Genomic DNA, 72,089 nt, shown 5'->3' with positions numbered 1-72,089 from the left:
AACTATTGTATGTATATGTTTCCGTCTAAGAGGGGAGGAGTTATATTCTACGTATTTAAATATAATATAATTTTTATTTTAGTTTAATAACGTTAACAATTAAAGTTAAGGCCTAACCTGAATGTGGAGTAGATGTATGTACTCGTATGCATTAAGACAAATTAGAAAATAAAGTACTATTTACCTTTTTTTAAAGATTATGTCCCGATTTTATACTTTAGAAAGTTGGTCACCTTAGTATATAACATTGTGGTTTTGAAACAATTTTGTGTAAATAGTTTGTACATCTAAAGCTTCAGCAAATTATTAATTTTTAATTGAAAGTATTTTAATAATATTGTAACCTCTTGTAAATATTATGGACTGCATTTTTTATGGTTTTTTTTTTTTTCTGTTATAAACGGTCGTAATATAATATGATCGAATAAAAACGGCGTCAGAGTTATATTCTACGTATTTAAATAACATTGTTCTATTAATAATTTGTATTGATTTGAATTATATCGTGTTACAACGCTTTTTCTGTACAAATTCTTAGAAGATTCTAGACTTTTTCATCATACTTAAGGATTTCACCAGAAACCAGTTCTTTTGCATCATTTTGGTAAATTCTTATAAAAGGCATTGTAATACGAATAAATCGACTTTTGGCTCTCCAGTAGTTGATAGAGAAACATCTCTGTAAAATCTTTTGTTATAATTCTGTTGTTTAAAAATAAAAGTTATTTTCGCTCTATTACTTCTAATTTTATCCTTTTTAAAAAGTTTTGAATAAACTTCAAAATTTAACTTCAGCGATGGCTATGAAATGAAGATCGCATTCATCGCTGAGGCCGTTTTTTTTTTCGATTATACGGTATTTCTGTGTTTCTATAGAAAAAAGCTTTGATTATTATTATGATAATAGTTGTAACAATATAGAATAAAAAGTCAGGTTTGTAAATTTGACATTACAACCGGTAACTGACTTCCCGGGGATATGTTTATGGAGAACCGATGATAGGATTTTTCTTGAAAATTTGGATTTTTACATAAAGGCACCTGCTCCATCTATCTAAAATATTGTCAACGTTAAAGTGCTGCCGGATCATTTGAAAACTGGTAGCATATTTGTTATTTCAAATGGAATACCCAGATGTTATTACATTTTTGAAAACTACTTTCATATTTCATATTTTTTCTATTATCACCTATTTTATAATTTTTCTATTCTCACCTATATCTATCTCTCTAGTTTTCTAGGTAAAAAATTAAATATGTGTAAAATTGACAGATAAAAGTTATTTTCGCTCGATTACTTCTAATTTTATTCTTTTTAAAAAAGTTTTGAACAAACTTCAAAATTTAACTGGCGCAGTCGAAAGGATAGCAAAAACAAGCTATTCAGGAAGAAATCCAGAAAAGTGTCAAAAATTGCAATCTTGGGGCCAGTGCAAATTCCCATTGGAACAAGAAGACTAATCGTTCGTTTTAACGATTCACCAAGGCAACTGAACACTCCAGAAGAAAATAACAACACCAAAAGATCAAGAAGAGAACAAGAATCGTCTCATGTCTCATGTCGAAAAATACCCAGATGTTATTACATTTTTGAAAACTACTTTCATATTTCATATTTTTTCTATTATCACCTATTTTATAATTTTTCTATTCTCACCTATATATCTATCTCTCTAGTTTTCTAGATAAAAAATAAAATATGTGTAAAATTGACAAAAACATGACTTTGAAAGCATTGGCAAAATCGTGAATTGAACATTTTTAAAGTTGAAATTTCGGTTAGAACGAATTACTGGATCGTTTTGGAACAAGTCAAATGAAATAATGAATATTTGCATTTTGTAAAAATTGCACGAAATTTAGGTCTTGAACTTGATAATAATTTACGATTTAAATCACATGTAACTAATTGATAGGCTGAAAGCTTATTATAATTTGAAATTGCTATATCCACATAGAAGTATACTTTCAATAAAACAGAAGATTATTCTCACCGACGTGACGCCTTGGTTCTTAGCCACTTTAATTTTACTGATATTGTTTATGGACGTTGCTTAGATCAAAAATATCAGCAACGACCAATAGAGAAACCATACAGAAAGTAGAGAGATTGTGTCTCAGATTTATACAAGGTATTCCGAAATTTGATGCTGTATCATATAAATTGAAGGAAACCAATGGGCTCTCCATAAAGGGCCGTCGCTTTTCCATTCAGCCTCTCTATATCACAGGTTGATATATACTAAGATACTGCCATACTTAACAACAAACTTTAAATATCGAACGGATGTACAGTGTGTCCCATTTTGGTTGAAATCATAGGGTATCTCCGTTATTAGTAAAGATAGAAGAGTGCGGTTTGCACAAACCTATGCCACTTTTTCGTCAAACGGAAGATGTTGCAAACAAAATTTTCATAGCCCTCTTCATTTCTGAGCTACAGGGTCTTTTCGAAAAATTTGCAATTTGGGACACCCCCTGTATCTCTGTTATTGTTAAAGGTATCGAGAGAAAGTTCACTTATCTTATATTTATGAGCCTTTGGACGATGCTTGTTCCTGACTCGCACCAACAAGACTAGGACTAGGACGATTTTTGTTCCCGCGACCCGTTCTTTTGGCCTGGACTCTGCTTCCTGTGATCCTTCCGACGATTTTTGTTCTTCGGGATCTGACCTTTGTTTCTGCTGTCTTGAGCCGTTGGACTATGTTTGTTCCTCGGGACTCTTCACCTTTTCGACATGAGACGATTCTTGTTCTCTTCTTGATCTTTTGGTGTTGTTATTTTCTTCTGGAGTGTTCGGTTGCCTTGGTGAATCGTTAAAACGAACGATTAGTCTTCTTGTTCCAATGGGAATTTGCACTGGCCCCAAGATTGCAATTTTTGACACTTTTCTGGATTTCTTCCTGAATAGCTTGTTTTTGCTATCCTTTCGACTGCGCCAGTTAAATTTTGAAGTTTGTTCAAAACTTTTTTAAAAAGAATAAAATTAGAAGTAATCGAGCGAAAATAACTTTTATCTGTCAATTTTACACATATTTTATTTTTTATCTAGAAAACTAGAGAGATAGATATAGGTGAGAATAGAAAAATTATAAAATAGGTGATAATAGAAAAAATATGAAATATGAAAGTAGTTTTCAAAAATGTAATAACATCTGGGTATTCCATTTGAAATAACAAATATGCTACCAGTTTTCAAATGATCCGGCAGCACTTTAACGTTGACAATATTTTAGATAGATGGAGCAGGTGCCTTTATGTAAAAATCCAAATTTTCAAGAAAAATCCTATCATCGGTTCTCCATAAACATATCCCCGGGAAGTCAGTTACCGGTTGTAATGTCAAATTTACAAACCTGACTTTTTTATTCTATATTGTTACAACTATTATCATAATAATAATCAAAGCTTTTTTCTATAGAAACACAGAAATACCGTATAATCGAAAAAAAACGGCCTCAGCGATGAATGCGATCTTCATTTCATAGCCATCGCTGAAGTTAAATTTTGAAGTTTATTCAAAACTTTTTTAAAAAGGATAAAATTAGAAGTAATAGAGCGAAAATAACTTTTATTTTTAAACAACAGAATTATAACAAAGATTTTACAGAGATGTTTCTCTATCAACTACTGGAGAGCCAAAAGTCGATTTATTCGTATTACAATGCCTTTTATAAGAATTTACCAAAATGATGCAAAAGAACTGGTTTCTGGTGAAATCCTTAAGTATGATGAAAAAGTCTAGAATCTTCTAAGAATTTGTACAGAAAAAGCGTTGTAACACGATATAATTCAAATCAATACAAATTATTAATAGAACAATGTTATTTAAATACGTAGAATATAACTCTGACGCCGTTTTTATTCGATCATATTATATTACGACCGTTTATAACAGAAAAAAAAATAAAACCATAAAAAATGCAGTCCATAATATTTACAAGAGGTTACAATATTATTAAAATACTTTCAATTAAAAATTAATAATTTGCTGAAGCTTTAGATGTACAAACTATTTACACAAAAATTGTTTCAAAAACCACAATGTTATATACTAAGGTGACCAACTTTCTAAAGTATAAAATCGGGACATAATCTTTAAAAAAAGGTAAATAGTACTTTATTTTCTAATTTGTCTTAATGCATACGAGTACATACATCTACTCCACATTCAGGTTAGGCCTTAACTTTAATTGTTAACGTTATTAAACTAAAATAAAAATTCTTACATTAAATAAATACAATGTACCCTGCACTTTTTACTTGAATTTGTATTTTGATTAGAGATGGGGACATTCCGGGAATCTTATTTTGAGAGAATGTTCCTGGGAACGTTCCCAGGAACGTTCCCCAAATTGGGATAGTGATGGGAATGGAAAAAAATGTTATGAAAAATTGGAAACTTTCCGGGAAGGTTCCCGGAAATATTCCCCAAAGCAGAAAAGTGATAAAGTTAAGAAAATATAACTTTCAAAATATATTTAATTTTTATTATTCTCATAAATCTAATAATAAATCAAGTTATAGTACTTTTCTTTATAGAGTACTAAATAACAAAACAAAATAAATACTTATTAATCTTTCTTATTATCAGTCAGGGAGTCAGAGGCAGCTAAAGGGGCAGGGGTCACGTTTGTGAATTCAACAATCTCAGAGTCAGAGATATCAAACTTATCAGAGTCAGCAGAGTTGCTTTCAGTCTCAGTCTCCGTATCAACTACTAAAGTTTCAGTCTCTTGTTCATTGCTCTGTGTCTGTGACACTGAACTCTCTTTATCACTCTCAGACTTTCCACCCATCTCTTTTTCTCCATAATTTTCTAAATACTTTTTTGTATAGTTTATTCCAATTATTGGACATATAGGTTAATTTTCCTGCTCGTTGAGCTGAATGTGCTCAGATACCTTTCTGTCGCGGCTGAAGTAGCAGGAGCTGACAAAATTTTGGAACTGACCTTGGCCACTTCAGTATGACTAAGTAAACCAGTCCACCAATCTAGAGGAGACATTTTTTCCATTACTTTCCATAAAAATTATTTTTCGAATGTGTCGCCTATTTTACTTCTATATGCAGCTATTTCCAGAAGTACTTTATTAGAATCGATGCTGTCATCATTAGTAGCAACTGTATCAATAAACACAAGTGCCACCAGAACGTTCCTTTCAGATAAATGGGCCCCTTGTGAATTCGGATTCAACAAATCTGCAGCTAAATGTACTAAAGTAATAGCAAATTGTCTTCAACACAGGACACAAAAGGTAAAGCCAAGGGGGCGGCCTTTTACTTTAGACGATAAAATATTTGCTCTTTCTGTAACGAAGCAAAGTGGTAAAGGATATAAATTTTTATCAAAAATATTTAGTTTGCCATCTGTAAAAACATTAAGACAACTATTAAAAAATACCTTTTTACTGTGGCATCAATTTAAAATTTATGAGTATACAGTGTCAAAATTAAATGCACTAGACAGATATTGTACTTTAATGTTTGATGAGATATCATTAAACACAGGTTTATCTTACAATTCGTCCGAGGATTGTATAGAGGGCCTTGTAGACTTTGGGGGCTCAGACAGAAGGGCAACATTCGCTGATCACGCTCTAATTTTCATAATACAGGGTGTTCACAAAAAGTGGAAGCAACCACTTTGTTTTTATTTTTGTGAAAACTCTACAGCTTCATTTCATTTACTGAGAATCTTAAAAGAAAATATCAGATCAATAAGATAAACAGGACTGGAACTTGTGGCTACAGTATGTGACCAAGGCACTACAAATGTCAGTGCAATCAATAAATTATTATCCGATACAAATGCACTTATTAAAAATAAAATTGAAAATAAGTTTCAGGGATATTTAGTAGATGGCCTTGAAATAGTCCATTTCTATGACTATCCTCACCTGATGAAAGGCATTAGAAATAGACTATTAACTAAAGATTTGTACTTTGTAAAAGATGGGGAGTCCAAGACTGCTAGTTGGTCACATATTGTAGACATGTTCCAAATTGACAGAAAAACTTCTGTTTATAGCCAATTTCTTGAATTAACTGAAGAGCATATTTTGCCTAACAAAATCAGAAAAATGAAAGTAAAAAATTGCACACAGGTGTTTAGTTATACCTTCGGAACTACTTTCCGGATCAGGAAAAGATTTACGTTCTGTTGTTACGCTAAAATCTAGCCATTTGGAAATCTGGAGTAAGGCAATAAAAATTCTTGAGAGCATGTGTTTTTTGGCACCCACAGGTTCACGTGCAATTTTTCCGTCTATTAAAAACTGGTGTTTTACTCTACGTAGCTTCATTTACATTTGGAAAGTATTAAGTACTAAAGGATTTAAATTCATGGCTCCGAGAAGTTTTAACCAAGATCCGATTGAAAACTTTTTCGCTAATTCCGAGCCATGGATTTAGAAACACAAATCCTAATTGCGGTTCATTTATAAGTTCTTTTAAAACACTAGTTATTAATAACTTTAGTTCGGTGCACTCGCCCAATGCCAACTGTAAAGCAGATGAATCTGTGGGCGCCTTATCACTTAAGAGTTTTATTTTAAAAGAGCAATCGCTCGGCAGCTCAGTAGAAGTCTTACCTCCAGTATTTCCAAATATTGAACTAGAAAGCTGTGAGGAAGGAGATTTAGCTACACCTTATGTTGCAGGTGTGGTGATTAGGAAAATTACGCAAATCTTCTACAAACTAAAGAAGATTTGCCTGAAAATATTTTGATAAAAAGAAGGCGATATGCCAAGTGTGCCTTAATCCACCCCTCAAAAGGTTTTATATCTTTTTTTAAGAGCGTTATAAGGAACGTATACAAATCCCTACCTACAATCATGAATAGTTACAATATTAAACATATATTAAAACACAAAGCAATCACAAATACAAATATCAGATGCATGTGTTTTTTTAGTGAAAATCATTTTATTAAAGCAAATGACAATTTTAAAAATATCGTAATTAATGTTACTTTATTTAGGTACATTAATATTGTCAACAATGTTTTAAATGGCAAAGATTTGCACTACAAAAATTTTGATATAATTACAGCAATGGCTTATCAAAAAAAATTAAAAAGGAGAAAACGACTATAGGCTACTTTGAAACAACTATTTGGACCCTTTTTCCATATGAATTCATAATGCAATTACACAGTTTGAAATTACAATTATTTTTTATTCATATATATGTTACGGTTAAGGTCCAATACCCGGTTAATGTCGACATTACCCGGTTAATCTCGAGAATAACACAAACAAAAACAACCAAAAACACAACCAAACCCAAACATTAACCTGTTAATGTCGACATTAACCGGATATCGGACTTAAACCGTAATATACACAAGCAAGAAATTAGGCTGTTTTGATGGTTCTATTTGTTAAACATAAAGTTATAGAAATAACATTAGTTATAGAATATGTTAAAGTTGTTTAGTTAAGAATTTGTATTATTATATTTATTGTTAATAAATAAATATTAGACATGGCATCATAATGAACTAAAATGGATGTTTATCGTTACTTTCCGCTGTTTTAGGTTGTCTCGGCATGCGCATGCGCACATGCGATAATCATAAAGGACGGATTTAGGTATGGCGCGCATATCTTCTATTTTACTTAAAACCTACATCAAAACTGATTATAAGATATAGAAAATAGTCTTTTATGTTACTTTTTAGCCCATATAGAGCTATTGATCATTTTTTCTGTCGGTGTGAATTTCAAAATTCCACCTTGACTCTTTACAGCGTCTTTTGTTGCTAAAATAGCAGCAACGGTATTAGTTTTTAATATATTTCTTAGATCTGTTTTAACGTTGTTCAAATCACTAAATAAACGTTCGACACCTGCGTTAGAGAACGGCAGAATGAGCAACAAAGTCAAAACTACTTTCAAGTTAGGATAAATTGTAATTCCACCGGCATTTTTCAACTGAAACGCTTTCGCCCAATACTCTTCAGCTGGTAAATTTCTATATAAACCTAAGCTTAAATGGTCTAAAAGTGCATGACTTCACCACTCATTGTCTAATTCTTGTTTTTTAACTATTTGGTATAGAAATGAAAAACGATTTAGAATATTCCCTAAAGATTTTTGTTCAAAAGATTGCGCATAGTTTGGGTCCAAAACGTTCACAACACTGAATAGTTCATGCTCGAATGTAAAGCGTTGTCTAATTTCTGAAACTAGTCGAAGATAAAATTTTAAACAAGATGTATAAAAACTATCAAGCGTTTTGTGGTCAAAATTAGAATCATTCTTTAAATTTTGAATAGATTCATAAGCTGCTACCCCTAAATTCAATTTTTCATACGGAACTATGTTCCTAGGATTTTTGTAGTCAAAATTCAATACATCAACAGTTTTAACTATCGAAGTTTCGATGAAGTTACAACATATATTTCTCAATAAATCTATAACTGATGGTTTAAGCTTATAAAAAACAGGGCTTTCAGACTGAAATATTTTATTAAATGAATTAAGCATACTTAGAACATAGGCCATGAATTCTAAATAGATTTTTGTAAATTTATTATTAATTGTATTTAAAATCTGATCATTGGTTATTTAAAGATCCTCAAAACATTATACGCGGAAATATTCTTTCAAAGGATCATTTGCGCAAGCACCCTTGAACAACACTGTTCCACTGAAAGCCATCTTGTTTGGCTAGGTAAGAGAATCTTATGGATTTCAGTTCCAAAAAAAACTGAAATTCCTTAAGTTTTTCTTGCCTTCCAAAACTTCGGCTGAAGTGTGCTCCTATATTTCTCAAGAGATCTTCGACGCTTCTAGGGAGTTCTAGGCGGGCTTTACTAGCACATAAATGAATCATGTGACACGAGCATTTCACTAGAGCTATTTCTGGCAAAATCAGCTTTTAAATGAGAGAATATCAAGTTGTGTTCTCAAACCATTACGTTTGTGGTATCGCTGGCGAACCCGACCAAGTTACTTAGTGGTATGTTCTTTTACATAAGGTGGATTTTAAACATACATAAAGGTCTTTCGCCGTTCCAGAGGCAACTTCAATAATATCAAAAAAACGAGTTACTGCCTTGTTATCCTTGCCCGAAAAAAATTACAGTAAAAGCACATTGTTTGATAGTTCCCACGTCAGTACTTTCGTCCATGATCAATGAAAATAAAAATCCTGGCTGTCTCAAAGTACACAATAGATCTTCTTGCGCAAACTTGCCTATATTTTCTTTGATAATTGATGTTGTCTTCATTCGTCTGCAGCTTAGATCCTTGGCTATTTTACTATCCGGAAATATCTGTGCACATAATGGGCTTAATAAGTCCATAAATTTAAATGGGATATTTCCAACAGTGATGGCTGCAGCCAATTTAAGCTCAGCAGTTCTTACACTGTGGAGATGATTTTTATTCAACAGTTTGTCTAAACTTTTTGAAGTACAGAGTGTTTTAACGGCAATTACATGTTTCTCTGATTTAACATGCCTCAACAGGTCAACTTTATTGGGAAAAACATTAGCGTTGCAAATTTTGCAAAAACCATATTCAATAATGTCGTCCTTCTTATTTTTTTCTGACTTTGTATAAGCCAGCTTTTGAAGTCATCATTTTCTAACCAGGCAGTATGGAATCGGTGGAATCGCCTTGTAGATTGTACGGTTTTTTTCTTTTTGCTTGGTTTTTCCTGTATACTGCTGTTTGAAGAATCCTAAAAATCATAGACGTCCTACATTTGAGTGACTCAAAAGTATAATAATACTTACCACAATATTTTCCGAGCTAGTGCTAAGACTAGTGATTTCATTCCCAACAAAGCCAATACTATTGTTATTATCAGTTGATATTATTTGTTTTTGTTCCACATAGGCGCAGCTTCGTGAGTCTTGATTACTGCATTCTGGGATTTGCTGACCCTGAAAATAACACAAAAATAATTGCACCATAATTTTTCGTTCTGTGAGAACTTTGGTTTGATAAAAGTTATTTTTTTTTATAATATGTAGGTATTTATACAATATACATACCGGCAGTTTTGAACTACTAATTGACTCGGAGGCTATGGGGTTCACAGTCACATATTTATCAGAACTATGATCTAACCTTGTTTTTTTATCCACCATTTATCCATCTTTTAATGTTCGAATAGGGCAAAACAAGATTAACCGGAAACAATACAAAATGAAATGATCAAAGATAAAAACAGATGATGATAGATTGATAGATGTAAGATGTAAATGTAAATCACGCTTTTATCTTGACACTGTTGACAGCATCGCACTGTCAAGTGTCAATCATATTAGAGATGGGCATAAATTTACAATGATCCATAGATATGTTTTCGTCTTTTATCCATGTCTTTCTGTGGGCAATAATAATTATTGGCAAAGTTATTTTGTTTTTTGAACGTATTTTATAAATTAAAAAAAAGGCAAATCATGATTTGCTGTTACTGTCAAATTACTGGTATCAAGGCTTCACTAGCAAAATTACTGGCAAGACGTCTTTCTACTGGCAAATGCCAGTATTTACTCAGTAAATATTTACTGGCACTTTGGCAACGCTGGCTCTGCAATCTGCCACTCGCGTCTAGAGAATATAATTGAGGCATTTATTTGAAAAACCACACATGTCCAAAAAAGAATTTCGAGAAAATCGATAAAAACTGACTAACTTCATACTGTTGAGGTTTTGGTTTTTCTCTTGCTATTTTTATAATTAAATGTGAAATAAAAACTATAATTTGATTTTGAATTTCGTTTATTTTGCATAAAAGAACAGATTATGCCAGAGAGCAACAAAATATTGGAAAAATAACACATGTCCAAATGTTTCAATAATACTTGATTGCTGTTCTCTATCAGAAAATAATTTCGACCCCTCCCATGGTATCCTGCTGTACACTCATCGGGTTTTGTCGTAGATTCATATAGAACTCCTTGTTACGAGGATCTTTCAGAGTTATTTCGTTAGTTCCATTAAATCTTTGTACTTCTTGGGATTAATGTCTGGTGTCCGTTGATTGGGTGTCAACTCTATTTCGTTGGGTTTTTCTTTTTTAGCAATGGTATGGTATGTCCAGGGTCCATAATAGTTTTGATGTATTAACACTTGCCCATGATATTCTTTGGATACTTGATACATTCGTGCTGGTTTTAGCGAAATTCTTGGTTTGGGACTTTTTAAAAATAAGACTTTGAAACTTTCATCCATTAGAAACCACTGGGAATCTATTCCAGCATTCACAACTATAAATGGGGATGGTTTGGACCTTGCTTGTCGAATAAGTTCATTCCATTCTCTCCACCAACACAGCATTCCATTAGTTCATCTCGCTGGTCAATACTTTCATTTGCCACGTTAAGCTTAAAACACTCATAGCTCTTATCCGAGTCTCTCTTTGTTGCCACTTTCTGGATCATCTGGGTTATCAACACATCTAACGTTCTTGACGAGAACCGCCCTCTCTTGTTGTACCGCCCTCTCTTGGGGCCGCTTCGTGTGACATTTAATGGAAAAATGATGTACAACTCGGTCGCATTTATAGCACTTAGCTACTTTAGCCGGGCATCTTTCGAAATTAGAGTCATGTCGGATACTTCGACACCTGCCACATGACTTCGTAGTAGCGTTTACGTTAATTTTATTAATTGATGACGATGTTGATGGCATCCCTACTGGGTCCGGTTCCATAACGTTGGTTTGAGTTTTTATTTGCTCATGGATTTGACAAAGGTCGGTAATTTCGGTGAGTAGTCGTTTCTTTTCCAATAGTTTTCTTTTTACTGGAGCCCAATCGTTGATCAATTTGTCCTTGATATTTATTTCTAAAGCCTCTTCACTTGTACTGCCAAAGATGCATTTAGAAGCTTGCTGTCTAAACCTTAGTAGAAATTTGTTAAGTGTTTCTCCTTTATCTGCTTTAATATTCCTAAACGTGTGTCTCTCAAACGTAGAATTTTGAATTGGAGAAAAATACTCTGTTAACTTGCCAACCAAAATATCAAAACTTTCTTCTTCTTCCACGACTGCCCCTGGTATACTGTGTTCGTTTCCTGGTTTGACCCGCAAAAGCTATAGCCGAAAGGATCGTATTCATTTTAGCCATTCATTTCTGATGTTTGCTTGCAATATTTTGAAGGACGAACAATTTGACAGCACGCTAACAGATATTGAAAAAAATGCTTGGAATGACTTTCGCTTGGTGGTCACCAATTTCTTGGGAAACCAAAAAGCTGATAATTATGTTACTCTTGTTAGGAACATGCTGTTATCGTATCAAAAAATGGGTTGTAATATGTCGCTAAAGATGCATTTCCTACACTCACACTTAGACTTTTTCCGTGAAAACTGCGGAGCTGTTAGTGATGAACACGGCGAACGTTTCCATCAGGTTATATCAACTATGGAGAAGAGGTACCAGGGAAAATGGAATCCTTCCATGCTTGCAGACTACTGTTGGACCCTTGTTAGAGATGCTCCAGAAACAATTCACAAAAGATCAGCAAAAAGACAGCGCAAAAATTAGTAGTCTATTGTAAAAATATAAATATTTATTTTTTGGTTTGTTAAAAATAAAATAAAAATGTTTTTTTGAAAATTGCAACTACGTGTTTAATTTCATTGTCATTTTTGTATTCAGCACCCCAAAATTAACAAAAAAAAACGCACTTTCCATAAAGGATACAGCATATAATGCAAATTTTGTTGTCCAGTGTAGTTAATCTATTGATAGTTACATTATTGATAAGCCTTCAAACAACAATGACGTGGGGTAAAACATTGAATACAGAAAATCAAATGCAATAAAAATTAAAAAAATGCAAAGCAAACCAAATTAATATTTCTCAATATTTACAATAAAATATAAAGTACAAAAAGCATTCGGAAGTATATCAAGAAGATATATTCAAAGAGCTATAAATAAAACTGAACGAATAATAAATTTGTGCAATAGGAAGGGTGGTAACCCTGTACAACATGTAGATCATTAGAAAGTAGTTTGTTAGAAGTTGATTTATTTTTAATAACCACGATTAATATTATGCATATTATTAGGTCGTGCACTGAGATTTCAAATTCACAATAAAATAAGTTAAAAATAACATCTTTAAATTGCTGACCTGGATATAATTTATTCGAATCTTTCAATTGGCTCGATTTTTCTTATTCAATGTTAATTAGCACTGATCAATATTGTTGCGATGAATATAATCAGATTAAATAATTAAAAAAAAAACAGAGTCGGACTTTTTTTTCGGAAAAATTATTTTAAATAATAATTAAATTGTTTTGTTGTTGTTAAGGTACCCAAAACAAATTAAGTATAAAGTGTGGCATATCATTGTACTCAGGAGACTGAGTTCTTTCAGAAACGGAAATAAAAAATGCAGGTCCGTATTTAAAAAAATTAAGTTGGCCTGTGTATCTCACAAATTTATCAGCTAATTTGAAAATCTAAAAATACCCTGAGATAGCCCTAATAGAGTGGCTATGAGAATGTACCATCAGTTTTTTGATTTTCTCAAAAGTAACGACAGGAGAAAATAAAATTCATTTTCAAAAAAATTAGTTTTTTCCAAAAAACTCAGCAATCCTTGAAATTTTTATAACTTTTTTCATGGCATCTTGGTGAACATCCCAAAGCGCAACTTTGCCCCAATTTAACTCTGTTCGTATCTATTACGGTTACCGAGATACCAATGCTCGTACCTCGAATTTGTAGCACCCTGTCTAAAAATTCAATGAGGGACCTATTGAAACTGAAGATTCCTGGCGCTGCGATCGGCGCTGAACGATTCAAAAAACGCGCCTTTATTTAAATTTAAATATTTTTATATACATACATATATTATCATTACCAAATAAAAGACTAATATAAGAATTAAATTATTTATTAAGAGATAAAAAAATAATATTTCCAAATTATGTTACAATAAAATGATAATTTAAAATAAACATAATAGTAAATAAATGGTACATATAAAATAAAACAAACATTTGAGATACAAATGTAGTAAAAAAAACAGTAAAAAATGGAATATCCGCTTTTTTCATATGAAAAAAACATGACATCAGGGAAAAAGCTTCACGTGCCATATGCTTAATGCACGTTAGGGTCCACGTGGAAACAAACAAACATTCAGCACGGCGAAACAACGTGGTCGCATCCGAAACTCCTTCCAAAGAAAACTTTTCCATACATTGAAAATTTTCTTTAATTTATTTTTAAATAATATTTTTTTATTATTATAAATCATTTCTTGTCTTGATCTTGTCTTGAAATCAAAACAAGATGTGAAGAAAATGACGACCCCTAATGAATCCTAATTGTATATGCTCTTTAATTGTTTTGAAGAGTAATAACTTTTCGTCCGTACCTGTATAAAACTACTGAGTGAAAAATAAACATTTCCAAAATATTTTGCGTGAAAAAGGTATATTGGTTAAAATCGCTATGACTAATAGTTGCCAAAATATTTCGAATAGTCAATACATGTCGAAAATACTATATATACATTGACAAAAATTAAACATATATTAACTAATTTTTTGTCGAGGATGGAGAGCTGGCCTCTGTGGAGCCGTCTCAGATACTGCCTTTTGTTAAAGCCCTGAGACTATATGATGAGTTATAACTCGTTATAACTCAAGAAAGGGGAACACACAATAGATCTGTAAGGTCGCGGTGATTAACCCTCCTAAGCATTCTACATTCTAATGTTTTTGTGCTAAAGGTTCAACAGAAACTGTTTTATCATAATTTTGCCTAAAAAATATGATTAATGTAAAATAACGTTCCTAAACTTACAATTTTAACATGTTTATTTTTTGTCAATAATGACATGTATTGACTATTTCCATTTCAAATATCTTGAGAACGGTTACTCGTAGCGATTTTTACGAGATACCTATTTTACGTACAAAATAACAAAAATGTACATTTTTGCACTCAGTAGTTTTATACAGGTACGGACGAAAAGTTATTACTCCTCAAAACAATTAAAGAACCTGTATGTGACGCCCCCTACAAGTAGGAATTATATTGACATCGAAATCAAACTTCTCATGTCAAAAAATTTCCAGGGACCAATTTTCATCCAAATATCGACGATAGTTCATAAATTATTTGGAAAAACCCAAAATAAAAATGAAACTTCTACATCCCATCAATCTCCGAAGCGAATCATTTTAGGATATACATTTAGACGAACATTTTTATTTATTTTTATGCTGCTAAACTTTTCCAATTACAATTTGGACCACCCTGTATAATAAGCTTCACAGCATTTTCTTCTAACCACCTATTTGACGCCAATTTAAAAACACCACCTGAATGCCAAAAGTTAAAATGTCTTCGAGCAATATGAAAATGAAGATTACATTATCATTATTATCGTTATTTATTAAAGTTTATATGCGATTATTTTCTAGACAAAACAAACATCCAAATAAATCTTTAACGAAAACTTACTAAGAAATAAATTTATTTATACAAAAAGCTATAATTCCAAACACGAACAAAAAAGAACATAGGACTAAAATTAGTTTATGGTATAAGGCATTTTTATTTCAAAGGCAATTTAATAAGCCATTTGTCCAGTTTTTGTCAACATTTGGTATTTACTTATGAATTTACAGTATCACTTTGAGAGTGAAAACATGTAGTTCTAAACAGGTAATATAAGCACATTACAATTTTATTAAGGATGAAATAGAAATGTCTGTTCTAGGTGTCATAAAATAATATGGAAATTGGGGTGGGAAGGTGTTAGTACCTGTCTTCCTTTAATCAAAAGATAATTTGATTATTTATTTATTCATTATATGACAGAGGCAACATAAAAACAATTAGTTTATATATTTATTTATAATAATAAAATTATAAAAGCCAAGCACAGTCTAAAATTCGTTTTTGAAAACAATTAAACTTCTAGCACGATTCTTAAATTTAATTATTGAGTTATAAAGTAGTCAAGATCGTACCTATTCTCGTTACTAGAAACTCTGTTTGCAAAACCAATATAAAAAGTTGAAAATGTCTCCAAATTTAACAATGATTTTGACATCAAATGATTTAGAGAGATATGAAAACGAGCTTCTATTATTATCGATATTATCGTTATGTTTATACGATTTGTTATTAGATTATATAAAAAACACACATCCAAATAAACCGATCTAAGGTCGCCGCTGATCGATAGGAAATTTTAATTGTATAATTAAACAGAAAGACCTAACAAATAACTCAATTTTTTGTCATGTTTTAAGACATTTGGCAAATAATTAATATGATTGACATATGAAAATATACACATAAAAATAATCAGGGCTGTTCCTGGCGAGCGTGCAGTGCGTGCACGCACGTAGGCGCAACATTTTGGGGGCGCAAAATCGAAGGGTCAATCAGTACTTTGTCACAAAAAACCGATACGCTTTCTTGCCAATAAACAAATACTTAAACATACATCATAGGATAAAGTTTGCTTAGCGTCTTTTTTGCGTTGGCCGCGCCGAATAAACAAATCTAGGGCAATCTGTCGGCAACACATTGATCTCATCTATTTATTTTTCATTTTATGGAAAGCACTGATTAAAATGTTGTATCCTATGTTATAGGGCTTGTTTCTCTCTATAATTTCCTGTCTCACAATGTACCGTTTGTGTCCGGGCCGGGAAGGGTTCATAGTTTCATAGTTGTCGATTTTCGAAAGAAATCAGTACATTTGAGTACATGTATATTATTTCGTATATTTTTCATTTTATTGATTTTATGGAAAGCACTGTTCATTAAAATGTTGTATCCTATGTTATAGGGCTTGTTTCTCTCTGCAGTTTCCTGTCTCACAATGTACCGTTTGTGTCGGGGAAGGGATCATAGTTTCATAGTTGGCTATTTTCGAAAGAAATCGGTACATGTTTATTATTTCGTATATTTTTAATTTTATTGATTTTATGGAAAGCACTGTTCATTAAAATGTTGTATCCTATATTATAGAGCTTGTTTCTTTCTCTACAATTTCCTGTCTCACAATGTACCGTTTGTGTCCGGGCCGGGAAGGGTTCATAGTTTCATAGTTGTCGATTTTCGAAAGAAATCAGTACATGTATATTATTTCGTATATTTTTCATTTTATTGATTTTATGGAAAGCACTGTTCATTAAAATGTTGTATCCTATGTTATAGGGCTTGTTTCTCTCTACAGTTTCCTGTCTCACAATGTATCGTTTGTGTCGGGGAAGGGATCATAGTTTCATAGTTGGCTATTTTCGAAAGAAATCGGTACATGTTTATTATTTCGTATATTTTTAATTTTATTGATTTTATGGAAAGCACTGTTCATTAAAATGTTGTATCCTATATTATAGAGCTTGTTTATCTCTACAATTTCCTGTCTCACAATGTACCGTTTGTGTCCGGGCCGGGAAGGGTTCATAGTTTCATAGTTGTCGATTTTCGAAAGAAATCAGTACATGTATATTTTTTCGTATATTTTTCATTTTATTGATTTTATGGAAAGCACTGTTCATTAAAATGTTGTATCCTATGTTATAGGGCTTGTTTCTCTCTGCAGTTTCCTGTCTCACAATGTACCGTTTGTGTCGGGGAAGGGATCATAGTTTCATAGTTGGCTATTTTCGAAAGAAATCGGTACATGTTTATTATTTCGTATATTTTTAATTTTATTGATTTTATGGAAAGCACTGTTCATTAAAATGTTGTATCCTATATTATAGAGCTTGTTTCTCTCTACAATTTCCTGTCTCACAATGTACCGTTTGTGTCCGGGCCGGGAAGGGTTCATAGTTTCATAGTTGTCGATTTTCGAAAGAAATCAGTACATGTATATTATTTCGTATATTTTTCATTTTATTGATTTTATGGAAAGCACTGTTCATTAAAATGTTGTATCCTATGTTATAGGGCTTGTTTCTCTCTACAATTTCCTGTCTCACAGTGTACCGTTTGTGTCGTGGAAGGGATCATAGTTTCATAGTTGTGTATTTTCGAAAGAAATCAGTACATGTATATTATTTCCGATTTTTAGTTTATTGTTTCTATGTATTTCATATAAAATGGGTCAGTTTTTTTAGAGTGCTATTTTTGTTACTAAATATTTTTGTGGTTTTGTTTGTTTTATTTATTTAATAAATGTTTTTATACTTTAATTAGAATAGTTTTTTTACATTTTCAATTACATATTGCTCGTTTGTCGCATAAAAATTCTTTAAATTTTTTAGATTAAGATTAAAATATATAATTGATTTAAATATAAAAAGGGCGCACCTGCTGCATGTAGCAGGGCCTATTTTTCATCTGGTCGGGCCCTAAGGCCCAAGCAAAAATTCGGGCCCCCTTTTCCAATAAAATTCAGAAATTCAAGAAATTATGAATATTTTACAATATTTAACGGGCCCCCAGACCACCGGGCCCAAGGCCCGGGCCTTATGGGCCTTATGGTGAAATAGGCCCTGGCACGTCGGCGCCAGATACCGCAGGAACGGGCCTGAAAATAATGTAAAGTTCATATATTTTAAACAAAATGTCGCTACAAGAATAGATAGAGCATATATATAAATATTTTTTATGGTTTTTCTTGGTATCCCGGTGTACTTTTTATAATACAATTCAATTAGAATTATAACATAACCTTTAATTGTTTTTCAACGTTTCGATCACATTTTGATCTTTTTCAAGGAATTACATTGAACGTAGATATATTTAGTCATTTACACACATATATGTCCAATCATTTAGTTACATTAATTGACATTAACAAATTGACACGCACACACATTTTTAAAAATTAAAAGTAAATTTTCAGTAAGTTTAATAATAAGGGTAAGGAAAGGTAGAAAATAGGTAAGAAAATACAATCACTGAATTTAGTGAATTAAGAAACACGATTATCCAATTAAAACATAGGTTTTTACAAACTCGTTTTATAGACTTCAATAAAGAACATGATAATGAGAAATTTTCATTTTTTGACATGATTAAAATTTTTACAAATCGTAATTCTAATTTTGCCATACCAAACAGAAGGGGCGTTTGAATTTACAAAAACAAATCATAATATGTTAAAATATGCAAAAACATTTTTTGAGAAAACATTTTCTCAGAGAAATATGCAAAATTTAGATAAACAATGGTTAAATACAAATATGAAAAATAAAATCAAACAAAATGAAAACAGCGAATTAAGATAGAACATTATTAAAGAAAAAATTGAGAATGAGGCCTTAAAACCAGCAAAATAAGAGAAGATGCCAGGATTGGATGGCTTAAAATATGACTATTTTCTATGTTTTTTTGATGATATATCTGAGACACTTACAATGTTATTTAATGAAATGTTACAGAAGTTGTTAAAGAATTTGCAAATAGCATTATTACATTAATTCTTAAAATATAAAAAAATAATTGTTTTAAACACTTTTGACCAATCGCGTTATTAAATACTGACTATTAAATTTTGGTCGAAATTACTTCTGGTAGATTTAAAAATATTAGTACTATCTAGTATCATATCCTTGGAACAGTCATACGCTACAAATAACTCTATATTTAACAATTTATTGATAATAACAGACAGTATATTATATTTTGGCAGTAATAAAAAAGAATCTGGGGGCAATTCTATATCTAGGTAGATTTTAATCAAGCACTTGATAGAGTAGATCATAACTAGCTGTTCGAAATACTTCGTACAATATCGGTTCCTAGTAGTATTATTAGACTTATTAAAAACTTGTATGAAATAGCCGATTCTCAAGTATTAATTAATAGTTTTCTATCAGAAACATTAACCTAACCAAATAAATGCATCAATTAGACAAGGTTGTTCTTTATCAATGATATTATTCATTTTATGTCGACAGCCCTTTATAGCAAATATAAAGCAAGAAATACAAGGAATTAATATTGACAATAAACTGCATAAACTAACTGCTTATTCAGATAATGTGTGCATTTTTGTAAAAGATATATCAGACATCAACAAAAGAGAAATAATTGTTAATGTTTATGAAAATATTTCAACTGCTAAAATTAACTGGGAAAAATCAGAAGTTTTCAAATTAGGCCTTTGATTAAATGACAGTTCCACAGTTCATAATACCTATGTTGTTCATATATTATGTTCATTATATGAATTATTTACGTGATAATAATTATTGTAAAAAAAATATTAAAAATATACGATACACAATCATAGCAAATAGTTTAAGAAACATTGATTTAATTCGGAAGGTTTGGTTTGTTAATATGTATCTTTTGTCAAAAGTATGGTATCTAGAACAAGTTTTGCCATTGCCACATAAATACTCACCGCAAATAACTCTAATTATAGGAAAATAATTTTGGTCAGGTTGTTTATATAGAGTAAAAAGACAACAAATCGAGCTCATCTATAAAATGGGTGGGTTAGGTTTAATAAAGTTGGAAAGAATAGCTTTGGCCGTTTTTTGAAGAAATAAAATATGGTTGCGTCTATAATTATTATAGACGCATACTATATTTTATTTTTTACTGAGCATCATGAGCATTAATTATTATTAATAATATTTTTGAAGACAATTATGTCATAAAATATGTATAAATTAACGACAATGAAAATTAAGAAAAACATAAAAATAGTGTTGAATTTTGTCATCCTAAAAATCAAAAGCCGTTTCTATAGTAATATCAATTCGGTTTCATTCTTTGATAGATAGTTATTATTAATTTTGATTAATGTCATATTCTTTGATGTTGTTAAAGTATCACATTTTCCGATAACTATCATCACCATTTCCGTAGCATTGAACTAAATAAATTTTGTGCTTCTTTAACATTCTAAAATAACAAAAAATATAAGGGTAATTAAAATTCTATGAATAACAATCTATCATAGAATGATAAAGTCAAACGCGTTTTGATTTTTAGGATTAGAAAAAAATCAACCATATTTTTATTTTTTCTTAATTTTCTTTGAAAAAATATGAAAATTCGGAAAAGTACAAAGGGGATTAACCATTTTAGAACAACCAAAATTTTTTATGAAGAATGCATTTTTCCCAAAATGTCAAAATAAAAAAGTTTGTCCTCTTGTAAAGAAAATCCGGAGATATACTGTGGATAGAATTTCCCATACAAACGGTAAAATTTAAAAAAAAAACAATAATGACCAATAAACTTTAAGAACTAAATTCGTTTACAAGAAAAAACTTAACTTTAGAAACAGCAATAGAGAATGTAGGACTAAGTTAGATATGACATAAACATTTTTTATTTAAAGGTAATTTAGTAAGCCATTCATACAGTTTTTGTCAACATTTAATACCTGCTTATGAATTATATTGTAGTTTAACTTTAAGAGTCAATGTGCAGTCATAAACAGATATTATATGAAGAGTACAATGTTATTAACAAAGGATTAGGGCAGATGTCATTAAACGCTATGGAAATTGGGGTGGGAAGGCGTTATATACCTGGCTTCACTTCTTAAGTCAAATGATCATTTGAATTTCGTCCTGTGAGTGAGTAGCAGTACTGGAGTGAAATTATTTATGTGTCGGTTTAATTTCTCGTTTAATCGTTCGCCTTTTCATCCTTGTTCGACAATAGACACTTAACCGTACCTTTGGTCGACGGCAGCCAAACATCAGAGCAGCGACAAATTACCCAATCCCGAAATGTCTCCGATTCCAAGCCAGAAGTTACCAGCTACGTCGGATATGGATTACAACGCCTATAGAGTGAAAATCAAGCAGCAACACAATTTTTTGGAGACTCTTGATGCGGCACGGACCATGTTGAGTTTAAAATATTCGACCAGAGTAAATGGCAAGCGGGAATATCAGGCTAGCACCAATTCTCCTAGTCAAGATTATGCATTTAATGTAGCCGGCATTGGTGATGCTGAAGATGAGGCCTTGAAAAGCGACGAAGATAAGCGTCGGGGAGTGTGCCGCAAAATCGACTTGGATGATGATGAAGCAAGAGAAATGATTGAAGGTGCTAAAACTCTCCTTAATTTAAGAAGGAATTTTACCAATAAGAGACCGGTCCCAGACCTTTCAGACTTCGAACCTCATTATAAAAGGAGCAAAGTTGAAAATGATTTGGGTGAGAAAAAACACGTACCTTTCAAGCCCAGATTACTTAGGCCGAGGAAAAAGACTGACGCTTCCACTAAATTGATATGCAACAATCAGCGGGAGTGCCTTAAACACAGACGTCGCACAATTGACTTCGATGGAAAAGAAGCCATAAAAACTAAGAGAGGGGCTGAAACTCTTCTTAGTTCAGCAGGGATTCCAAACAATAAGAGATCGCAACTGGACCTATTGGACTCGTCCACTTCAAGCCCAGTTTACCTAGAGCGGAGAGAAAGAAGAAGGCGTTCTCCCGCTCGTTATAGATTATAGAAGGGTTTTAACAGCCATTACGATTGTGAGTTATAAAAATATGCGCTTTAATTTGTGGCCTTCTTCTAACCATTTGAAGCTATTGAATAAAAAACTAAGGGGGAAGTTAATAAACCAAATTAGTGAGACCGCGAAGAAAGACTTTTAGTTCGGCTGACTGGATTTCGGGTTTCTCAGTGACGTTCCACTTTTTTAATTTAAAAAAAAAAGTAAATATAGTATAGCATAAGTATCTTTTCAAGTTGTGCATTGTTTCAATTTTTTTCTGATATATGTATAATTCTCTAAATATCTTAAGATTCTATAAAATGTTAAATTTTAAATATTGTATTTTCTTATTTTTTGTGGATATGTTAATAACGTAATTGTAAATAATTATAGAGTGTATTTAGTTATAAGTATACTTCTTGTGTAATGTATATATATGTATAATATTTATAGAAATAAACGATTTTTGCCGTAATAAGTAAAACAGTACCTACATATTTATTAATTCATAAATATGCCTGTTTCGTGGGTCTGCTCAACAGTCGAATTTTAACAATGACAGCTGTTTTTTTATCATTTCAAAATTTTTCAGTGTATCTCGAAATCTTTCTTTTTTCGTTGGACAAACTATATTATGTTTGTTTTTAAACGTCAATTTTTATTTAAATACTTTTTTTAAGAATTTTTAGACAAATCAACTAGTTTGTTTTTCAATGCAGACCCTCCCGCCACAACTGCAATCTCATTACATTCCTAAATTTTAAATAAATATAAAGGCAATTATAAATAAATGTAAAGGTCGGGTGCGAAATGTACAGAAAGCTCAGCAATAGAAAATAATGTTGTAGTCTTCTATGTACAGGGTGGTCGGAATTGGTCTGTTTTAACAGAGAAAACCTATTTCCTGACTAGATGGAGCAAAACCGACATAGATGTCATGGGCTCGATTTCTGAGACACGTTGAATGGCATAAACTGCCTGTTGATATTTTCATTACCCATTGGGTCTTTTTGAATTTTTACCATTTTGAAAATTGCCCATATCTTTTTTATTTCGCGGAATAATAAAATTCTGTAAAGACGTTCTTAAGGCACTTTTTTAAGCACAATCCAGTGGCGTAGTGAGTTTTTTCCTATGCTTGCTCTTTTTGTCAGAAATAATAAAAAATATAATTTTTTAAATGGAAATCATAGTTGGGTATGAACTTAAAAAAATGCTGGCATTTAACCATTTCGAACGATATAAAGTTAAGGATCCCTATTTCTAAGAATGAGAGAAATATTAGGGTTTTCATCTTTGTATCGAAGTGCGCCTTGATTTTGTGTTGGCCTAGTTGTCTAATTATTTTGTATCGCAATTTAAGATTCTATATTATTATTTATCTGCATAATTAAAGACTTTTGAAAAGGTAAATTAACATTCTATATTAGTTTTAGTAATTGCAATTGAAATCGATACAATAAACAAAGAACGAAACTAAAAAACGTATTTTATGAGTGAGGAATATTGTTTTCTAAAAAAAATCATCTAAAATGTTCAAACTGAGCACCTCCTTGTTGAATACATTATAAACATCTTTTGCGCACAGAGTTACAGCGATTTATTAGGCGAACTGGTGTAAAAAGTCCAAAAGCTTGCCTAGTAGCCTTCTGCAATTCTTCTCTCGTGCCAATGGTTCTTCCCTTATATATAAGGTATTTTAATTTCCCCCATAAAAAAGTCGAAAGAAGTTAAATCACAGGACCTAACAGGCCAAGATATAGGGCCCCTTGTTTCAATCCGATTCTCTCTAAATTCTCCGTTTTAATTGTAAGTGGTAAAACTAATAGAGAATGTTGACTTTTCTTTTCAAAAGTCTTTAATTTTGCAGATAAATAATGATATAGAATATTAAATTACGATAAAATATAATTAGGCAACTAGGTCAACATAAAATCAAGGCCCGCTTCGATACAAAGATAAAAAACCCCTAATATTTCGCTCATTCTTAGAAATAAATACTCATAACTTTATATCGTTGGAAAGGGTTAAACATCAGCATTTTTTTAAGTTCATAGCCAACTATGATTTCCATTTAAATAATTATATTTTTTATTATTTCCGACAAAAAGAGCAAGTATAGAACAAAACTGACTACACCACTGGATTGTGCTTAAAAAAGTGCCTTAAGAACGTCTTTACAGAATTTTATTATTGCGCGAAATAAAAAAATTATGGGCAATTTTCAAAATGGTAAAAAATTCAAAAAGTCCCCATATCACAGTTGGCAGTGAAAATATCAACAAGCGGTTTATGACATTAAACATGTCTCAGAAATTGAGCCCATGACATCTACGTCGGTTTTGCTCTATCTAGTCAGGAAATAGGTTTTCTCTGTTAAAACAGACCAATTTCGACCACTCTGTACACTGAGAAATTTATTGTAATTTAAATCTGTATCCAGTAATAAATGTAAAAGAAATTGACTATACAAAAAATCACCTGATCTGACAACGAATCCTATATTTTAAATTTTATAAATTGAACCCTATATACAGGGTGCTACAAATTCGGGGTATCTCGGTAACCGTAATAGATACCAAGAGAGTTAAAAAAAAAGATGCCATCAAAAAAGTTTTAAAAATTTCAGGGATTGCAGAGTATTTTGGAAAAAACGGATTTTTATGAAAATCAATTTTATTTTTTCCTGTCGTTACTTTTTAGAAAATCAAAAAACTAATTGCACATACTCATAGCCACTTTATTAGGGGTGATATCGTCGTATATGTAACAAAAAATGGGGGTGTCTATTTAAAATAAGAAAGTTGCTGACATCTTCCGTTATTTCTGGAAGTGCCGCCATATCAAAAATATTTTTAATTGATAGATTTCATTGTGAAATAGTGATGTGCCAAAAATCTCCGATTTAGACTTTGTAGTTTTCTAGACTAAAAACTTTTCTAGCACGAAAAATTACTAGAAGTTCTCACTGAAGTAGGCTTGGATTAGAGAGATATTATCATTATAAGGAACACATACTGGAATCACAAAGGTTGTGTCAGAACAGAAAAAGGAAATACAAGATACGTGGACATACAAAGAGGTGTTAGACAGGGATGCATATTGTCACCATTATTGTTTAACGTTTATGCCGAATATATAATCCGAAAATCTCTTCAAAATTGTCCAGAAGGGGCTAAAATAAATGGAAAAATTATAAACAATATAAGATATGCAGACGACACCGTGGTATTAGCAGAATCCGAAGACCAGCTGCAAACCCTAATGGACAAACTGACAGAAGAAAGTATCAGGATGAGTCTAGAGATTAACACCGCCACGACAAAAACTATGATTTTCGACAGACATCCGCAAGACAATGAAAATACCGACATAATGGTAAACGGCGTCCATCTAGAAACCACGCGGAGTTATATTTACTTGGGCAGGGAATTAAACAGCCAGCTAGACCACTCTAAAGAAATCAGAAGAAGAATAGAAATAGCTAGGGCTGGTTTCCTCAACATGCGGAAGTTTTTGTGCCATCCCAGAATAGGTATACCAACAAGGCTAAGAATATTAAAATGTTATATATGGCCCCTACTTCAATATGGATGCGAAACATGGACGCTAAAACAAGAAGACATCAAACGCCTTAATGCTTCTGAAATGTGGATGTATCGTCGGATGCTGTGGATAAGTTGGACCTCCAGAACAACAAATTGTGAAGTTTTAGACAGAATGAAAACTCGTCCACACCTAACAGGCACAATTAAAATCAAAAAGACTTCCTACCTTGGACATATAATGCGGCACTCAGAATATGAAGAAATACAGCTCATAATAGAAGGAAAAATCGAATGAAAGCGTAGCATAGGGAGGAAAAATAAATCATGGCTACGTAACATAAGAGATTGGACCCACACCGACGGAAACACTCTTATTCACCAAGCTCTGGACAGAGAGTCATACGCCATATTAATTGCCAACCTCAACAGTGAAGGCACCTAGGAGAGGAGTTTTCTAGAAACATCTACTGCACGCTCAGCCTGGGACACTCTGTATATATCTAAATAAATTAAAACAAAGTCGGGTTCGGTATCTATAAATCAAACAACGCCCGGAAAAATTAGTAAACTAAAACGCTAAATAAGAGCTAAAATGCTGTAATTTTATTGTTTATTATTAATTGTATTATTCAGTTTGATTCTCTTGACAATATGTAAATTTTTCCATAAAATATGACAGAAGTTATACAGGGTGTCCCAATATTGTGTGAACATACTACTACGTATTTTTGGAATCAAAGTAAAAAAAAAGATTTCAGTTAACGTCTCCTTTTCGCTGCCAGGGCTAATCTGGACGGGGCCTACTTTGTTTACGCGGAATCCGAACCGCGGTCCTCGCCCATACATGGTCAGTGGCCTACCGACTTAGGAAGCGTCTAAATTAACTCTTACTCACGAGATATCCGATCTCATCCGGCCTCGAACCGGCGTGAATGAGCAGTGTGTATCAACAGATTTTACACTTTTCCCTCGGACAACAGCATGATACAGAGTTTCGAACCGGTCACCCGTCCATCCACCAGTATCGCCTTACGTCGCTTAACTTCGGTGTTCTAATGGGAACCGGTATTTCAACGTAGCTAGGCCGTTGCTCTCCTAGGAATCAAAATAAGTTTTTTGGACACAATTTACCTCTATACAAAATTGATTAGTTTGTCCGTTAGAGGGCATCAAATTTTAAAAAAATAATCACATTTTTTCACATATTTTAAGAACCGTTATTCCGATTTGAATGATATTTTGGGTGTATATTTTGCTAAGTGCTTTAAAATTTGAATTTTACAAAAATCAAGAAAAATTACGGAAAATGTAAAAACCACCCCACCCCTACATAAGTTTTAGAATAAGTATTTTCCAACTCAACCGACGACCGATTTTTTTTCGTAAAAACGAAAAGAAAATCTGTAGTCAGTGGAGTTGAAAAATATTTATAAAAAAATTATGTAGGGGTGGGGTAGTTTTTACCCTTCCCGTACATTTTCTTGGTTTTTGTAAAAGTCAAATTTTAAAGCAACTTTGATCTTCTGTCTTCTAGTGGACAAAGAAAGCACTTTTGTATAGAGGTAAATTGCGTCCAATCAACTTATTTTGATTACAAAAATACTTAGTAGTTTTACGTCCACGGAATATTGGGACACCCTATATAAAAATTAAAAACAAAATTAATTTTTGATTTTATAAACGTTGCATTGGGGGGCGCAGGCGCACTTTAAAAAAATCGTAAAAAAAAGTTTTTAATAATAAAAAAATGATAGCAATAAAATTTGCTTACTAAAATTTGGTGTACCTTGAACGTGAACCCAATTTGGTGTCTAGAACCAGATATATTGTACATCAAAATTTTAACAGGCCCCGCTGGTAGAATCACACTCTGAAATTTAGCCGAGCATTTTTCGGACAACCTGTATAATAGCACAGTTTAAAGAATCTAAAATATATTTATATATTATTTAAATTATAATTATTTTTTGATATAAAATTTAATTAAACACAGACCCTTATCAGATATACATCCGTCATTTGGGCTCTTGCTCACGATCCCTTTTATGTGGAACTGGATATTATTGTTATTGTTATTACAGCCATTTAATTCAAAATGACAAACAGAAAATAATCTCCACCCTTTAATTCAGTTATATAAGATGGGTTATATTTATATTCTTTATAGCCTACACGTTCTGACTCCACAACGAGTGGACCATTACAATCAAAAGCAGAAAGAAACCCAAACAGACGATGTCGTGATTTTGGTTTAAAGTTTCTTTACGTATTTCTCTAGTTTCTCTTTTCTGTACTGTCAAGTTTCTGTTAAGATAAATTAGTTCAATTGTTCGAGATATGAATAGTAATGTTTCATGCTTTTAACACTGAAAATGTTTCTGTTATCCTATATAAGGGAGCCCAAATCGAATTAAAATGCTACATTTGCCACACCATGACGTCATATATACAAGGGTATAGGAAATCTCGGCGCAGCGGCGGCAGTCGGCCAGCGCGCGCAAAAACCATTACATCGCTAATTGTTTATTGATATATCTTTATTAGTTTAAAAGCAAAAAATATGGGGTTTGCTTTGATACCTTGTCAAGACATAAGCGAAACTTTTAAATTGTTTCTTTTTTTCATTTAGGCCTTCGTATTTCGTTAAATGTAAGTTATATTAAAAAAAGTCTATTTTTAAACCAAATTTTCGCATGATTGAAATGAGTTATCATATTTAAAGTTTTTTTTTGGTCATAAGCGCTGATGGAAATGTTTTTTTGTAAATAATTATAAAAAATTACTCCCTACGAAGACTTTATTGTGTACTGGATCAAAAAATAAGTTATTTGTTTTCTCTATACGGTGGTATTAATATATCGACTTTTGACGATAGTGCCCTTTTACCCGGTCTAATTTTGTACTACTTTCGGAATAAGGGTCCCCATATCATGTACTGTACTTCCATTCCTGAAAAATTCAGCTTGTGATACCGAAGTGAGACGTAAAGTCAAAATAAGCTTTAATCTACCTACATCATAGGTAGGTGTAGGTACTCTAGGTATATTCTACCGAGACAGTAGCTGACAGTAGTAATTAATTTGTTATCCGATAAGTAGTTGTCATTATATAAGTTTAATCATCTTATACCTCCTATAACGGTAGGTTTTGGATTTTTTCCTGATTGGTTTGTTAAACAAAAATATACTGGGCATATAAAGGTCTAACACAATACATGTATTGAATATACTTATTTTAACCAATGCATTGTTTTGTTTTTTTAATTTCATAAATAAGAAATTTTTTATAGTTTTTATTATAAAAAACAGTGATTATTATACAATTTATTTACACCCCTTACACTGTTTTCTGTAAGGAGTATATTTCGTAACCTCTTACGATATAAGAGGGCACAAAGTGTTTTATTACTTGATGCTTAGATTAAAATTTAATAATATATTTGTACATAAAATAAAATAGACTAGAAAGTCAATTAATTAATATTGACGTAATTACTAAATAATTACAAGATTTGTTTTCTAATTATTTTAGTGTATTTTTAGTCACCTAATTATAAAGGAGAGATATCCAACCATTGCATTATTTTACTCACAAATAAATGTTTTATGGTTTTTATTATAAAACAAGGATTAATTTATTATACACCCCTTAACCCAAACACTCCAAGAAGGAATGACCCCTTATTTAAAGTGGACAAGCTTTATTAGTCAATGTTTTAATTACCCAGCGTCTTTAATAAAAATCTAATGTAATTTTTCATAGAAATGATCTGACATAAAAAGCAAATTTTATCTAAAAACTTTTTGATTATCTACAAGGAGTAAACTGCTGACAAATGTCTGTATACTAATGCCAAAGTAATGCCAAAAATAGAAATTAAATACCAAAATTTCTCATATAATGCCCCACTAATGCCAAGCTGATTCCAATATAATACCACTAATACCACGAATAATATGTAACACATTTGTTTAACGAATTAACCTGTAACAATAGTGGTAGGTACGTGCACAGATTTTTTCCTAGGTAACTTAAAAGTCGTTAAAAGTCTAATTATATTTAAAGAAGATATAATTCCAACTAATTGCATTATAAGGCCAATAATGCACAAGTAATACCATTAAAATTTTAGCGTTTTTAATTTGTGTAACATATTTCTTTAAAAAATTAACCTGTAAAAATAGTGGTAGGTACGCGCACAGATTTTTTCGCTAGGTAACTTATTAAGTCGTTAAGCAGGCCTATAAAAGCTATAACAACATAGGTAACTAATATTTATAATTTTATTCGAGTTTTAATCTCAAATATAAAGTATAAACTTTATTGAATAAAGTTTATACAAATCACTTTACCATAACAAAAAAGTAAAAACATGTCATGGCGGAAGATATTCAGGTGGCATTTCACATATTTATCTATTAAAATCGAGATTAAAATAATAAACTTGTGTAACATGTTCTACATGAGATAGAAAGTTTCAGAATCGATTAATACGCAATATGCTACGCAGTCAACTTGTTCCTATGCGCGGATGAGCGTCTTCAAGACTCTTCCATCGGCCAGAGTCACGACGCCACGCGCCGCCGAAGAGGAATCGGCCTACAGGCTGGACACGGTAGACTACGATATTGGCGAGTCTGAATATTTATAAAAATCTGCAAAGTAAAATATGTTGGAAAAATAATTAATCCATACATAATATATAAAAGCTCAAAGAGTTTTTTTGTTGCATCCATCCCGCCGAAACCGCTTCACCAATCTTGATGATTCTTTTTTTAAATGAAAGGTATATATGTGTAGATTTGTTATGAAGTATTTTTATAGTGCTTAATGGCTATTTCTTTGTGTAAAACGACTAAATACTAAAACATACCTGTTCGGATTTTATGATTTCTGTAATATGAATCGCCTCGGGATTCAAGAGGTTTCGAAGAGAGGGCGCTACCGCAGTCGGTCGACAAGGGTCGATTTCGCTTGCGACGCTTGAAAGAGAAGATGGCTGCGAACCTCAGCAAGAAAGACATTTTTTCAGTTAAAAGTAAAAATTTGTTGTTAAATTTACAAGTAAAATAAAGAATTATCTATGGTCCTTCGAGCTATCATTTTAAGGTGACCTAAACCGCAACATTTTGGTCCTAACGAGCCGGATAAGTGCCATTTTGATCATTTTAAAAACGATATTGCCGGGCTAGAAACGAGCCTTTTGTCATGAACTGGAAGAACATCCATGGTGGCCGGCTAGCAACAAAACGCAAGAAGTGAGTCTGTCCCTATCTATTTCCTTATTTTCCTATTCATGCATGCTGTGCTCGACTAATAATGTTTATAATATATTCATAGTAAATTCAGTAGTTTTTCAAGTTAATAAAGACTAAAGACGATAAAGTTATATAGTTATACAGATCGGTATACGTAGATTTGTCATAAATAATTGATCAAGGTTATTTTCTTAAGAGTTTTAATACGGGAGATTTTATTAAGAGTCCCACTACTACGGGATATTCTCTTAAGGGTCTCACTACTACGAGATATTTTATCAACGGCTTCATTACATATTTAACAAAAGAATCATATTGTATAATTTAATTTAAGGGTATTTTTTAAGTTTAAGGTACCACAGAAATAATATTTAGTAACTTAACGATTTATTGTGAGTGTAATTGAAAAAACAAATTGATAATAAGATAACATTGCTATAAATTTAGTAAAAAGAATATACTGCAACAGAAGAAGCTATAGAATTGTGTTAAATATTATAATTTATATTGCAATAGGTAAGATTTGAAATGGCTGAAGCAATAGATCTCAGAAGGTTAAGAACTAGGCGAGGTCAGTTGAGAGGCATAGCCACTCGGTTTCAAAGTTTTATGTCTAACATGCAGGATGTTCTAGAAGTAAAAACTAGGTTGGAAAAAGTAGAGTCCGCGTTTGTAGAGTTCGATCAAGTTCAGTCCGAATTAGAGCTATTAGATGAAGAAGAAACAGAAGTTAGAGAAGAAATAGAAAATGTATTTTACAAAGCTATTTCTACAGGTAAAAATGCATGCGTTGATGCTAATATTAATTCACAAATATTACATACACCTCAAAATCCAGTAAGTAACATAAAGCTACATCCTATAAATTTTCCTATTTTTAGCGGAGGTTATGAGAATTGGATTAATTTTAAGGATACTTTTAATTCCTTAATAGATAATAATGTATCATTAGATGCGATTCAAAAATTTCATTATCTGAAATCTTGTCTTCGAGAAGACGCAGCTCAGATTATAAGTTCTTTAGAGGTAACTAGTAGCAATTATTCAATAGCTTGGAAATTGTTACAAGAACGTTATGAAAATCAAAGATTAATAATTCATAATTACATTAAAACTTTATTTGAAATATCTCCAGTTCAGAAAGAATCTTGTAAAGATTTAAGAAATTTATTAGACACGTTTTTGAAAAATATTAGAGCCTTACATTCACTAGGACAACCCACAGATCAATGGGATACACTCTTAATTTATTTATTAACATCTAAACTCGATTATAACACAAGAAAAGAGTGGGAATGTTCATTAAAGAGTAACAATTTGCCTACTATGGTCAACTTAACGGATTTTCTAAAGCAAAGATGTATGATATTAGAAACAATAAATGTAAACAAAACAAAATCAGATATATCTATTTCATACAGAAAAGGCCATGATAATAAGAGTCATTCTTTTGCCACAACTCAAAACTCCAGTTTTTCATGCTATTATTGTAATCAACCTCATCCTATTTATAGATGTCAATCATTTTTTAAACTTAATTTAGAGAATAAACATAAAGAAATTAAAAAATTAAAATTATGTGCAAACTGTTTAAAACCAAATCACGCTACAGATCAGTGTCAATCTCTTAGAACATGTTTTAAATGTAACCTAAAACATCATACGTTATTACATGACTATTCGAGTAACAAAACAAATGTAACTTCCTGTTCTCATTGCGCATGTAATAATAAAATACCAACTGAAGTTTCTGAAAATGAAAAAGATAATAGTGAGAATCAATCTTCATTAAATTTATCTTCTACTGCTGCTCATTCTTTATCAAATTATGTCATGTTATCGACAGCTGTTATATATATAAAAGATAAATTTGGAAATTTGCATACCTGTCGTGCTCTTTTAGACTCAGGTAGCCAAAGTAATTTTATTACAAAGTCATTAGCAGAAAAATTACAGTTAGATCAAAATCATACTAACATTTCAATATCTTGTATTGGTAAAAATAATACTAATATTTCAAAAGCAGTAAATTCTACAATAAAGTCAATGTACGGTTCATTTACAACTAATTTAAGTTTTTTCATAATTTCTCAGATTACTGAAGAGATACCTCAAATAAAATTTGATATAAGTCATATTAAAATTCCAGATAATATACAACTGGCTGATCCAAAATTTAATATTCCAAATAATATAGATATTCTTATAGGCGCTTCAATATTTTATGACTTAATAATGGGCGAATCAATAAGTTTAGGTACAAAACAGCCTACATTAAGAAAAACTAAGTTAGGTTGGATATTGTCAGGTATCATTCACAATAAACAAGTAAATAAACAAATATGTAATTTATCTTTAAATAAACAATTGACACGATTCTGGGAAATAGAAGAAGTACCATTTAAAAAACATTTTTCCCTTGAAGAACAATATTGTGAATCATACTTTAAAGAAACTACCACACGTAACGAAGATGGTAGATTTATTGTCAAGCTACCACATAATGATTCAGTTAATAAACTTGGGGATTCTAAGGCCATCGCTTTAAAAAGATTAAATCAAATCGAATTGAAATTTGAAAAGGATCAAACATATAAAACACTTTATAATGAATTTTTAAAAGAATATTTAGATATGGAGCATATGACACTAGTAAACACAGATTCAGATAATATTGATCATTGTTTTTATTTACCTCATCATGCTGTTAGAAAGGAAGACAGCAGTACCACAAAATTAAGAGTAGTTTTCGATGGTAGTGCGATTACAAATACAGGAATATCATTGAATAATTGTTTGCATGTAGGCCCAACTATACAGGATGATTTATTTGATATAGTAATTCGGTTTAGAACGTATCCTATAGTATTTACTGGTGACATCGCGAAAATGTATCGCATGGTTTTAGTACATCCTGAGCATAGGAATCTACAAAGAATTCTTTGGCGTGAAAATGATAATGAACCTGTTCAATCTTATACGTTAAATACTTTAACTTACGGTACAGCTCCAGCATCATTTTTAGCCATTCGATGTCTCCATGAATTAGCATATCAAAATCAACATAGATATCCTGAAGCTTGCAATAAGATACTTAAAGATTTTTACGTAGATGACTTACTAACCGGTACTAATACGGTAAAGGATGCACTTAAATTAAAAAACGAGATATATGAGATTTTAAAGTCCGGTGGATTTGAATTACGAAAATGGTCATCAAATTCACGAGCCTTTGTTGAAGATATAAATTCTAATTCTACTCATTTATTTTCAGATAAAACAGATTTTAAGTTACTAGGTTTAATTTGGGATTCAAAAACAGATATACTACGATACTCAGTAAACGTGAACTATAATAAAACAAATATTACTAAAAGGCAAATTTTATCATTAATATCACAAATATATGATCCTCTGGGATTGATTGGCCCAGCTACTATAAAAGCTAAGATTATTATGCAAAATTTGTGGCAATGTGAGATAAATTGGGACGATCCAATTCCATCAGACATAGCTGAAATCTGGCAAGATTTTAGTAAACAATTAAATTCATTAAATGATATTTCAGTGCCTAGACATGTATTATGTAATTCTTCAAATTATGTTGAACTTCACGGTTTTTGTGACGCCTCCGAGAGTGCATATGGCTGTTGTATCTACCTACGATCATTAACTAATTTCGGAGAATGTACAGTGAGATTATTGTGTGCAAAATCAAAAGTAGCACCACTCAAACGAATAACTTTACCTAAATTGGAATTGTGTGGAGCTTTACTTCTGGCTAAGTTAACAAAACGAGTTCTTAGATCTTTAACGGTAAACATAGAAAAAACATTTCTTTTTACTGATTCCAGCATTGTATTATCATGGATATCGACAGAACCATGTTATTTAAAAACATTCGTCGCCAATCGAATTGCGGAAATTACCGAATTAACGTCAAAAGATAAATGGTATCATGTAAAGTCAGAATTAAATCCTGCTGATATTATTTCGCGAGGCACAAATCCAAACATTTTAAAAGATAAAAAATTATGGTGGTGCGGTCCTAATTTTTTAAATGATAATGCCAAGCCGTTCTCAAGCAGAACTCCTGACTACAGAGATAGTAATGTACCAGAAATGAAAAGAACTGTAGCTTTAGTTTCAAATACTGCTGAGATATCTAATATCTTTACTAAATTTTCTTCCCTAACAAAGCTTAAACGCGTAATTGCATATGTTTTACGTTTTAAAAACAACGCTTTATGTAAAGATAATAAAATTTCAGGTCCTCTTAGAGTAAATGAGTTAAACAAAGCTATGACTATTCTAATTAAGATTGTACAATTTCAAGAGTTTGCTGACGATATAAAAAATCTTACTTCTAAAATTAAACTGTCCAATTCTAGCAAGCTGTTGAATTTGAATCCATTTTTAGATGAAGATGGTATTATTAGAGTCGGCGGAAGATTAAAACATTCGCATTTAAGTTATAATCAGAAGCATCCGACAATATTACCTACAAAGCACACCTTCACAGAACTGTTAATATTACACACTCATTTACGATATTTACATATGGGTACTCAAGCACTTCTAGCTACAATTCGTTTAGAATATTGGCCATTATCAGGGAAAGTTGCCGTCAAGCGCATCTTGCGGAAATGTATTAAATGCTTTAGAGCTAAACCAAAGTCTGTAACTCAAATAATGGGAGATTTACCTTCCGATCGTTTTTCAACATTAAGACCATTTTATAAGTGCGGTGTAGATTACGCAGGTCCTTTATATATTAAAAATAGTACTTCTAGAAAAGCAAAAAATGTAAAAGCTTATATATGTTTATTTATTTGCCTATCAACAAAGGCAGTTCATATTGAACTAGTGCGTGATCTCTCAACTGATGCTTTTATAAATTCTTTAAAACGGTTTATATCACGAAGAGGTAAACCTTCTGACATCTATTCAGACAATGGAACAAATTTTCGAGGTGCAGCTAGAGAGTTGCAACAATTATATAGTTTCCTTTCTGATAAGTCAGTTAATGAAGAAATTTTGAATTTCTTGGGACAGGATAAAATTTCATGGCATTTCATTCCGTCAAATTCGCCGCATATGGGAGGTATTTGGGAGGCCGCGATCAAATCAGCCAAGTATCATATAAAACGCATATTATCTCAAGCATATTTAACTTTTGAAGATATGTACACATTATTGGTTGAAGTTGAAGCATGTCTGAATTCTAGACCCCTTACCCAAATATCCAATGATCCCCTAGATTTCTCCTTGCTTACCCCAAGTCACTTTCTTATTGGAGACTCTTTATTGGCCATACCTGAAACCAACATCATTGAAGCAAATGTTTCACGTTTGAATCATTACCAAAGGTTGAAACAAATTCATCAACACTTTTGGCAAAGATGGTCACGAGAGTATTTGTCTACATTACAAACCAGATCCAAATGGAAGACCAGTCAACAAAATAATCTAAATATTGGGCGTTTGGTCATCCTGAAGGAAGAGTCATCACCACCTTTACAATGGACGAGAGGCCGAATAGTCGACATTCATCCAGGATCCGATGGACTTGTGCGCGTCGTTTCTGTGAAAGTGCCGAACGGTCGCATAGTTAAGCGGTCTATTGCTAAAGTTTGTTTAATGCCAGTCGATTAAAAGTTCGAAACTTTTAAGGTGGCCGGTATGTTCGGATTTTATGATTTCTGTAATATGAATCGCCTCGGGATTCAAGAGGTTTCGAAGAGAGGGCGCTACCGTAGTCGGTCGACAAGGGTCGATTTCGCTTGCGACGCTTGAAAGAGAAGATGGCTGCGAACCTCAGCAAGAAAGACATTTTTTCAGTTAAAAGTAAAAATTTGTTGTTAAATTTACAAGTAAAATAAAGAATTATCTATGGTCCTTCGAGCTATCATTTTAAGGTGACCTAAACCGCAACAATACCTGAAAAACACCTACACACAATACCTCCAGAAATAAATTATTTGTCATTGTCAGTGGTGTGTCAGTTAGATTATATATTAAGTTATTAGATATTTTAGGAGTGAGTTCATACCGCCAGCTTTAGATACATAAATATTAGCACAAAGGTTCGTTTAAACGACATTAGCGAATTAGCTACACAAAGAGATTTTAGGAAATTCATCCTCTTAGAGAGTAAAATTATGTCCGAACAGTTTGTTGTATGAAAATTCCTTACTATTTGGTCTAGAAGAATGAAATCCTACAAAAAGGATTAGAAGAAATTTTTGAAATTCATCAACCAAATGGGTAAAGTTAGTAAAAATTTATATAAAACTTGGTGACCTCTGGATTATACACATAAAAATTGCCACAAAGATAAAGCGAATTTATGAAATTTATACACTTAGGGAGTAGAATAGGGAATGAAAGTTTGCTGTACGAAAATGCAATACTATAACATTATAAACCAGACAGTATAAAATTTTATACAAGGGTTGATTTAGTGACATCATAACGAAATATATCTTCCCCAATTATCCTTCAAAGAATAAAAAATAACCTATAAAGAAAGTATTAGTGCTCTTAATAAATAAAAAAAAGATGAAAATTAAAAAAACATCTATGCTCACTAGCTCTCTATAAAGAAGTAAAAAATCATTTAATCAATGCATGAACGATTCGAGGTGTAACGCGAACGTAGTCGCGGGAAAAAGCTAGTAGGTAATTTATTAAATTATTTTATTTACCCGATTAATTTTCATTGAAAAGGAATTTTTGTAATTCGCCACTATATTAGTTAAAAACTAAGAAACTCGATTTTGCGATTTTGACTTATACTTTTTACAAAATCTGAACACATTTTAAAAGAAAAAAGCTTTTGATAATATTTGTGTAGATTGACTACAAGTTGTATAACATAAATTTCTACGACCGGTCTACCTAGTGGTCTGCAGCATCGCCTTGTGGTGCAAACATGGGCCTGTTAATCTGTGACGTGACGCACAACAGCCAAGAAAAACAGAAGCGTAGCTAAGAATTTAGTAATTTAAAAAAAAATGTCTTTTAGGTACAGTAGTAGGTATTAAAAAGTTTTGTGTTTAAATGGGGTTTGCCTTTAACAGTTAAAAAATTATATCGTAAAGTGTAACTTTCCGTAAGAATTCTTTATCTGTCATCGATCATGATCTGTCATCACGTTAACCTGATGTTTTGTATGTTATTTTGTTTTTTTGCTTGTTTGTTTTACGGATAGGTGCGGTCGCATAATTATTATTGATAATGTTTTATTTAATGTTAACATTACTACTTTTTCAGTGAATCTTTAAATCTGTTGTTTTTTGTTAAGTTCGTTATTTAAACATATGTATGTAATACACTCATATTAACACTAATCATATTTTTACGTTTTTATTCATCATTTTCAATGCCCCCCTCCCGGTTGCATCTTTGTAAAGGACTGTGAATTTTTTAATTTATTTATTTATTATCTTACGCCAAAAGTATTCCACAAAAATTACAATTAGATTAGATATGCACTTAAAATAATGAAGTAATAAAAGATGTAACAGAAAGTTTCGGAAGTCTGGTAAATTAAATAAATAAAGTGTTGTAAATATTTCTTTTATTGTACCACGTTGATGTTTGTGGCTATAATATGGCTTAACGAAATATTATAAAATATTTAAACTCAATAAGCAACCGAACTTCCAATGTTTCTTAGGACTATGCTTATCTAGCACCTGGTCATCTAGACCTCAAATATTAATTTGCTCAATTTATTCTTGTTTGTCTAACCAAAAGCTGTTTTCACATTCACTGTATAAATAAAAGGGCGGTAAATTAAATTCCGTAGTCGCTAACAGTCTAACAGTTAAAAAAACGAAATTCAAATAAACGAATTAAGAGAGCCATCTATACCGGGTGCGTCTCAAAAGTGTTTCACTCCTATAACTTTTTTATTTTTTCAGATAACAAAACGAGATTTGGTATGTTAGTATATGACATAAATTAGGACTGATTGATTCAATTGTTTTTGGTCACTTCCTGTTTCACCGGAAATGACTACAACTTTTGATTTTTACATGACACCCTGGGTAGTTTTTTTCTTTATTCGAGAGTAAAGGACACTCTGAATAGAATGACATATCATATGTCAACTTTTGATATTTTCGCAAATGGTTTATTTGAAATTGTAACATGGGGTCATACCGACAATTTGATTCGAAATATCGAGTATATGTTACCATATTATATAAAAAAAAATATTTTTCCAAAACTGCTTGATTAAAATTTAGTGTTTTAACATAGTCATTGCACTCGACATTGAAATTTAAAATACGACTTTTCTTTAAGCTAAATAAAGTAAAAAAAATACCGAAGGTAACATTTAAAAATCAAAAGTTGTAGTCATTTCCGGTGAAACAGAAAGCGACCGTAGACAACTGAATACGTCAATCAATCCTGAGTTATATCTTATACTAACATACCAAATCTCGTTTTTTAATCTGAAAAAATAAAATAAAAATGTTATAGGGGTCAAGCCACTCTTGAGAAACACCCGATATATTATTTTGAGTAGAATGATTTGTAATGGACAAACATTTTGAATCTTGTAATATTCAAAATAGTACAAAAATATTTATTAATATGAAACAAAAGTAGGTAGGAAAATTAAAAAACAGATAAAAACTGTAAAATCAAAAGAAAAAAAATAATATTGAAGAATGAACTTTAAGGACTAAATTAATTTATGAGATAAAACTTTAACTCCAAAAACCAGCAATAAGGAATGTACGGCTAAATTAGTTTATAACATAATTTTTTTTTAATTAAAGGCAATTAGTAAACCATTCATATTGTTTTTGTCAACATTTAATATTTGCTTATGAATAATATTATTGTATCATTTTCAGAGTCAGTAGGCCGTTGTGAGCAGATATTATAAGATGAGTACAATGTTATATTAGCGAAGAATTAATGTAGATGTCATAAAACGATATGGCAATAGGGGTGGGAAGGAGTTTACCTGGCTTCACCTAGCTTCACTAAATGATCATTTCAGCTTCGTCCTGTGAGCGGATAGTAGCAGTACTTGAGTGAAATAATTTGTGCCGGTTTAATAGTTCGCCTTTTCACCCTTGTTCGACAATCGACACTTAACAGTACCTTTGTTCGACGGCAGCCAAATCAGAGCAGTGACAAAACCCCGGTGGTTTACAGGAACCCAAAATTACCCCATACCGAAATGTCTCCTATTCCAAGCCAGAAGTTACCAGCTACGTCGGATATGGATTACAACGTCTATAGAGAGAAAATCGAGCAGCAAAACAATTTTTTGGAGACTCTTGATGCGGCACGGACCATGTTGAGCTTAAAATATTCGACCAGAGTAAACGACAAGCAGGAATATCAGATTTGCACCACTTCTTCTAGTCAAGATTACACATTTAATGTAGCCGTTGTTGGTGATAATGAAGATGAGACCTTCAAAAGCGATGAAGATAAGTGTCGGAGAGTGTGCGGCAAAATCGACTTGGATGACGACGAAGCAAGAGAAATTATTGAAGGTGCTAAAACTCTCCTTAATTTAAAAAGGAATTCTACTAATAAGAGACCGGCACCAGATATATTAGACTTCGAGCCTCCTTTTAAAATGAGTAAAGTTGAAAACGATTTGAACAAGGAAAATCACGTTCCTTCCAAGCCCAGATTACTTTGGCCGAGGAAAAAGACTGACGCTTCTACTAAATTGATACGCAACAACAATCAGCGGGAGTGCCTCAAGTCCAAACGCGTGCTCGATGTCAAAGAACTGAGGAGTCGGACGGTTCAAGTGTGTCGCGTAACTGACTTAGATGATAACAAAGCCATAAAAACTGAGTTAGATACTAAAACTAACTTAAAGCCAGTTTACTTAGAGCGAAGTGAAAGAAGGCGTCCTCCTACTCGTTACACTTTATAGAACGGGTAAATTTTAATAGAGGGTATCTAACTATAGTATAGTATAAGTAGTATCCTTTCAAGTTGTGTTGTTGAAAAGTTGTGTGTCAAGTTGTTGCAATTTTTTTCTGATATATGTATAATTCTATCAATATCTTAAGATTCTATAAAGTGTTAAATTTTAAATATTGCATTTTCTTATTTTTTCTGGCTATGTTAATAACGTTATTGTAAATAATTATTATAGGTACAGTGAATTTAGTTATATGTTTTACTTCTTGTATAATATATCATATTTATTGAAATAAACGATTTTTTGAGACAGTAAATCAAATAGTACATTTTTATTAATCCCTAAATACGCCTGTTCTGTGAGTCTGCCCAAAAGTCGAATTTTGACAGTTACAGTTCTTTTCTATCTGTTTAGAAAGGAAATAAAGAAATGATTGTAATAAACTCGAGAAAATAGAAATTCCTGCTAAAATAACACGTGGTACGAGGTCGGCTTACCTTGGAGGGTTGTAGTCTTCTCCTGGGTGGCCACCCTGTATCTGGATCAGGAACAACTACTCGCACGAGTAAACGGTACCGAATTGGTAGGACCTTTTGAAGATTTAAAATAAAGTTATTTGCGGCGGCGGCGGTTAGCACGTTGAATCGATCTTTCGATAGATGCGGTTCTTGCGGGATCTTTCGATCAAGTGTGTTGTGGTCCAAAGGTTAATTGACGCAGGCGTGTTTCAGCCCTTTGGAATAACCTCCCTAGTACCACATATGCGTATACAATAAATAATAGAATAAATTAATATTGAATTTAAAATTAAAAAAGATAAAATTAAATATATTTTGAGAGTTTCCTAAACATTCTGCCCGGCGAAAAGGCATGTTCTAAACATGCGTTTTAAATGCGTAACTTTTGAATGCAAAAAAATAAAAATTGAGATAAAGATAAAGAAAAAATAAAAAGAGAAAAAAAAATACATAAAAATAATTTTGTGTAATAGCAAAAAAAAATAAATAAATGGCGATAATTAATTGCTGGGTAAAGGACATAATTTAACTAAAGGACGCTGCAAAGTTCCCCTTAGCTGTCCTCACCAGAGCCACCCGCACCACACCATCCGTCCCTCACTTAACGAAATTATGCGACCCAAGGTCCATTGGCATGGAGGAGCATTTTCATTTTTTATAATAACTAACGTTCCTAGAGAAGGAGCGTCAGAGGAATTAAGCCATTTCTGGCGTTGTTGAAGCGAATGCAAATACTCCTTATGCCACCTGTTCCAAAAATCGCGATGTAATCGTTGTAAAAGTTGCCAACGAGAGAGACGGTTAATTGGTACAGCAGTAAAGTTCGGCGTAGGTAAACTGTTCAATGGCTCTAAAGTTAAAAATGACCAGGGGTTAGCGCATTAATGTCTTCGACGTCCGAACTGATGGGATTGAGCGGACGTGAATTTAATACAGCTTCAATCAAGGTCAGGGTCGTATATAATTCCTCAAAAGTCAGGACTTGTTGTCCGATTACTCGACCTAAATGCGTTTTTACTGAACGGACACCAGCTTCCCAAAGTCCCCCAAAATGTGGGGCAGCGGGCGGATTAAAATGCCATTGAATATTTTCATGTTCAACTGCGGATTCGAACATAGTTTTAATTTCTTTGCTAGCACCAACAAAATTGGTTCCACAATCACTATATATGTCTGTGCCGCGACCTCTTCGGATAGGAATCTCTGAAGGGCGCCCAAAAAGCTTCCGTGGACAAGCTACTAACTAATTCTAAGTGCATAGCTTTAGTCGCAAAACATATAAATAAACATATATATGCTTTAGTTGTTTTAGCACCTCTATATCTGTTCATAGTAATTAAGAACGGCCCTGCAAAGTCTACCCCCGTGTGTGTGAAAGCTTTTAATTGTGAAACGCGAGACGGCGGTAAATTTCCCATTTGCGGTTGGAAAGGCTTCGGATTGGATCGCCAACAAATTAAACATGAATGAATTACTGAATTTATAGCTCGTTTAGGAGAAAGAATCCAAACCGATTGAGATAGTAAAAAGCAAAGTGCGCAATCCTGCATGAAGGTATTTAAGATGGTAGTAATATATTAAATGGCGTGTTAGTAAACTAGAGCGAGGTAGTAAAATTGGATATTTTGCAGAATAAGATAGAGTTGAATGTTTTAATCTACCACCTACACGAACAATTCCTTGTTCGTCAATAAAAGGATTAAGTTTACGTAATGGTTTAGAAAAAAGATTTAGAAATCAATTCCGATTGGAAACAAATCGATTGAGTCCTTTTTACAAGACACGTAAATGATTCATTTAATTCAACAGTTTAAGAGCGGACCCGATCTTTTTTGACGGGGATTTTTTATATTAAAAAGGAAGCGTAAAACATAAGCGACGGTACGTTGAAGAGTAGCGAAAGAAGAGTATTTTTCTAAAAGAAGGTCAATAAAGTTCTCTTCAGAAGTAGCGGCGAAAAAAGAAGTATGTTTTTCTTCTTCGGAAGTACTATTTAGAGAAGCGCATGCGGAGGTTGAACCTAACATAGCATCAGGATCATGAAGAAAAGAAGGTCCTTGAAACCAAGTACTAAAATTTACAAACTCTGATGGAAATATTCCTCGAGAAGCAACATCAGCAGGGTTGTTCTTGGACTCAACGTGTAACCAAGTTGCGTGTGGGAGCTTGTCTTGAATATAAGCTACTCGGTTAGCAACAAAAGTTTTCCAACGACTAGGTGGAGAGTGAAGCCAATATAAAACAATATTAGAGTCAGACCAGGTAATAATTTTATCTAAAGATATTTTAGTTTTAAAAATGGGTACTAAATATGCGAGTAATTTAGCAAGAAGAACAGCGGCGCAGAGCTCAAGACGGGGAATTGTTAACTTCTTTAAAGGCGCAACTTTAGTTTTTGAAGCAACTAAATGAACATCTATTTTTTTGTTGTTTCTCAAAATTCTAAGATATACAACTGCGGCGTAACCTTTTTCAGACGCATCACAAAAACCATGCAACTCACATCTATTCTCACACTCGGAAAATAGGATCTTCCGGGGAAGGTCAATTTGAGACAACAAGTGCATTTCATTTTTGTAACGCGTCCAAATACGGATAATTTCGTCAGGGGGCTGTTGGTCCCAATCCATATGGGACGACCATAACTTTTGGATTAAAGTTTTAGTAAAAAAGGTAACAGGAGCTAAGAAGCCTAACGGGTCAAAAATACGAGCTAATTCTGACAACATGTTTCGTTTAGTACAAGGTCTGTCAAGAGAGTTAAAATGAAAATGAAAGTTATCCGTTGTGGGATTCCACTGAAGACCCAAAATTTTTAATGATGATTCAGGATCATCAAAATTTATATGAGTAGTTGATAAAAAGTCAGAAGGTAGATCACTCAGTAGATTGGGATCGTTACTTGCCCATTTTCTAAGGTCAAGCCCAGCTTTAGAAAACAAAGCTATTAGTTCATTTTTAAGGGCGAGAGCTTCACTGAAAGTGGTGGCTCCAGTAACCACGTCATCAACATAAGTATGATTTGAAATCGCATGAGATGCTAAGGGAAAATCTGCTCCTTCATCAAGGACTAATTGCTGAAGTGCGCGTAAGGCTAAGAAAGGCGAAGGCGATAAACCATAAACGACAGTAATTAATTCGTAGTCCTGAAGAGGGTCATTACGAGAAAATCTCCAAACAATTCTCTGATACTGATGTTGAGAAGAAGTGATCAATATATTGCGATACATCATTTTAATATCTGTACATAAAACGTACACATGAAAGCGAAATTGAATTAAGAGTTCAACAATGTCTTTTTGAAGTTTGGGTCCGGTAAACAAATGATCGTTGAGAGAGGTTTGGTTCGGGAGCTTCGCACTACCATTGAAAACCACTCGCAATTTGGTTGAGCTAGCTTGAGGCTTTAAAACGCAATGATGCGGAATATAATACGAAGCGGAAGATAACTCAGTTTCATGACTGACAGGTTTCATATGTCCCAGATCAAGATATTCTTTCATAAATTGACAATAAGATTTATACAATTCTTGATCTTTTAATAGACGACGTTCTAAAGAGAGAAATCGCTGTTCAGCAAGTTGACGAATACCGGGGAAAGTAGGAAAGTTATCGCGGAATGGTAGATGCACTACAAATTTTCCATCGGAATTTCTCTGGTATGTTTTTAAGAAATGTTCTTCACAAAAAAGATCATTATCTGACAGCATAGGCAAAAGAGGAACTGACTCTACTTCCCAAAATTTTGTAAGAATATCATCAGTATTAATTTTATGCGAATTACAAAAGAATGAAGTTACAGTAGACGTTTCACAAAATGTACCTATTTTACCCATTGGAACATACCCAAAAATTGTGTTCAAAAGATCTGGTTCTCCGTGAATCCCTCGAACACATCCGTTTAGGATAATTTTTGTGTATACATCAGCACCAAGCAGAATGTCAATAGGACCAGGTACATAAAACTTCGGATCAGCAAGTTTCAAATTGCTAAGATGAGACCAAGAAGAAGCTGGCAAAATTGCAGTAGGTAAGCTATCGCAAATTTTAGGTAAAACAATAGCGTCAGTATTAAGTACTGATTCCGGACAATTAAGCGGTCGAAATGAAAGTGTAACGGTAGCTTGCCCGGAGTTTGTAACCATATTATCAAGACCTTGAATTTCATAAAGTCCCCTTTCCTTTGGTAAACCAAGAGTATTAGCAGACTTCTCTGTTATGAATGAAGTCATACTTCCAGGATCAAGCAAGCATCGCATTGATTGATATATACCAAACTTATCTAATACTTCGATAACCGCGGTTCCTAATAGAACTGATGTAGATTTAGATAACAAGCCTGTCGCAGCGAAGCTCTGATTCAACGAAGAATTCTCATCGCGATTTGAAAATACAGTTTTAGAAGGTGTACCAGAAAAGTGAGGTTTATTATTAAAGCTATTTTCACGAGAAGTTGAAGGTAAAGCTGATTCGGGACTATGAGTGGCGCGTTCTATATTACTTGAAGAAAAATGCAAAAGAGTATGATGACGTTGATTACATTTACGACAAGACATAGCTGATTTACAATTTTGCGTAGAATGAATATTACTTAAGCAGTTAACACATAGATGTGCCCTTTTGGAAAGCTGATACCTTTCTTGAGGAGTTTTGCTTAAAAAAGTTGAACAATTATATAACGAATGCATTTCGTTACAAAGTAAACAAGATCCGGAATTACTATTTTTTGTTTGCTTTGCCAAAAGAGAAGTAGTACGACGAGGTTGTAATGGTGATTTAATTTTATTTGATCTTTTGTTATTAATTAAAGGTAAAGAAAGATTAAGAGATTCATAAGTTTTACAACATTTTTCTAAAAATTCAAATAATTCTTTAAATTTTGGTATTGTGCCTGAGGCAAGCGAAAGTTCAAACCTTGTTATTAAATCATCATCAACCCGTTCCAACAACATGTTAACTAATATGAAGTCCCAAGATTCAATTGGAAAATTTAAATTTTTTAAAGAGGCGAGATTTTGTGAAAATGTGTCCAAAAGATTTCTAAGAGATTCAGGTTGGTCGCGAATAGCTTTAGGGGCAGTTTTAATAGCATACCAATGCGATTGCGCTCGAAATCTTACGTTACTGTAGCGATCAACAAAGTTATCATATGTGGTTTGATAATTGTCTGAAGTCATTGGCAGGCTACTAACAACACCCAATGGTTTACCCTCGACTAACGAAAGAAGGTAACGAAATTTTTCTATTGGCGTTAATGTTGGATTATTATGTATCAGAGCATTATAGAGATCGATAAATGTAGAAAAAGTTCTATAATCACCATTAAATTTAGGAATATCTAAATTTGGAGGTTTTATATGATAATTATGTTCATTAGAAGTACCTGAAGTAGTAGCATTCATAGAATAATTTAATATTTTTTGCGAATTTGCAGTATCAATTTCGCATAAGTCTACGTACATGGACTTTACGACATAAAAATCATTAAAAAATGCTGTTCTTATAACATTTTCTGGTTCTAAATCGGTGTCAGCTTCATTTGCAAGACTAGAAATAATATTTTGATGCTGTTTTATAAAGTCATCTTTGAGAACATTAAGTTCTGCACATCTAACTTTAAATAAACTGCGAACTGTTTTATCAGTTTTGGTACGTTCTGCTAACTGTAATAAATATTGAATCTCTGAAATAGAATTACTTCTATTGTTTTTCAGTTTTCTTAAGCGTATTTGTTCAGCCAAATTACTAAATTATGAAATAAAGTACAAAATAATATTATTTATTTGAATCTCCCTCGTAGTATAAACATAAAAATAACAACAAACAAAAAAAACTTGAAGTGCGTATGCTTATCAGTAAAATTATTGATTTGGTGAACAGTTCCCTTAGACGACGAAATTACTACTGACCATCGATAGAATATCCGTTGGCTATCGCGCAAATCTGTGGAATCTAAAATGGCCAGGCGCGGAATGGAACTGGCGATGCGGTCTTGCGCTGATAATATTGAAAAGAGAGAAAACAAAAAAAGGAAAATTTAAATCTTAGAGAAATATATAACTGTAGTTAATATAAACTTTTTTATAGAAATGAATGTAGGAAAATAGATATTGATAGAAAATCTAAATGCGAAAAAAAAAGAATAAAATAGGAGAGAAAAAAAAAATAACTTTTTTTTTACTTTCAAAAGTTCGCTATATTCGGCGTTATCCGGCTACGAAGGACCAATGTTTAGAAAGGAAATAAAGAAATGATTGTAATAAACTCGAGAAAATAGAAATTCCTGCTAAAATAACACGTGGTACGAGGTCGGCTTACCTTGGAGGGTTGTAGTCTTCTCCTGGGTGGCCACCCTGTATCTGGATCAGGAACAACTACTCGCACGAGTAAACGGTACCGAATTGGTAGGACCTTTTGAAGATTTAAAATAAAGTTATTTGCGGCGGCGGCGGTTAGCACGTTGAATCGATCTTTCGATAGATGCGGTTCTTGCGGGATCTTTCGATCAAGTGTGTTGTGGTCCAAAGGTTAATTGACGCAGGCGTGTTTCAGCCCTTTGGAATAACCTCCCTAGTACCACATATGCGTATACAATAAATAATAGAATAAATTAATATTGAATTTAAAATTAAAAAAGATAAAATTAAATATATTTTGAGAGTTTCCTAAACACTATCATTTCAATAAATGTTTTCTTAAATAAATTTTTAATGTTTCCTTTTTTTAATTTTGAAGTTTTTTTTAATCTTTGACATATTTACTGGTTTGTTTTTCATTGCAGAGCCCCCCGCTACAATAATTGCTATCTCATTACATTCCTAAATTAAATAAATATAAAAGTAATTTTAAATAAATATAAAGAACACGGGTGCAAAACGTACTCAATAGTACAGAAAGTTAGCAATAAAAAATAATTTTATAATCTTCTCTGTACTGAGAAATTGATTGTAATTTAAATCTGTATCCAGTGAAAAATATAAAAGAAATTGACTCTGCCGGAAGTTGACAGTATCTTTTATTACATATTCAAATTATCTGTAAAATTTTTTGAATATTGATGGTAAACACTGTATACCTAACATAAACCATTTTTGAGAAAAAAAAATATTTAAAATTTTTGGACAAAAAAATTGCCTGTCGAAAAAATGTGTATACCCCAAAAGTCAAATTTATTGATTACCACAGTCGTTATGACATAAAGAGGAGACATGCCGCTATGAATTTCAAAATTTAAATTGTTTCGAATGTCATAATACAATAATGGCCGTAGCTGTCATAGATTTGAGCAATTAAAAAAGGCTGTACTTAAACTGCCGTTAAACGGTAGCTTACTAAAATGCCGTTAATAGGTGTAACGTCGTTGATGTGACGCACTTGACGGGCTTTATGAAATATAGGAATTTTATAAGGACTAACTAAGGCTATCCACCCCACCAAATAACCAGCTTAACCAACGCAACTAACCTCGACACTGATAAAAAAATATAAAAAACAAATATAAATTAGTAAAAACCAACCAACTCCACCAAATAACCAACTAACCAATGAATTAACACCCTCCAAATAACCACGCTAACCAACCCACCAAATATCTAAACCAATCCAACCAAAAAGAGTGAAACCAATGCAATAAGATCACGTTATAAGCAAAAAAAAATATAAAAAAGTCTTGGTCGGCGTGAGATTTAAACCACGGACCATGCGCTCACGAAGCGATAGCCTCAGCCACGGAGCCACAGGTGCTCTTGCAAAATGCTTATAGGTAGGCATTACTTTCCGCCGACATGAACGACGTCACAATATCTATTAACGGCATTTTAGTAGGCTACCGTTTAACGGCTGTTTAAGTACATCGATTAAAAAATTATAATAAATTATTTTTTTCAGATAGAAACCCACTTTCTTTATTTCACTAGTGAAAAGGTTTTTCAATTCGTTACTTTTTGACTATACACTTCGTATTTCTATACCTATAATAAATCGTTTTTAAGTTGGTTAGGTGTACACCTCCAATGCAACGTTTATAAAATCAAAATTAATTTTGATTTTAATAAGTTTTAAAAATAATTATTTAAATTATTCTCATATTTTAATATAAAATTTAATTAAACACATACTGACCCTTATCAAATATACATCCGTCGTTTGGGCTCTTGCTCACGATCCCTTTTATGTGGATCTGGATATTATTGTTATTATTATTACAGCCATTTAATTCAACATGACAAACAGAAAATAATTCCCACCATTTAATTCAGTTAAGATGGGTTATATTTATATTCTTTATGACCTACACGTTCTGACTGCACAACGAGAGGACCATTACAATCCAAAACAGAAAGAAACCGAAACAGACGATGTCGTGATTTTAATTTAAAGCTTCTTTTCGTATTTCTCTAGTTTATCTGTTCTCTACTGTCAAGTAACTGTTTCTGTTAAGATAAACTAGTGCAATTTTTTGAGATATAAATACAAATGTTTTATATATATTTTTTATTTTAAAACAATATTAGTTTTACGGCATAATTGAAGTCCTCCTCCTTCTCTGTTGAGGTTGGCGATTAATATGGCATATGACTCTCTGTCCAGAGCTTGATGGATAAGGGTGTTTCCGTCGGTGTGGGTCCAATCTCTTATGTTACGTAGCCATGCTTTCTTTTTCCTCCCTATACTATAATTGAAGTACTGGATGATATTTTTATTTAATTTAAAATTGATTTATTTATTATCTATACGCCAGCTATCTATACGAGTAGATATTCAACAAAAATAACAATTAGATTAGATATGCACTTACAATAATCTATACTAATATATAAAATCCTTAAGTGACTGACATACTGATTAATCACGATCCTGCTCAAACCACTCAACGTAAGAAGCTCAATTTTGGCATACAGGTTGATTCTAGGGTGTAGAGGTTCGATAAGAAGGGATTTTTCGAAATTTCAGTTCCATGAGGGTGAAACCACCCCTCAAATATTACAATATTTTTTAATTAAGAAACGGTCAAGTTTCCGAAAAAACGCTTAAACACGTATATTTTATTTTGTTTTTTTAATTATTTTAAGATTTTTTGAAAATGTATACAGGGTGTTTCGAAAAATCTGGTCATTGATTAATCACGATCCTGCTTAAAGCGCTTGACGTAAAAAGATGAGTTTTGGAAAACAGATTGACTTTAAAGATCGCGCACACTATACCTACACGGACCGTCACGGACCAGACCAGTAAAATCTACCGGTGAAGGTGACCGTGTTATTTAATAGAGTAGAGCACACTAGACCAGTACCAGCACGTACCGCCACAAGCCACGACCGTCAAAACAGGTCATGTCGGTCAGGGACAAATATGACCGGCAATACTTATGCCTGGTCGTGCTGGTCCGACCTAATGTGCGCACCGGCGAACCAGTACACCTCCACAAACATGCAAATATTGAAGGGTTCGTCAGTATTTCGAGTACGCTAGCTGGCTCAAGTCGCATGATGTAGGTTAGATTTCGTTTATTTTTGTTCGAACCTTTAAATCGTTTTAAATATGAATGAAGAAAAGCTTATTTTACTGGTACAAAAGTATTCAGAGCTGTGCGATACGAGCCAAGCATTTTATATATAGAGACCAAGAAAGAAAAGATGCAATATGGGAGTCGATAGCAAAAAAAAATAATTAAATTTGATTTGTGACATTCGAAAATATTGGAAAAACTTTTCTTCGAATCTTTTTAATTCAGGAAACAAATAATGAAATTCGCCATATTGCTTTCTCTTTTGATTTATAGGGTGAACCCAAAATCTTCTTTTTTTCTTAGCTTCCTTCTCTTCCTCCTCTTCTTCACACAACATGGCTAAAATAATAATTTCTTCCTCTGAACTACTCATTTTCAATACTTCTATGTTGCACGCTCTAGTAGTTGAGCCTTGACCACTGTACTTTTTTCGAAACTCTCGCTTATGTTGCTGGTCTGTGGCGGTAAAGTGTGCGACGTCATGCAGGATGCAGGTTTGTGCTGTGCTGGTCCGTACTGGTCCATGTAGGTATAGTGTGCGCGATCTTTTAGGGTGTAGAGGTTCGATAAGAGGGGATTTTTCGAATTCTAAGGGGATGAAACTATTACTCAAATACTAAAATATTTTTTATTTAAAAACCGGTGAGTTTTTCGGAAAAACTCTTAAACGCGTATATTTTATTTTGTTGTATTACATATTTTAAGATTTTTTATAAATTTATACAGGGTGTTTCATAAAATATGACCATTGAGTAATCACGATTCAGCTTAAACTGCTTGACTTTTAAAACTGATTTTTGGCAAACGTATTGACTGTGGTGTGTAGAGGTTCGATAAGGAGGGGTTTCTCGAATCTCAAATTCCAAGAGGGTGAAAACGCTCCTCAAATATTACAATATTTGTTATTTAAAAAACGGTTAGTCTTTCGGGAAAACGCTTGGGCAAGCATAATTTAATTAGTTTTTTTACATATTTTGAAATTTTTTAAAAAATCATACAGGGTGTTCCAAAAAGTTGGGTAATTTCTTAACCACGATTCTGCTTAAACTGCTTGACGTAAAAAGCTTATTTTTAGCAAACGAATTTTTCGAAAGTCAAATTCCGACGAGATGAAACTACCCCTTAAATATTACCAAGTTATATAATAATATCGCCATATTGTTTTTTCTGATGCTGACATAATTGTGAGAAAATTTTATCCAGTTTGTATGTTAATGGAAATTCTTGCTTTGCTTTATCATCACCATTACAAATGATTAATTCGACGCGAACGAAATCGCTGGTATACGCTAGTGAAGTAATAAAATAATAAAAGATGTAACAGAAAGGTTCGGAAGTCTGGTAAATTAAATAAATAAATTGTTGAAATATTTCTTTTATTGTACCACGTTTCTTAGGACTATGCTTATCTAGCACCTGGTCATCTAGACCTCAAATATTAATTTGATATATTTATTCTTGTTTGTCTAACCAAAGGCTGTATTCACATTCACTGTATAAATAAAAGGGCAGTAAATAAAATGCCGTAGTCGCTAACAGTCTAACAGTTAGAAAATTCACAGATTTTGCAACATGCGCAACCATCATAGGCGTATTGAAAATACCAGACACAAAAGTCGGCGGTGGTCGGCCATCATCTGCTTTTTACATTTTATATTAACCTGTGACGTCATTTGGAAGAGCTCAAAAGAAATATGAAAGAACTAAACCTTGTTTGGAAAGCAATTTGACATTCGTGACGTCAGCATTCTGGCAGTCTAACGTATCGCTAATTGCCATTCGCAAATACTGGGGTCGGCATTACTGGTCTTGGGTGCCGATTTTCGTGTGTACGAAACGTAAAATAAGATGTACTGAATAAAGACAGAAGGCAAGTATTTTCCCAAGCGCATGGATCTAGCGTCAGATTAAAGTGATTATATTACAAATATTTCGTATTTTGGCTCTCTCCGACTTAGTAGATTAGCGATTCACTGCTATACATGTAAACGCCGACCTAAGGTTTTGTTTGCCAGTAGGGTATATTCGAGATACGTATAGTGAACAAGTGAACCGTTCGCAACGTTAAATAATTTTGATATTTGATTTTTATCGTGATGGCTTTTTATAAAAGTGAACAATTTATTAAAAAAAATATTAATGATGGAGATGGACGTGTGCGGATTCATGAATGGTCACGATCACGGTCAATACACTATAGAAATGTGAGGTATGTATATACATAGAATTAATGGCATTAATTTCCAATAGCACCTGGAACCCACAGTTTCATTATGGAGCCATATTAAACCAATCAGAATGAGTATTATGTTACCGTAAAAGCTCGAATATTGGTTAAACGTAGGGTTACCCACGTAGGAGCCCGAAATATGCAAAAAATGTCAGTTTAGGTTAAGTATAGATTAGGCCTATATTTTTTTATTAATGCAAAACCAACTAAAACCTAATTCTAATCTAACCTAAACTCACTCCACCTTTTGCATATTTTGGGCTATTACCTAGGTATTTCTAGGTTTAACCAATATTCGAACTTACGGTTAAATTCGCCGTACAAAAATAAGTAATAGTTACTGTAGATAAAAATAAATTAAAATATAGTTCCACGATAATTTAGTTTGCAACTTCTTTTCATCATACCTAATAAAAAAACCGTCACAACCACAAATATACATAGGTGCCCATAATATGAGTAGCGGTATTGACGGTTTTTGTTATGATGAAAATGTTGTGTGATATGAAAAAGCAATAAAATATATTATCGATTGCAGGAACTATACCTAGTTTACCTTCAGTATGTCCAATTAATATAGAACATTATACCTATGCATGATATCTATGCATGAAAATTTGCTACCATTATATTTTGATAGTTGAGTTTTGAAATTATTATTTTATAATTATTATTTCTTAAACAAAACAGACCCACAATAATTCAAATCTTTATGATCCAAGACTTCCAAGAATTATAAAGTAATCTCACGTCAATTTTTCACAGTTTTTTTAATTATTGCATGCTTTAAATGTTTGCAAAGTTAACAAAAATATTTCTTTGAATACCTTGCAATTGATATATTTGCTATTTAATATTATCAGTTCCCCCATTAAGCGTATTTAATATTATCAGCTCTGCATCATATCCGAAATTCAGATTGTGTGTGACACAACGAAGAGTCAACGTGCAACGTGAACGACAAGAAAAATGGCAAGTAAAAAAACTTGTAAAGTCTTAATTACTAATTACACAGTCCTTCCCTTGAGTTCTCCTGCCTAAAATCTATATTGCCTTTACTAACAAAGTTAACAAAAATATTTCTTTGAATACCTTGCAATTGATATATTTGCTATTTAATATTATCAGTTCCCCCATTAAACGTATTTAATATTATCAGCTCTGCATCATATCCGAAATTCAGATTGTGTGTGACACAACGAAGAGTCAACGTGCAACGCGAACGACAAGAAAAATGGCAAGTAAAAAAACTTGTAAAGTCTTAATTACTAATTACACAGTCCTTCCCTTGAGTTCTCCTGCCTAAAATCTATATTGCCTTTCCTAAGATTTTAAATATAAATGATTGAAACTCAAGTTTACCACAATTTAAACTTAAGATAATTATTTAATTATTAAATCCATAATTATACTAAAATATAACACTTACGAAGTTTCTAAATATTAACTATTTCTACTTAATCCAGTAGCGTAGCGTAGGCCCCGCAGCACCCGCAATGGGGCCTCGTGATTTTGTTTACTAAATACATATATATGTGAACAGCGTCCCCTACAATTTCCAAAAATATTGTGTTGATTTATTTTTTAATGTTTTATTTTTTATGTTCTTTTATTATTATTTTTTCTAGTTCTAGTTAATTTTTTCTAGTCTATAAGTTTTTTTTTTGTTTTTATATTTTAAATGACTTGATATACGTACATAAAGCTATATTATGTTTTTAGTGTGTTTTTTTTATTTTAATATAAGGGCACCAAAAAAATTTTGCGGGGGGCCTCACATTTGAAGTTACGCTACTGACTTAATCATTTAATAATTCTGATAAAAACACTCTTGATTATTTATTTTGAAAATCATACGGGCTATAATCATTAATATGACTATATTAACAATACTTAAATCAAAATTTATTTGAAGGAATGCCATAACCATCATTACAATAAATTATAAAACAATAAGTATGTAATAATAACTCGGAATAATTATTAAAAACTGCTCATCGCGTTATAGATGTCGGCGTCTTGTCTCTATTATTGTATTACCCGTTTAGCTATAGTTTGATTTCAGATAATGCAGATTTTAATGTGCCATTTATGTTTTTATTGGAATTATTATTTTTAGCATATTTTGTATACTCTATGAAGTGATTTTAAGAAGTGCTCCTGTTCATTTTTCATTTTTCAATTATTAAAGTGCCTATTTAGATACATTTAAAATTAATTAATTAATTGGTGTATAGTATTTGTATTATGGGTTTGTTTATTTTTATGAAATGTATTTTTTTCCTATTAAAATAAACATAGCTTACTAAATCACTAGCCAGCCATTTTTAAATACAGGGTGTTAATTAAGTATCTGGCCAAACTTCAGGAGATGATTTTTTGAGTGTTTTTAAGGTAAAGTTCATATAAACATGTGTCCGGAAATGTATAATTTTAAAGATGTCAATGTGTTTTCTAATAGGCCTTTTTTATTAATATCTCAAAGATCCGTTGGCCGATTTTGTTGAAATTTCGCCGTGTTGTGAACTTTGATAAGTTAGCACTAATTAAATGATAATTATTTACAACAATATTCAAACGATAAAAACTTATCCCGATAAAAAATATTTGGCACCGCCTTGGATCCATTTGTTTTTACGCCTGTTGGCGGTGGAAACCATGCAAGCTTTTTCTTTGTTCTAAGTTGTTAATTAAAAAAATAATAATCATATAAAAAAAAATATAGGTCCTAATAGCCTAAATTGTATCCTTGTTTATAATAATATACAAGGATTTTATCAAAATGTATCAGCAGATCCGATGAGACCCGAGTTATTATATGTTTTGGAACTTAATGATTTAATTAATTATTCCCTTTAATGCATCGATTGTGCGCATTATCCTACGCGCCAAGAAAAAATATTGCATTAGTCTAAATTTATTATTTATGTTATTCCGCTCTTTCACGTATAATTTGCCTCTTGATTCTCTACGGAAAGAGTTAGATTAAAATAGCCCAACTGTACCTAACAACCCATGCCTTAACGCATATTCTTTTTTATAATAATATCGGCTTTCCCAGACTAAACATCCATATCCATAAAATAGTTGGCCCACACACACTAATAAGACCTCATTTCGGCCCTCGAACGGCCTTGCGATCGACTTACGTGTTGACAAGTTGATTAGGCAGGTTTTTGAACTCATGTTGCCTCTAGCATGTCGTTTTTTCAAAGATGGGTCCCATATAAACGCGGCCAGAAGTATTTTCAATACTAAAAACGAAATTTAAAGCAACGACCCAAGTAGCATTTGGACGTTATCTAACTTCGGGTATATGTCACGTTCAATAAATCCGACGTCGGGTACCAACGTCGGTTCGACCGCCTGACAACCCTTATTTGCACCTAAATGGGGAATACAGATTCGGGTCGCCTCGACGTCGGTATCTGACCTAATAGGGAATGTAATTCTACCAATTACCAACTTCATATTACGTTCGATTTCAGTTACTTAAAATTCGTCGCTAAGCACTTACGTTATGTTTGGTTTCAAATTCGCTACCAAGAATACATAGAAATTTTCCCAAAATAATAATTGAATTATACTTGTCACATAAATATTTAACTACTTAATTACAAATGGATTCATAATCACTCCTCGAATATAACTAACTAAGTGCCTACCTAATTTCATATTATAATAATTCTGAATCATTAATCCGGACATCAGTTTTGTCAACGGAAGTAACTTTTTTGATATATCTGATTAAAATACTCCGGAAAACAACGAGCGCCTTCAAAATTAGGTAGATTTTTTAAATAAAAATATCTACAAAAAAAGTAACTCGCAAAATATATTTTTTATTTTCTAACTGGTTTAATCATAAAACTGTACTGTGGTTCCCCCCAAACTCAACCTTATCAATATTATTCTACTAGAAATCGGAATGTGAATATAAATTTTAAAAACAAAAAACGATTTTAAAATGGCTGACAATCGGATACTTGTTAAGAATGGCGGATTTCTGTGTCCTATGTGTCCTAATATGAACTATCAATATACTAATTCCGACCGGGTCTCCAACATTAGTCGTCTCACACGACCGAAGTCATCAAACCGGACGACCGGCAATCGTATTATGACGTATATAATTCCAACGTACGCCACGTAAAATTTGCGATCGGCCGGCATACGTAGGAGCATCCGCATCTAATTTTTCGTATTCCTGGTAAACGATTCCCGCCGTTGTCTGTTATTGGTCTATGCAGCCCCGGATCTAAGGGGGGGCAAATCGGAGCACCTGCCCCGGACGCCAGTGTCAGGGGGCGCCAAAATCATAATATAATATGGTTGAAAATCAAAAAAAATGCTCAACAAAGCGCCTAGTATGCACCTTACGTTCTTCTATCAAGTATTCATTTTATTTTAAAACGCCCAGTTGGTTTTTGAACACATTCTAAAGTTTCATTCGCAATTAGTGGAATAAATTAGCGGTTTCAATTAGCGTAGAAGTTTTTTCCTTTAATTTCAATGTAAGCATTCAGAACGTCAAAATTAATAGTAGACATTTTCAATTAATAGAAGAAGTTATCAAACTTTTATCTTTTACACTAAATTATAATTCAAAATTTGTAAGAAATGTCATTTTGGCCTTTGATCATCTCCCGACAAGGGAAATTTGTTGTTAGAAATCAAAAGTTGATTGTTTTATAAGGTAAATATTAGGCTTTCTCTATGGACACAACTGACTAACGTCAGCTGTTGCTATGATATCCTATTAATTTTAATTGTGTTTTTTAAACATTGTGAATGATCGTAAACTAAAAAGTATAAAGTGTAATTGAAACCACTAATTTGTTCCACTAATTGCGAGGTTCCGAATGAAGCTTTACACTTTTTAGTTTACGATCATTCACAATGTTTAAAAAACACAATGAAAATTAATAGAATATCCTAGCAACAGCTTGCGGTAATCAGTTGTATCCATAAAGAAAGCCAAATATTTAGCTTATAAAACAATACACTTTTGATTTCTAACCACGATTTCTCTTGACGGATGCTAATCAATGGCCAAAATGACATTTCCCGCAAAATTTGAAGTATAATAAGTGGAAAAGTCAAAAGTTTGTTTACTTTTTCTACTAATTGAAAATGAGTACCACTAATTTAGACGTACTGAATGCTTACATTGAAATTAAAGGAACAAACTTCTACGCTAATTGAAACCACTAATTTATTCTACTAATTCGGAGGTTCTGAATGAAGCTTAATTGCTCATTCTGTCCCGTTTACGAAAAATGCCTACCTCTATCTAGATATTTGTAAGTTTTTTAAATTAATTTATTGCAAACGCTGGAGGGAGGGGGCGCTACTATCGATTTTTTGCCCCCGTTCAAAAAAATTGTAGATCCGGGGCTGGGTCTATGATAGGTCAATTGTTTGTTGTCAAAAAATGTTTGACTGTTCAACGGTTTCGTAGGCGTAACCTCACTTTGCGTATCAGTGATTTGGGGATTTGTGCAATTATATTTTAGTTTTTGTTTTCTCCTTAAAAAAATCGGCAGCCACTTTTTTAAGATAGTATATATACAAAATTTAAACGAATTGGAACCAGTATCTCACATGTGGGAGGAGGATGGGGTCTGCCGGTTTCCTAAGCTAAAAAAAATAAATTAAGACGCACCAGTGCATCTCTTCCGGAATATTACCCATTAAGTTTTTACCGCTACTTGAACGAGGAGAATATTTTCTTACTACCACAAACATAAGTATTGATACACCTACCTGTTCTGGCTGATGTGCAGTCTCCTCTGCATTCGTGGGTGGAGGCAAGACATCACTACTACTATTACTATTTTGCAAAAGCCTCGATCTCTTTCTGTAAAATGTAGATGAATGTCTAAATGCCTTTTTAGTGTTTTTTAGGCATAATAAAAAAAATTAAGTTTGTTTACAAAAACTTTTTATTAGGTTATGTTCATGATGTTCATTAGGCCGCAAATGCTACTTAATGGGTTGTTACGTTCGTAAATGGAGATACGTAAATTACATTATAAATATGAACATAACATACAACAAAATATAACTGGACGTTACTTTAGAGATTATCAGTGAGACGTATCTTATTCGGACGTCGGGCTAGTTCAAGTATATGTACGTCATGCAAGCCAACGTGGGAACGACCGACGTTGGGAAATTAATAAAAATGGTACGTTGTTATTTTGTACGTCGACACATCGTTGGATTTACCGACTTGGATCCAAACACGTCGCTTTTAATAGGAAAGCGACGTCACCGGTCGTATCACCAGCACCCGACCTAAGTTTGCACAAAGTCTGACGTCGCTTCAGATTTAGTTCGAAGTCAGATAGATGCTACTTGGGGAATTAAGAGGTGCGTCTCAAAAGTAGCTCACCCTATTACTCTTTTCTCTGTTATTTTTTCAGATAACAAAACGAGATTTGGTACAAATCTGGTATTAACAAGTATATGACAAAAATTGATTGACGTATTCAGTTGTTTCACCGGAAATTTTTGACAACTTTAGATTTTTACATGATATCCTTGGTATTTTTTTACTTTGTTCGATAGAAAATGAGACTTTGAATAGAATGACATATCATATGTCAACTTTTGACATTTTCGCATGTGGTGTATTTAAAATTCTAACATGCGGTTCATAACGACAATTTGACTCGAAATACTAAGTGTGTGATACCAAATTATTCATAAAAATATGCTTTTTCCAAATATGCTAATGAACCATCCTTATTCCATTTGAAAAAATTGAAATATGATTTAAATTATGATTTGAGCATCTTTTAAACGGCCAGGATAAGACACGAAAAACATTAAATGATCAAATCTATGTTTCCAAGGCTCCTTGATTAAAAATTAGTGTTTTTAACGCAGCCATGACACTCTAGATTGAAATTTAAAATACAGTTTCTTTTTAAGCAAAAACGACAAAAGGTGACATGATATGTCATTCTATTCAAACCGTCGTTCTCTGGTAAAAAAGCACCGGGGTGCCATTTAAAAATCAAAAGTTGTGGTCATTTTCGTTAAAACAGGAAGCGACCGAAAACAATTGAATACGTCAATCAATCCTAATTGATGTCATATACTAACACACCAAATATCGTTTTGTTATATGAAAAAAAAAAGTTATAGGTGTGAGCCACTTTTGAGACGCACCCCGGGATATTTATTCATATTACAAAAAATAGATTCCTTTGACACTATAAAATACTTCCTACAGAATGTTATTATTTATGCTATGAAGCCAAGCACAGTCTATAATATGTTTCTAAAAATGATTGAACCTATAGAAGGATTCTCAAATGCACTCAAGGAGTTACAAAAATAGTCAAAGTCGTTAATAACCTACTATCTATTTGCATTCCTGGAAACTCTATTTGCAGTGCAGTTTTGTTCACAAAAAGTTGACGATGTCTCCAAATGTAACAATGATTTTGACTTCACATACCTTGGAGTAATATGGAAATGAGATGTTGTTATTATTATATTTATTTAATAATGTTTATACGATTTCCGATTATTTTATAGAAAAAAGCCCATCCTAATAATTAAATTATCATTAAGATAACTTGAACGATTAAATTAATTTCACGACAGAAAAAAAGATAATTACAAAAACTAGCAATAAAAAATTAAGGTCTAAATTAGTTTATATTATAAGAATTTTTAATTCAAAGACAATTTAGTAAGCCATTCATGCAGTTTTTGTTAACCATTTATATTACTTATGAAATTATATCACTTTAAAAGGCAATAATAAGTTGTAAACAGGTATTATAAGAATAGTGCAATGCCATGAGGAAATGAAAGAAATAGTAACGTCCTCTCTAGATGTCATAAAATGAACTGGTAATAGGGGTGGGAAGTTGTTATGTACATGGTGTAAAAAAGAGCATTTGTTTATTTATTTATTATACGCCAGACACTCAACAGAAAATACAATGATTAGACATTTAATTACAGAGTTGAGCGTCGGCTTGTCGACTATTATTTTTGATTTCAACACGAAGACAACAACTATGAAATAATATTGATAATGTCAAGAATGTCACAGGCGTTCTTTTTTTTAAATAATCTTCATTTTCTTTAATTCGAATTTAACTGTCATTTAATGGCCTTTTTTTCTTCTTTTTTTGTTGAACATGAATTAGCATAAATAATGCTTTTATGTATGTGGTTACCGTCTTAAGCTTGGACTAGACAAAGAAGGTGTTTATTTATTTACACAAGGAGTGGAGATATAGAAAGGTAAATAAATGTGTATCAAAAGTAAAGTCAATTTATTTAACACAGATTTATTGTTTTTTTTTGTCACTACAATATTGTGCACAATTTTGCATCTGAATATTAATTATACAGGGTGTTTCAGAAAACATGTCCCGTCTCTCGTGGAGAGATTCCTCACGTAAAAATAAGATTTATTTTTCATATCAACATAGGTCCGATTCTGACTTGTTTGGTAGATACAGGGTGTTAAAGTCATAATATTTTTTCGATTTATTATAATTTTCTTCCAAGTAATTTTACCATTTTGAATGAAATTTTGAGGGTAAAAGTTACTATAAATGCGACACATTTTAAAGCTCACAAAGTGTCGACATATTCACCAGGGACGTGCATATGGGTTATCACTAGAATATTTTTTAAAAAAAAAAGCACGTTTGACCCTGACTTTTTTCTAGTTAGCGAAATAGTATAAGCAGTTTAATACCTCTCCAAAAAAATCCTTTATGGGTATTTCGCCACTACACTGCAAGAAAAATCTACAAAGTAAAATAGTTATTTTTTGTAAACACTTCTGCGTTAAACCGAAACGGACGCTGCTTGTCAGAAGTTATGTTTACAGTAATACAAATTTGCCTAACAAAGAAAAAATTCTTTCAGAGAATATGTTGATAAACATCCATCAGTATCAATTTAAGGATTGTTTCTCGACCGTACTTTAGTATAAAGGATAAAATCTCAGGTTATATCGGTCTCATTCGGTTTTCATTCAATGACACTCATTTATTCATTAAAGCCTCTATATTTCGTTAGTGGTTACTAACTGAGATGTCATCCTTTATACTAAAGTACTAATTAATAGATAGATTACTTGGGTACTAAAAAATTCTAAATTAGATAATACTAAAGTAAAATTCATATTTACAATTTTTGATTATTTTAATTTACAAAGTTTGGATGTGACAGCTTCACATTTCTGAGAGCAACGGCGATTGAACTTGTTTCCATGGCTAACTAAGTGAAATTTTTAAAAAATGTCCAGAATTTGCTATAACTCAGTAAGTTTTCGAAGAGAACATATTATAGCTTATATCGCTAAAAAGCTTTATAAATGGCGCTTTTTATGAAGTCATGGCCAATATTAATAAATATTACTAAAATATTAAAAAAATTCAACTTTTATGATTTATATCAATGGATAATTTTTTTACATAAATAAAATTATGGCAGGAGTGTATAGGTCTACCGAAAAAGTGACAGGAAGGCGTTTCATGACTTATTTAAATGTTATTAAAACATTGAGAAAGTTTTATCTTTTATTATTTTAAACATTTAGACTTTTTTTTCAACATGTTTTGCATACCGCAGTCAATCGTTGTCCCGCTAAAGAGATGACAGGAGTTATACAAGGTGGCCCATCGAAAACGTTCCGCAAGGCATAACGGCCAGAGTATTTTTTTTTCAGAAAATTCAAAAACACGTCAATTTTGTTTGTGAGGGGGACAACTTTTGCCCCAAAAATGATTGCAAAATCTTCAACCCTCTAAGCGGGGGTGTCATCCCCTAACTTGTTTCAAATGGGAAGGGTGGTCAAGTGGCGCCGCAATGAAAAGAGCTTTCTATTCTCTATATTTCCCCGCTTTGTATTTGAAAATCGGTCTTTGAGAAAATAAGAAGGATTGAAATTTGAAAAGTGTATTGAGACATTTATCAGAGTAAATGATAAGGATAAATTCCTTCGACCAATTTGCTGTTTTTTCTTATTATTTCTAGATGTTTACGGATTTTTTCGCTTACCACAAGGTTGAACGATCAGGTGCGGTAGTTGCTAGTTAGCTGTTCTGTGACTTGTGCGTTGAAGTTCTTTTCAATATTGTTAAACTTTTTAACAATTATGGTGTAGCCACTTGCAGAAACAGTGGAAATAATCGAACTTTATTTTAAAAATAATTAATGTATCGGGTTGCGCACATATTCAATGAACGGTATCCTGACAAACACCTTTATGGCAAAATTGTTCGCGAGTTAGTAGCAAAATTTCGCGAAACTGGTTCCGTTATGAATAAAAGAGGCAGAGGGAAAATCCTATAGTAAATGGAGCTATGGAAGTATTCGTATTGGGCCAAGTTGCCATGGGTAGTACGCTGAGTACAAGAAAATTAGAAAATGAGACCGGCGTGAATCGTACAAGTGTCCAAAGGATATTAAAAAAACACAAGTTCCTCCCGTACAAAATTCAGTTGGTACAAGAACTCAACGAAGACGATTTTGATCGTCGCTTGCAATTTTGTGAAACTATTAGTGAACGAGTGGCGAATGATAATAATTTCCTATTTAATGTGTGTTTTTCGGACGAGTGTACTTTCTTTTTGATAGGTGTAGTTAATCGGCACAACTGTCTGTACTGGGCTGAGGACAACCCCTGGGTTTTTCACGAGGTGCACACACAAAACCTTCAGAAATTGAACGTGTGGGATGGTATTTTTGGAAATTCTATTGTAAGTCAGTTTAACGATATTGAGAAGAACTTCAGCGCACAAGTCACAGAACAGCTATCTAGCAATTATCGCACCTGATCGTTCAATCTTGTGGCAAGTGAAAAAATGCATAAACATCTAAAAATAATAAAAAAAACAGCAAATTGAATTTATCCTTGTCGTTTACTCTGATAAATGTTTAAATAAACTTTTCAAATTTCAATCCTTCATATTTTCTCAATGACTCGACCGATTTTCAAAAACGAAGCGGGGAAATATAGAGAATAGAAAGCTCTTTTCGTTGCGGTGCCACTTGACCCCCCTTCCCATTTGAAAAAAGTTGGGGGATGACACCCCCGCTTAGAGGGTTGAAGATTGTGCAATCTTTTTTGGGGCAAAAGTTGTCCCCCTCACAAACAAAATTGACGTGTTATTGGATTTTTTGAAAAAAAAAATACCCTGGCCGTTATGTCTTGCGGAACGTTTTCGATGGGCTACCCTGTATATGTATATATAGCAGATTCGTTTCTCTCAAAAAGAGCTGCCGGGTATTTGGCCACTTGCACTGTAAAAAAAGATATATTACATAATACGAACAAAAAACATAAAAATTTAAGTTTTAAAAAATTAATTTTCCCTCTTTTATTTTGTTGAGGATGTATTAAGGATAAGCTTCTCCCAATGTTCTGACAAGCTTAAGGCTTAAACCAGACAGAGCAGGGTTAAATAAACGTAGATAAACCTTAATTAAAAGATTAAGAAAGGAGTATAATGCTATCCATGTATTCATGCATGGGCGGGACCCTTGAAAGTTCTGTTTGACGATTCATTTGACACATTATTTGAATTTTATTTGAAATTTTGTGGATTTGTCAGTCTTTACTGAGCTTATTTTATGTTATTTATTATTTATTCTACTACTGATAGTTGTATAAAGTAAATCTAGATGGAAATTGTGGCAGAACTTAAATTAACAGTGACACTATCGCGATTTATCGAAAAAGGCTGTAAAATAGTTGGTTGTGTAGCTTGCGGATCTCGGTCAAAAATCGAGTGAAATAATGGAATAACTTTTCGCTAGTAAGTGACTATATAATGTACATACGTGTAGTAAACCTATCATTTTTATGAAATTCACTTAACTAATTATATATTTTTTCTTGCATTTTTGCTTTTATTTACTACTTGTCAAAGATTAGATGTCAAAGAATTTAGATACTTTGACTTACCTGCTTCACTAGCTTTTTTTTGTATTAATAAATAATTATTATAACTTCTATCTATTTTTATTAGAATTATATATTTTAATAGCAATTTTAATAACTACCAACGTCTATTCACAACGTAAAATAAAACATCAAATTATTGAATCTACTCCACGTCTACCCTACATCATAGTTTTACACTTTGTAAATAAAATTAGAATGGCACTGATAAACCGGAATTTAAGCCGGCCATATTTGAGTCACATCGCGGTGGATCTAAAATTTTTAATATGCTCCTTCCTTAATCTTTTTATTCAAAGAGATAACCCAAAAGTATTAAAACTTGCCGTGTTTTAATATTTTTTAGATAAACCGATACAAGGATTCATTGCCGTTTTAGATGATTGCAGTATAACTACCCAGGGTCGTTCAACAAAGTTGAAGGTGTAATATTTTGGCCAACTGCATAACAAAAAATTTAAATGAAGTAAAGGAACCTACGTTGTGGTAAAAATATTTTTATTGTGATTACCTCGGATGCGCCCGACAGAAGCAATATTTTGGGAAATTTGAGGTGAATAGGTTATGTAAATCAACGGTCAAATTTGTAAATAGCCCTACTTATTTTATTAAATGAAATGAAAGGAGTGCGTACTCTGCCTGGAATTCACAAAAGAGTACGGCAGAGAAAACCTATATCACTATTCTAAAGAAACCAACTATGCTGTTCTGAAACTCAATAAAAGAGAAATAATAATAATAATATAAAAACTGTCCTCATACAAGGGTTTGTAGTTTATTACATTCAAATCATGCCACATTTATTACATCCAAAACGGAAGAGGTTTTTTTTTAGTTTAGCAGGTCCCCACCCGCAGGTACTAAGGTCTCTTATCATGAGTCTCTGCAAATTGAAGGTTTGGTGCAAATATTTTTAGATTATGTTTTGTTCTATGAGTTATTCTATTTATTATTTTTGTTTGTTGTTTTTGTGAGCTAAGATATTCGCCCAGTCAGGGTCGATAATTGTTAATAGTTAAAAGTACATTCAACAAGGCAAGGGACGATTTTGAGATACATCAAAAAGTTATAAAAAATACAATTTATCTTCCAACTAAAATAATCGAAAACAACTCCCACGGTCAGAATTTGACTGTTGAGCAGACTCACAAAACAGGCACATACAGGGTGTCCTAGTCTGCGCGTGCATGAGAAATTTCTAGAGAACCACAATATCTAGATTAGAGAGTTTTGCACACATTTGTTTCAAAATCAGATCTGTCAACTCAAAATGTTTTCCATTTGGCGGCATTTCCGGAAATACCGGAAGTTGACAGCAACTTTCTTATTTAAAATGGGTACCCCCATTTTTTAATGCATACTTAAATTCTTCGGAAAATTTTATGAATTTTATGATCAAACACACCGTACCAAACATTAACCGTTTTTGAGATAAAAAAATATTTAAATTTTTTAGAAAAAAAAGCTTGTCACAAAAAATGTTTATAACCTAAACGTCAAATTTAGAGATTAAATCATAGCCACTGTGACAAAAAGCTCTAAACAGAAGACATGTGGCTATATGCTATCTATTTCAAAAGTTGAATTGTTTAATGTCATTAATTTTGGCCGTAGCTGTCATGGAATTAAGCGAACCAAAAATTATCATAAATATTTTTTTTCAAATAGAAACCTACTTTTTTATTTAACTAGTGAAAAGGTTATTTAATTCGATATTTTTTGACGATACAACATGTTTCTATAGCTAAAACAAATCGGTTTTAAGTTATTTAAGATGACAGTTTATTTCCTGCTGTCAGAAAACTAATTATTTTAATATTGTATATTATCAAAGCTGCCGCCTTACCGTATTTTCGCTCTTTAGTGATATCTTTTTTTTTTTATTTGTGGGAAAGAAAATCTTGCATAAGACACCCAGCACTAATAACAGTAAACTATTGTCCTTAGCGCCAGGTATAGTGCCGGATTCTTACCGGCTAAAAAAACCCACACTTCCCTAACGCTGATCATGGTGGAAACCGCTTCCGCCTTACTTCGCCATGGTAGCTGTCTGTTTACTGTCTTCTTATATCATTTTCCTTTTCCTCTAATATTTGTCTTAGTATCCCTGCAGTTAGTTTCCACATTTCCTCTGTCCCAGTGAGATATTTCATCATATTTTCCGCATTGAAAACTGAGCCGGTATGAGTTTTATAATCATTACGATTGTAGTCCCATCTCGTATATCTAAACAGTGTATGTTCTGCGTCATCACTATTTCCACAGTAGTTGCAACTATCTGAGTCCCGTTTCTTTCTTTCCGTTAGATACTTCATAAAGCAACCATGTCCCGATACAGCTTGCGTGACAAAGTAATCACTCTCCGCATGGCCTGGATATCCATTGCCTAATATCAGGAATCAAATTATATGTCCATCTTCCTTTTATTCCTCTCACCCATCTTTCCTGCCACTTGTCGAGTAGGTCCCCTCTTGCGATTTGCTTCTGTACTCCATTGTAAATTTCCTTCCTTTCCTCTACTAATAGGTCTATGGGTGGGACGCCTGCTATTACGCCTACTACCTACTACGTAGAGATTGTTCTGTAGGCACTTGCAATTCTGATGGAAGTAAGTCTTTGGATCCCCGCGAGTTTTTTTGTTCTGCTTTTATTACTCGTTGCGGTGTGCCAGAATGGAGCCGCATAGAGTATTTGATACTTGTAATATTGATCTTTAGTGATATCTGATAGTTGATATTATTAATAATATACCATATGATCAAAAAAGAAAACGGCGCAAAGTTGGCTTGGAAATGATGCAAAGAAATGATGATTGATAACGTACTCATTTTTTAACAATGTGTTGACAATTATATTATTTTACATCACTTGACGTTTAAAGTGATGGGCTATTGGTTAAAATCACTGAAAATATATATTCTTTAAAACTAAATATTAAATAATTTAAACGGTTTATTTTAGATAACAATAAGACCATGTATTATCAAAAAGTAAAGAATTCAAAAACCCTTTTAGTAATGAAATATAAAAGTGGGTTTCCATTTGAAAAAAATGGTTGATGATAATTTTTAAATCGCTCAATTGATTGCCAACTACGGCCAGTATTATATGACATTCGAACAATTTAATTTCTGAAATAGATAGCCACATATCTTTTTTTTTTTGTTACATTGGGTGTGGTAATCACTAATTTTAGCGTTTAGGCTATACACATTTTTTTGACAGGCAGTTTTTTTCGTCCAATTTTTTTTTTCTCATGAACGACTAATGTTAATTATAGAGTGTTAATATCAAAATTCATAAAATTTTACAGAGAATTTAAGTATGTAATAAAAAATGGGGGTACTCATTTAAAATAAGAAAGTCGCTGTGAACTTCCAGTATTTCCGGAAGTGGCGCTATTTGTGAAATTATGTATGTGGCAGTATGTGCAAAAAATCATTGTAGTTCTCTAGAAACTTCTAATGCACGCTCAGCCTGGGACACCCTGTACAGGGTGAGTTTTAGATAAGTGCAAATATTTTCGGGGCTTGTAGATCTCGATAAAAGAAACATATTTTCTCTTTACCGTTTTTTAAAAAAACCCAAAATAACCGAGTTATTTTACTTTGAAAATTGCAAAAAAAATATTTTTTGCTAAAATCTTTTCTGGATTTTCTTTCTTATAAATTTAACGTTTTTTAACTAAAAACTAAAAAAAATTGCAAATTTTTAAAAATAAATTCCAAATTTTCCAATTTCTTTTTCGCGAAAAAACCTTATAATCGTGTTTCTGTGGTCTATATATACTACCCCTTAAATTATTTGCACTTATTGAAGACTCACCCTGTATATCTAAGGATTAATAATTAGGAACTATTAACTTATTTTCGGAAAAAAAAATGTATATTTCAGTAAATAATACACATTACAAAAAGTAAACTTATAACTAAACACACTGTGTGATTATTTACAATAACGTTTTAACAGGAAAAATACAATAATTAAAAATTTATATTTTCTAGAATTTTCAAATAAAATTAGTTATAGAATTATTATAGTATACTTGAACATTGTTAAAGTTGTGCATTGTTGAGATATTTGTTGAAACATTTATGTATAATTCTATAAGTATTTCTATTTTTGATTTGTTTTTAAAAGTTTTTACATTTATATTTTGACACGTGAAAAAAAAATAGAACGTCACTGATAAACCCGCATTCAACTCAGCCGAATTAACAGTCTTCCTTCGTGGTCTCACAAATTTTGTTTATTACCACCTGCCTTAGTCTTAGAAAAAAAATCATATTGAGGCGTATCTTTTAACAACTCACTGCCGTACTATCGGTTAATTCTGATAAAACGTTTTTTATGTGAAAAATCTTCGTTAATCGCCTTTCTCTCCGCTCTAAGTAAACTGGGCTGGAAGGGGCCGTCTTTTTCCATGTCCGTTCAACCCTACTCGTGTTGAACTCAACCTCCAAGTCCAATAGGTCAAGATCCGAACTCTTATTCTTCGAAATTCCTGCTACACTAAGTAGGGTTTCAGCTGCTTCCTTAGTTCTTATTGCTTCGTTGTCATCAAAGTCAGTTATGCGACACACTTGAATCTTCCGATTCCTCAATTGTTTGACATCGAGCACGCGTTTGACCTTAACACACTTTCGCTGAATGCTGTTGCGTGTCAATTTAGGGGAATCATCCTTCTTTTTCTTCGGGCTGAAGGGAACGTCGTTTTCCTCGTCCAAAACATTTTCAACCTTGCTCATTTTGAAACGAGACTCGAAGTCCAAAAGGTCTGGGACCGGTCTCTTATTGGCAGAATTCCTTCGTCATCATCCAAGTCGATTTTGCGGCACACTCTCCGACTCTTTTCTGCGTCGCTTTTCAAGGCCTCATCTTCATTATCACCAATGCCGGCTACATTAAATGAGTAATCTTGACTAGAAGAAGTGGTGCAAACCGGATATTCCTGCTTGCCGTTTACTCTGGTCGAATATTTTAAGCTCAGCATGGTCCGTGCCGCATCAAGAGTCTCCAAAAAATTGTGTTGCTGCTTGATTTTCACTCTATAGGCGTTGTAATCCATATCCGACGTAGCTGCTAACTTCTGGTTTGGAATCGGAGACATTTCGGTATGGGTTAATTTTGGGTTCCTGTAAACCACCGGGGTTTTGTCGCTGCTCTGATGTTTGGCTGCCGTCGAACAAAGATACTTTTAAGTGTCGAACAAGTATGAAAAGGCGAACTATTAAACGAGAAATTAAACCGGCACTCAAATAATTTCACTCGAATACTGCTACTATCCACTCACAGGACAAACCTCAAATGATCGTTTAGTGAATCTAAGTGAAGCCAGGTAAACGCCCACCCCTCCCCACCCCTATTTCCATATCGTTTTATGACATCTACATTAATCCTTCGCTAATATAACACTTACTCTTCTTATAATATCTGCTTTCAAATGCCTATTGACTCTTAAAGTGATACGATAATATTATTCATAAGCAAGTATTAAATGTTGACAAAAATAGTATGAATGGCTTACTAAGTAATTGCCTTTAATTTAAAATTTCTTATATCATAATCTAATTTAGGCCTACATTCCTTATTGCTGGTTTTTAGAGTTAAAGTTTTATCTCAAATTAATTTAGTCCGTTCAATAAAGTTCATTCTTCAATATTACTTTTTTTTCTTTTGATTTTACAGTTTTTATCTGTTTTTTAAGTTTGCTACCTGCTTTTGTTTCATATTAATAAATAGTTTTGTAACATTTTGAATATTACAAGATTCAAAATGTTTGTCCATTACAAATCATTCTACTCAAAACGGTGTTTCTCAAGAGTGGCTTGACTCCTATAACTTTTTTATTTATTTTTTTCAGATAAAAAAAAGGGGTTTGGTATGTTAGTATAAGACATAAATCAGGATTGATTGAAGTATTCAATAATAATTCTCTACGGTTACTCTCTGTTTCACCGGAAATGACTACAACTTTTGATTTTTAAATGGTACCCTCGGTATTTTTTTTACTTTATTCGATAGAAAAGGACACTCCGAATAGAACGACATAAGAAAAGTCGTATTTTAAATTTAAATTTCGAGTGCCATGGCTGTGAAAACACTAACTTTTAATCAAGGAGCCTTGGAAAAATAGATTTCATTGTCTAATGTTTTAGTGTCTTGTTCTGGTCGGTTTAAAGATGCTCAAATCGTAGTTTTAATCATATTTCAATTTTTATAAATGGAACGAGAGTGGCTTGTTAGCATATTTGGAAAAATATTTTTTTAAATAATAATTTGATAACACACACTCGGTATTTCGAGTCAAATTGTCGTTATGAACCGCATGTTACAATTTCAAATAAACCATATCCGAAAGTGTCAAAAGTTGACATATAATATGTCATTTTATACAGATTGTGATTTTCTATCGAATAAAGTAAAATAATACCGAAGGTACCATTTAAAAATAACAAGTTGTAGTCATTTTACTATCACACTACTGTCACATACTATCATACCAAATTTCACTTTTTATCTAAAAAAATTAAAAAAAGTTATAGGGATGAGCCACTTTTGAAACGCACGAAGTATAGTTATAATTAACTCATAAACTATAAATATAGCTATAATTAACTCAAAAATAATATTAGGAAAATTTAGTTAATTAGTGATTCGAATGAAATTTTGAGGGAAAGAGTTACTATAAGTGCTACATATTTTAATGTTAAAAAAGTTTCGATAAATTCATCAGGGACGTGCATATGGGTCATCACTGGGATATTTTTCAAACAAA

At 32.5% G+C, this 72,089-nt stretch overlaps 2 protein-coding genes across 2 annotated transcripts; one reads left to right on the top strand and one right to left on the bottom strand.

Moving 5' to 3' along the window:
* Positions 1 to 25,650: 25,650 nt before the first annotated feature.
* Positions 25,651 to 36,847, top strand: LOC115890927. The gene is made up of 4 exons (XM_030911290.1): positions 25,651 to 25,764; positions 31,709 to 32,029; positions 32,105 to 32,218; positions 33,287 to 36,847. Exons 1-4 carry the CDS (start codon positions 25,651 to 25,653, stop codon positions 36,845 to 36,847), a joined length of 4,110 nt encoding a protein of 1,369 aa, XP_030767150.1.
* A 6,578-nt stretch (positions 36,848 to 43,425) lies between these two features.
* On the bottom strand, positions 43,426 to 70,059 carry LOC115890925. Its single transcript, XM_030911289.1, has 2 exons — positions 69,625 to 70,059; positions 43,426 to 47,286 (listed from the first exon to the last, which is right to left on the bottom strand). Exons 1-2 carry the CDS (start codon positions 70,057 to 70,059, stop codon positions 43,426 to 43,428), a joined length of 4,296 nt encoding a protein of 1,431 aa, XP_030767149.1.
* Between the last annotated feature and the right edge of the window lie 2,030 nt (positions 70,060 to 72,089).

Source organism: Sitophilus oryzae, unplaced genomic scaffold (genome assembly GCF_002938485.1).
Source record: "Sitophilus oryzae breed Bouriz unplaced genomic scaffold, Soryzae_2.0 scaffold_937_pilon_pilon, whole genome shotgun sequence".
In the NCBI taxonomy this organism is placed as follows: domain Eukaryota; kingdom Metazoa; phylum Arthropoda; class Insecta; order Coleoptera; family Curculionidae; genus Sitophilus; species Sitophilus oryzae.
The sequence above is the reverse complement of the archived record's forward strand: the minus strand, read 5'-3'. Positions and strand labels throughout refer to the sequence as shown.

Excerpts from the sequence above, each read along its gene's own strand:
- LOC115890927 (XM_030911290.1), top strand. The coding sequence starts at position 25,651 with ATGGACAAACTGACAGAAGAAAGTATCAGGATGAGTCTAGAGATTAAC. Across the intron at positions 32,030-32,104 it reads TACATACACCTCAAAATCCA|GATACTTTTAATTCCTTAAT; the intron begins GTAAGTAACATA and ends ATTAATTTTAAG. Across the intron at positions 32,219-33,286 it reads AGATTATAAGTTCTTTAGAG|ATTACTGAAGAGATACCTCA; the intron begins GTAACTAGTAGC and ends ATAATTTCTCAG.
- LOC115890925 (XM_030911289.1), bottom strand. The coding sequence starts at position 70,059 with ATGAGCAAGGTTGAAAATGTTTTGGACGAGGAAAACGACGTTCCCTTC. Across the intron at positions 47,287-69,624 it reads AATTAACCGATAGTACGGCA|TTAGCAGAACGTACCAAAAC; the intron begins GTGAGTTGTTAA and ends TATTTATTACAG.